A 72,089-nucleotide genomic window follows, 5' to 3' on the forward strand; every position below is an offset into this window, starting at 1 on the left:
ATGTACAGAGTAAGGTCGGACAGGGTCAGGGCACTTATCTCACATTCTGTTAAACCTCCCAGTTCTTTGAGTGCTATGGTTTTATTAACTCATTTCAGGTTCGTATCGAACCTTTTATCAAAACTGAACTACATACAGTAAGATATATGATATGATATGTAGTTCAGTTTTGAGAAACCTGAAATGCGTTAGTAGTGGCCACTTGAAGGCCACTTGAAACACCTATAAAGATGAGGCTTTGTAGAAGGCTAAAAATATGTTTATTAGGACAATTTATTAAAAACAATATGATCCAAAATCATGTGTAGTATAATATATTATGAACAGTGGGAGTTAAATACAGGAAATAATGTTGGATATATGATATACCGTATATCAGGATAAAAAAACTTGTGCTGCTATAGCTCTTAAAGATCAACTTGAGTATAAAGAGAAGTAATTTATTCCTACCACATGGTTGTTTCCTACAGATAGTTAGACAAGAAGACAAAAGCTGGATTACAGGAAATACTAACAAATTCTACCAAAAATATGAGTAATATACAGTACAGTTCTTGCCTCAATGTATAGAACTATCAAAGAAGGGGGTCATGGTGGACGTATGCAGTGATGTCTTACATCCATATAGGAACATTGTATCCACATTAAGACAAAAAGGGACAACCGAAACATGATAACAAACACAAACAAAGAAGACCGTTGATACAGGGAAAGCTACCAGTAGTGCATCAAGCTAGAGACCCACCACACCCGATGCACGTTTCGCTAATAAAAGCTTCATCCAGGGGTGACACTTGGTGATACTTAAGGTCATGCAATGCCTGCACAAGAGGAAAGAGACAAAGCGAATCAGAAAAACTACACTACATTTCTAATTGTAGGTTTATTATCCTACTACATATTGATATAGGATTTTGGAGATGGAAATACTCTTTCAATTCATCCAGTAAATATGGAAAACACTCAAAAATTAATAACAGCCTCTATGTGTGGTATTCCATTTTACTGCTGCTGAGGGAAACAGTTGTCGTGTAGCAGGAGATCTGTTCCCATGTGCCACATTCACTTTGTGCCCTTTGAGTGAGGAAATGCATAATACATTGAGTGCTGTAATGTGCAGACACCGAGGACTGATAAATGTGCATTATGCTTTGTATTCTGCGGTCATCTGCTGTCTGAAGCATATATGGCATTCAATCTATGCACAAGTTACGGTAGAAATGGTTGGGAGGAGCCTCCCGCACTTAGCGTGGACACTTCCTGTTAGCTGGTGCAAACCAGTTAAGTCCTGTCTTGTCTAGGGAGAGGAAGGAAGCGTCATTACTCCAAGAATCTCCATTAAAGTCCTTTCTGAGGGGACATCTTGCTTCATGTAGTTGCCTCCACAAAAGAATCAAGCCTTTTACAGTGAGGAGAGAAAAGACAGAACATGTGTTCTCCTGCATACTGTTTTTTCTCAGCACTACAGTTCTACGTGAGTTCCACACCATGAACTGTACGGGCCCTACCTCCTGCAATGAGGAATGGTAGGCAGACAGGTGGGAACATCCGCTGATTCCTCGCTTGTCTTGCCAGGCTGGGCTTCCGCTCTCTCCTGCCGCCACCTCCACTCAATGCGGCCCACACCCTGGCAGCTACGGATACAGGAGTGCTGCATCATGGCTGGTTCAAGTTCACAAAATGGCATCGCACAGCTTCTTCTGGATTTTCTTCTGGGTCTCACCCATTTCCAGGGGGGTCCGCCTCCAACAACTTCACCCATCTGTTGTTAGTCAGTGGAAGAGGGAGGGGTTTTCTCCATCAGTGTCCTGGCCTTTCCTCACAGAAAATTGCAGTCCACTGTTCGGCGTACCTGCATCTCCAGGTTCGGGTCCCCCTGGGCACTTCCCAAGCAGCGATGGCCCCTCTCCGAGGCGACTCTCAGTAACTTAGACACACTCCATGGCAACTTGAACAGTTTTTTTACTGATAACTTCACACAATATATCCACAGTTAGTGCATAATAAATTACACATTCGTCTTTACTTGCTTACTCAGCTTTTCCTACTTTGCTGATGCTTCTATACCGCACGTGCCCAACTGGACCGTCTTAGACTGCTTCCCAGCTTCTTCCTGGCCTAACCTTGCCATGATGACAATTCATTCTGCCTGTTTCGCCCCAGAATTGAAAACATCCACCACCTGGTTTGGTTGTCCCTGGAAAAGCATCCGACTGTTCCTCACTCTATCTGACTCCCGCCTTAAGAGCGCCCACCCAGGCTACGATTCACCACATCTTCTCTACTGCTTTGATCCACTAAACTGATGTCCAGTGAATGTGGATAACTTGGACTGTCACTGCTTAACGTTGCATGGCTGCCAAGCCATCCTGGGCATATAGCCCATGTGGACACTTCGAGGACCTTGGCCCCATCTGAACTTACTTCCTTCTCATCTAACCTTAACTCCCAGCAGCCCCTCCTACACTTAACCCTATCCTACTAAGCTCTATATACTAGCGTGCCCCCTCTAGTGTCCAAAGAGAGCACTATGCTTTCCCTGTTCTGTAAATGACAAACCTTGAAATGCAGTAAACATTATCACAATTATGTGCAAATAAAAGCAACAATAATAAAACATAAAGACAAACAATGGTAATACCCAGAAAGGAGTAGCAGTACCATTCCATATATGTGGTAATACATGTGAACATGTAGCAGTACCATTTAGCAATGAGTAATAAATACAACGTTGAACAACTTACTTAACTCCTTTACACAAGGACAGGGACGGAGGAGCTATACATACCAGGACAGCGATAGGGGAGACAAACATACAAGGATGGGGAATAATGAGCCATGCATACCAGGACAGGAATGAGGGGACAATGCATACCCGGCTGATACTCGAGTCAATAAGCTTACCCAGTTTTTCGTGGCAAAATTAAGTGCCTCTGCTTATTTTAATTTTAATGTGCAACAGCTCTGCACATGGAACAATTTCAACACCACTAAATGAAAAAGTTGGATTTAGCAGGCTGTATCACGCTTATGAACAGAATAATTAGAATTTTTTTTAATGCATGTTAAGTCTGCAAACAGGTTCATATCAACGCCACAACATGACAATGTGGGATACGGGGGGCTGTATCTCATTCAGCAATAGAAAATATTAAATTTTTTTTAAATGTGCTTTAGATCTGCAGACATGTTCATATCAACGCCACTGCATGACTATGTGGGATACTGCGGGCTATATCACATTCAGCAACAGAAAAAACACTAGAATTTTTTTAATGCACGTTAGGTCTGCTTACAGGTTCATATCACCACCACAACATGACAATGTGTGATACGGCAGGCTGTTTCACATTTAACAACAGAAACAATTCTACTTTTTTTTAAATGTGCCTTAGGTCTCCAGACAGTTTCATATCACCACAGCAATAAATGACAAGGTGGGATACAGCAGGGTTTTTCACATTTAGCTATTGAAAAAATATTATTTAGAATTCTATAACTGCATACTTGTGCATGGAGCACAATAGAAGCAGTGTACAACACACTTGTAGGACATGTGCCCTGCTGGCTTTGTCTGCGGACCTCAATAATGGCCCCCCAAAAAAATCTGAAAGGTAAATTTTACAGCCACACTGGACACTTTCTAGCTACACTATCTGATTGATATGCGGCCACCTAACTAGCTAAAATGTGGGATACAGCAGTTTTTTTCACATTTACCTACTGAAAAAATACTATTTAGAATGCTATACTTGTGCATGGAGCACAATAGAAGCAGTGCACAACACACTTGTACCGAATGTTACGGATTTTAAAACAATTTTCTCAGGTTTTCGATCACGAACACAAACGTGCCATGTTTAGCGATCGTTTTCTGAACAAATTCGCTCATTACTATTCTCAACATCAGAGATGAGAAATAACTGCACTAGAGAAGTAGACAACAACTGACCTCTGTCCTCCTCCAGGAACCCTGCAGTAGCTCTAGGGTTCCCCCTTCTTATTGGTACATCACCGTCTCTGTTACTCAGTTATCGGCCACCACTTGGACATGCACACGAACTGATTTCGAAGTCTTCCTAGTAGTCTAACAAAGTTGAATGATTGTGACTTTTGAACCGGAGAATTATAGTTCATCAGTGACAATTCTGTCTTCCTCTTCTATTTGTGGCATGAAGCCTCTTCTTCTTTCCATGATTATTCAACTATTTCCTTTGGTTGGCATCTAATGGTCTTCTACAGTAGGCACCAGTCAGGTGTTGTGGATTCAACATATTTGAATGGTCTAAATAGGCCCTCAGATTTTTGGAAATTTTGTAGTAACTTTTTTATTTTTCCAATAAAATAGTCATATGAGGGCTTGTTGTTTGCTGGACAAGTTATAGTTTTGAATTATGGTACACTATTTATATTGCTATAGATCAGTGATGTAATGGATGCTGCCATAGTTTTTCTAGGTCTGGGCAATAATGTATACTGCTATACTGTGTATTGTAGTATTTAGTAAAATTACTGCTCTATGAAGCCCAGCGTGTGGATGAGCTTCACAGGAGGACCAAGATGGCACGTACAAGGATCTTCAGTAGGACCCCGATTGCCATAATAACCTATTGCATTGAGTGTTTACGTGTTCTCTGCCGGTCTCATCTGGTAGCAGCTTATCTGCCCAGAGTACAAAATGATCAGACATTTGAATTCATCCTTATCCCTCCCTTTGGTGGGAGAATCATGAAGTCACAAGGCACATTAGATGATCAGTTGATCACACCAAAAATTGACTTTAATGTGTATGTAGAGTTTTCATAACATCTTTTTTATGAGCTGCAGCTGGAGCCAAGTCCAGGTAATTTTAAAGGGTGGACTTCACCCACCCTACCACTGACTCCCTGTATAAAGAAGCAAGCTTTCACTAATAAGAAGGGGAGAGGGTGAATCTTGCTGATTGAGGAACAGGAACATATTATGGAGAGAACTTCCATGATTGGTTCCCACTAAAGATGAAAGAGGGTCATGACTAGAGATGAATAAATAAATTTGCAAGACGGCCAACCGCCAAGTCATTATTTTCCACAATCTTCTCAAACCTGCCAACATCCACACTTACAATTTTGATTACTCGACTTGGCACGACTTTGTCTGTGTTTCATGCCGCAATGAAGATGTTGCGCAAGGTCAGATAATCAAACTGAAGCCAGAGAGTGTGGCAGGTTTGCAGGGCTTCCGGCCAACAGCACATCTCTGTCACTTTCTCTCTAGTTAGGCAGTATCTTCTTAAAGGATCTACTTTTCTGTTTGAGCTTAACTACCATTAAAAATAAGCTGCAATGCGTGAACATGAGGAATGACACATGTAATATCCACACGTTATGAAGAATTCAAGGTATTAAACTTTAGATATGTTTTATTTTTCGTCCTCCAGCACACAGCATAACACTTGCATTACCATGCTACCAGAAGTGAAACTGAAACTTCCCTTCTCATCCCTCTTGTCTCCACCCTCCAAGTCCCATAAGTCTGGCTTGCTTAAAGAGACAGATCTAATTATTATACATTACATCATCCCCTTTTTTTTATTTTTTTTTTTATAAATAATCTATATTACTGATAAATGCAACAACATGAAAACGTCCAAAGAAATCATATGTCCGTTTTGTCTTATTTGTTCAATTCTAAAACCAGAGAAACAAACAACAAAAAAAAAACAAACAAAACTGTAGTTACACTTCTTCAATAAGCCTCGATGGAGCTCTTCTCTCTCGTGTAGGATAACGTCTGGGCTCATTGTGAGAGTCCATTGTTGATGGCCCAGCTACCTCTTGTTGGTCCTCTCCACCATCGGATACCAAATCTTCCACCAAAGAGAGTTCATTGTCATCATTCTGCGGTATGACTTTAAAATATGAAGAATTTCGCGTTATGGAGTGTCCATCTCGTTCAGCTGTGATCATGCTGCCTTTCCTTTTGGTAACATAATATTTTGCAGGACCATATACAGGTGAGGTCTTGTTGGTTGGTCTTTGACGTACCACCATGACATCCCCTCTTTCGATGGCACTTGACTGTGTCCTTCGCCTTCTGTCTGCATAACGTTTCATGGCTTGTTTGTTGGAGAAATCTGTGGATCTCAATGAGGAGTCACTCGGTCGGGGATGGCTGGTCACATCAGGGAGACGTATACGCAGGGTTCTGCTGAACATTAAATGAGCTGGAGCAGCATTAGTAGTGGAGTGTGGCGTATTGCGGTAATTACGCATGAATTTGTATAATGACTGTTTTAGTGGGATGTGCTCCAGACTCGCTGCCTTGATACGTTTCCCCAGAGTGCGCATAAAACGTTCCACAATTCCATTGGCTTGCGGCCAGCAAGGTGTGATTTTCCTGTGATTGAATCCCAAGTATTCAGAAAATTGTGTAAACACATGTCCATTGAATGGAGGTCCATTGTCTGTTTTGACTACTTTTGGAATACCATATGCCGAGAAAATGTCGTCCAGCTCTGGTATGACATTATTAGCAGATGTTGAAGAGATAAATGAAATGACAGGGTATCGAGAATATTCATCAATTGTTACGAGAATGTATTGGCCATTTGGCAATGGTCCATATATATCGACTGCCACTTCCTCCCAGACAGCAGTGGGTAACGGAGACATTTGTAATGGCTCTAAGTTTGATGATGGAGTGATTAATTGACAAGTAGAACAGCGTCTAATCTTTTCTTCCACCAAGTGATCCATATTTGGGAACCACACTTTTTCTCTGAGTAACTTCTTTGTGCCAACAATTCCTAAATGACCTTCATGTGCTATCTGTATGACTAAGTTACGCAAAGTCTTAGGTACGACTAGTTTGGTACCTCGAAGAATGAGGTGTTCTTCAGTGACTGATAATTCCTCACGTACGTTTGATAATAGTTTTAACTCTTTCAGATCGATCTCAGAATCAGGAAATTTTTTTTTTTGAATTTCATGCCACCTTCGATTTTGGATGATTTGTATTAGGGCACAGAGTGTCTTGTCTTTTGTTATTTCATTTATAAATTGATCAAGAGAAAGTGCTTTTGGCACGGCATGATCTGTAACAAAACGTAGGTATTCTTCAATGGAGGAATGCACAGGTATATCATCATTAGTAGGATGTCTTGAAAGATAATCAGCCGGATTGCTGTATTTTCCAGGTTTGTGAACAATTTTATAGTTGTAGTCCTGTAGACGTAGGCCCCATTGTTCAATTCGTGCAGGCATTTTAGCTCTGGGATTTCCAAAAATTGTAAGAAGTGCTTGATGATCTGTGACAATGGTGAAGGGAGCTCCATAGAGAAATAAGTGAAAATGTTCACATCCCCAGACAACTGCCAAGCTTTCTTTTTCAGGTTGAGAATATTTTCTTTCAGTGTTTGTTAAGCTCTTACTTGCATAAGAAATGATGTGAGGATTTTGATTGTTATCCTTGTATTGCCCTAGAATAGCACCCAGTCCCACGGGACTGGCGTCCACAATCAGTTCAGTTCGAAGAGCTGGATCAAAATAAGCCATAGTGGTTGTCGAGCAGAGTTCATTTTTAATTGCTTCAAAAGAGGCCTGACAGCCTTGAGACCATTGAAAAATACAACTTTGTTTTGTAAGTTCCCGTAGTGGATTGCTGATTGTTGAAAAATTCGGAATATATCTAGCACAGTAACTTGCCATTCCAAGGAAAGAACGCACTTCACTAGCATCCTGTGGAATTGAGGCTGTTCTGATAGCTTCCACTTTCTTGGGGTCTGGTTGTACTCCTTTTGCCGAGAAAATGTGACCATAGAATTCTAATGAACCCTTGTCAAACTCGCACTTCTCTTTGTTTAAAGTGAGTCCAGCAGAAAGCAGGCATTCGAAGATAGCATATAGAGCACGATTATGCTCAGCTTGAGTTTTACCAAAAACCAATATGTCATCACTGTAGTTAAAGGCATTTGGGATGTGTTGAATGACACTCTTTATTGCATCCTGAAAAATTTCTGCTGCTGAGCAGACTCCAAAAGTCAATCTTTTGTATCTTCTGAGGCCCACATGGGTGGAAAATGTGGTCAAATATCGGGACTCTGGACTCAGTTCTAATTGATGATATCCCTTATTGAGGTCGAGCTTTGAAAAGACGGTGGCTCCATTTAATAAATGAATAATGTCATCAATCGTAGGTGAGATATGTCTTTCCCTCTGGATAGAGGTGTTGGGCAGGCGCATGTCAACACACAGTCTCACTTGATCAGGAGTCTTTGGTTTTGGAACTACCACAAGAGGAGAGACCCACGGAGTGGGACCAGTAATAATTTCAATAACGTCCTCATCCATGAGCAATTGGAGTTCCTTTTCTACCTTCTGTCTCAGGTGAAATGGAATACGCCTGTGAGGCTGGGCTACTGGACGAACATTGTCATCCACATGAAGGTGTACTTGAGAGTCCTTTAGTTTTCCCAAACCACTAAATAGGGAGGGAAAGCTGTTCACCATAGTTTGTACATCCATATCCGCAGGGTCAGTTATGGTATGAATAATCTGGATGAGCCCTAGCTCCAAGGCAGTGTGATAGCTGAGAAGACATCCTCCCGATCCTTGTAATGTGTGGAAAGTGGTTTTCTGCCTGTTTTCTTTATATTTAATTTCAGCATCAAATTGTCCCATTATAGCTAGAGGTGTTTTAGATCCATAAGGAAAGATTTTAGTCTGCACTTGTTGTAAGACTGGCCTTGTTTTCAATTGTTCATATGTAGTGCCATCTATGATATCCACTGAAGCTCCTGTATCTATTGTAAAGGTAATGTCAGTGTTGCAGATTGAGAGTGTAACACAGGGAGACTGTACTGAACCAGTGACAGAGGTAGTGAACACATAGTTCTCAGTCGCAGACATTTCTTCTGTGTCCTGATTTATCACTTTTACATCTGTAGATTTTGTCATAGGCAGCGGAGGCTTGTAGTGCGCTGATTTGCAAACAGCTGCAAAATGATTCCCTTTTCCACATTTACTGCAGGTTTGTCCCATAGCTGGACATTTGTTCTGGTGGTGAGGGAAATCCTGTCCACATCTATAACATTTCTTCTGTTTCTGGGCTTGTTTGTCTGGTAAATTTTTCTGTTTGAGATTATGCACATGTAATTTATCCCCATTCTCCATTACGGTAGCCTGATGATCTGCTATTTCTATAGCACGGGCCATTTTGAGCAAATCACGTAGAGAGATATCCTGCTGCAGAGCCTTACGCCTTAGGTTATTAGACGAGCAGGTGACAATTATTTGAGTTAGGATTTCATCATCTACATCTGTAAAGGCACATCCATGTGTGACATAAGTGTCTATGGACTCTTCTGGAAGCTGCTTGGCAATCCTGAATTTATATCTTTCATATCTGATATTCTGTTTGGGGTTGAAGTAGCCAGTGAGAGCTTTAGTGCAGTTGCTGTATGTGTCTGTTTCTGCTGCAGGTAACGTACTGTATATGTCATAGACTCCTGTGCCTGCACAATGCAGGAGCAAAGCTCTCTTTCTTTTCTCCTCCTTTATGTCCATGGCTTCTAGGAAATTCTCAAATCTGTTTAGCCATTTTCTCCAGTTATGGGAGAGATTAATGACATCAGTCATATCAAACTATGGGAATGTGTGCAAGTAGTCAGCCATGATATAGTCTCTCAGTGGTGCTGGCGTGTGAAGCGGTAAAATAGAGTCTGTACTCACAGCAGTAGGTGATTATATCCCATCCTCGTCGCCAGTTGTAATATCCACACGTTATGAAGAATTCAAGGTATTAAACTTTAGATATGTTTTATTCTTCGTCCTCCAGCACACAGCATAACACTTGCATTCCCATGCTACCAGAAGTGAAACTGAAACTTCCCTTCTCATCCCTCTTGTCTCCACCCTCCAAGTCCCATAAGTCTGGCTTGCTTAAAGAGACAGATCTAATTATTATACATTACAACACAATTTATAGTCATTGCATAATTTTAATTTTGCATTTTTCCCCAGATTTCTCCTCTGCAGGGTCTATATCTAATTTTCAGTTGTTTCACAACTAGTGGGTGGAGACCAGCTGCTATGATGACTCCCATTCACAACACACACAAACATGAGGGGGGTTACAGCTCTTCTGTCTCTATGTATAACATGTTCAGAAGCAGTAAAAGCATAAGGGAAACTTCAATAGGCTGCTGTAACCTGATCCCTCAGTGAGCTTGCAGTCTGATTTTAGCAGTTTTTTTGAAGCAAATAATGAGGTCAAGAGGCATAAAGGTGGGGAAGTGGCTCATCAGAGGAGAAAGAACTAAAAAATATAGTACAAAGTTTCTTATTGGAAAGCTTGTTGAAATTTCAGTGTCCAAATAGATGACAAGTTTGCCTGTACCATATCCACATCTATAGAAGCATTTTAATTATTTGCATAGTAGCAAAATCATCTCAGCAATATCTGTATATTTTACTGCAGAATAGTAAGCTTATAGAAAACCAAAAAGAATAAAAACACTAAAAAAAACCTTTTATTAGTTACTTTTAATACAAAAATCCATCTCTATAGACACATTCTGTGTGGATCGGGAGTCTGGTAGCAAATATTAAATATTACTATTGTATATTTTTATATTCACAATGGAAAAAAGTCTAGAGAAAAAGAGGCTAATTCTCAGATCCCCTGCCTACCAGCAAAGGTTGGCGCCCCCGCTCCTCATCAGCTTGCCCTAGCTTACCCTGATAGGGATCCCTTCACAAAAAGCTACCACCAACACCCGTTTAAAGTGCTGAAGTGCCATACCAGGTATTCCTGAAGCCTGTCTTTACCATGTAGCTGTATGAGTGCTCATGGTTAATACAATAATGTTTTTTTTAATAGAACATCTATTGTTAGATGAGCTCGCATTATAGCAACAAGGTATTTGATGGATACTAGATTTCTTGTTAAATGAGCTCTTACTCTAGCAGCAAGACATAGGATGGATTCTTATACACAGATGTGACCACACAGGAGGCAGTCAGCACCCATACTGCTCAGGAACCACTACCAGGCTCTTACGCAGGAAAATGATGAAGAAATACATCAGGATAAGACTTTGCCCACAAACAGCAACCTTGTACGCCTTCAGAGTCCTTCTGGATGGAGAAAGAAAAATGTTGTGAAGAAGAAACGGAGAGTGGTGGTCATGGGGGATTCCCTGCTGAGAGGAACAGAAGCCGCTATCTGCAGACCGGATATAACTTCAAGAGAAATGTGCTGTCTTCCAGGTGCAAAAATTAAAGATGTGTCTGACAGGATATCAGGACTCTTCAGACCTACAGATGACTACCCATTCCTGCTACTACATGTGGGGACAAATGACACCGCAAGAAACATCCTGGAAACCATCTGCAGAGACTTTGAAGACTTAGGCTGTGTGCACACGTTGCGGATTTTGCTGCGGTTCCGCAGCAGTTTTGGCCGCTGCGGACCCGCAGCAGTTTTTGCTGCGGTGTACAGTAGCATGATTCCCTATGGGAATCAAAAACCGCAGTGCAGACGGTGCGGAATTTTCTGCGCGGATTATCTGCGGTTTTCAATCCGCAGAAAGAATTGACATGTCAATTCTTTCTGCGGATTCCGCTGCGGTTTGCCATCTCCTCCATTGAGGAGATGAAAAACCGCAGAGCAATCTGCAGGTAAAACCGCAGGTATTTTGACCTGCGGTTTCACCTGCGGATTTTACAAAATCCGCACCTAATCCGCAGCATGTGCACACAGCCTTAGGCAAGAAAGTGAAAGAACTGGGAGCGCAGGTGGTCTTCTCTTCCATCCTCCCAGTGGATGGCCATGGAACAAGGTGGTGGAATAAGATTCTGCAGGTGAACAACTGGCTACGTCGATGGTGCCGTCAGCAACGATTTGGATTTATGTATCACGGAGTGAATTACCTTTACGATGGACTACTTGCTAGAGATGGGGTGCATCTTACGAAGACTGGAAAACATGTATTTGGAAGTCGCCTTGCTACACTTGTAAGGAGAGCTTTAAGCTAGAACATCATGGAAAGGGAAGCAAAAGACCAGAAAAAGCCATACACCTGACAAATGCTACTGAGAACTCTGCTATTAGAAGTGGAAAGGAAGAACAAAGACAAAAGAATCTAATTAACAAAATATTGGAGAAAGAGAAACCTATCACAAACTAAAATGTTTCTATACTAATGCACAAAGCATGGGCAACAAACAAGGAGAATTGGAACTACTAACACAGGAAAAGAAATATGATGTCATTGGAATCACTGAAACTTGGTGGGACAATACACATGATTGGAATACAAGACTAGAAGGATACAACTTATTTGCAAGAAACAGACTTGATAAACGAAGAGGAGGTGTCGCATTGTATGTTAGAAATGCGTATATCTGCACAGAGATTGAAGCTTCAGAGACTGGGAGTTCTGTGGAAACTGTTTGGGTAAGAATACAAGGACAGAACAATGGATAGGACACCATTGTAGGCATTTACTACAGGCCGCCTGTGCAAGCTGAAGATATGGATGAACTCTTTCTGCATCAAATGGCCAAGTTCTCCAAAAAATATGACAGTTGTCATGGGAGATTTCAACTATCTAGACATTTGTTGGGAATCTCTCTCAGGCAAAACTAACAGGTCAAGGAAATTCTTATCCTCTCTTGCTGACAACTTTATCTTCCAAAAGGTAGGGGAGAAAACAAGGGGAACTGCTACCTTGGATCTAATCCTTATAAACAGGGAGGAAATGTTTGAGGAGGTAAAAGTGGCTGGGATCCTAGGAGGTAGCGACCATGCTATTTTAGAATTTTGGAAAACTAGAGGAGGAAGATCTGTGAAGACTCAGACGTCAAGGTTAGATTTCAGAAAGGCAGATTTTAAGGGATTCAGAAAGAGAATTGGAGGAATCCAATGGCTGGATATCCTTAAAGACAAAAATGTCCAGGAAGGATGGGAAATCTTGAAAAATGAAATTCTCAAAGCACAATTGTTAACAATTCCAAAAAGAGGGAAGAATAGGAAGCATTTAAGGAAACCAGGATGGATGAACACAGAACTTAAGCACATGCTAAAAAGGAAGAAAAAAATGTTTATAAAATGGAAAGAGGGAGACATATCTAAAGAAGAATATAATGCTGTCTGCAGAACCTGCAGGGCACAAATCAGATTAGCTAAAGCTGAAAATGAATTGAGGCTTGCAAGAGATGTCAAAAGCAATAATAAAGGATTTTGGGGATATGTCAAAAGTAAAAGAAAAGTCAAAGGCTATAGGATTTTTACAGGATGAAAATGATGAAATGGTAAGACAGGATGTTGAGAAGGCTGAACTTTTAAATTCCTATTTTGCATCTGTTTTTTCTCAGAAAGGAAATGTAACATCAACTGTTCTTCACTGTCCTATTAAGGGAATAGAATAATCCAGGATATCTATAAACAGAAAGATAGTGAGGAAACACTTAGCTAACCTAAATGAATTCAAGTCTCCAGGTCCAGATGAATTACACCCCAGAGTACTGAAGGAGATAGCAGAAGAAATTTTTTAACTCCTCTCCATAATCTTTGAAAATTCTTGGAGAACAGGAGAAGTTCCAGAAGACTGGAGAAGAGCAAATGTTGTTCCTATCTTCAAAAAGGGGAAGAAGGTGGACCCAGGCAACTATAAGCCGGTGAGTCTGACTTCTATACCAGGAAAGATCTTTGAACAAATTATTAAACAACATGTATGTCAGTACCTGGATAAGAATGAAGTGATTAAACAGAGTCAGCATGGGTTTGTAACTAATAAGTCATGTCAGACTAACTTAATTTCCTTCTATGACGGATTCACTGATTGGGTGGATCAAGGAAATGCTGTAGATATAGTATATCTTGACTTCAGCAAAGCATTTGACAAAGTATCTCATACAATCCTTATTGAAAAAATGACTAAGTATGGAATGGACAAGGCAACTGTTAGGTGGATTCATAACTGGTTTAGTCATCGGACCCAAAGAGTGGTCGTAAATGGCTGCACATCCAGTTGGAAGAATGTCTCAAGTGGGGTACCACAGGGCTCTGTCCTGGGCCCTGTATTGTTCAACATCTTTATCAACGATTTAGATGAAGGAATTGAGGGTAAACTGATTAAATTTGCTGATGACACAAAGCTAGGAGGGATAGCTAATACTAGAGAAGAGAGAGAGAGGATTCAAAAAGATATAAATAAACTGGAGAAGTGGGCAGCAACTAATAGAATGGTTTTTAACAGGGAAAAATGCAAAGTACTACATCTGGGCAATAAAAATGAAAAAAGCATATACAGAATGGGAGGAATAGGGCTAAGCAACAGCACATGTGAAAAAGACTTGGGTATACTAATAGATCACAGACTGAATATGAGTCAACAGTGTGATGCAGCAGCAAAAAAGGCAAATGCAATTCTAGAATGTATTAACAGAAGCATACAGTCTAGATCACGTGAAGTTACTTCCCTCTACTCCTCTTTGGTCAGACCTCATCTGGAATATTGTGTCCAGTTTTGGGCACCACATTTTAAAAAAGACATCAACAAACTGGAGCAAGTTCAGAAAAGAGCGACCAGAATGGTGACCTGTCTGCAAACCCTGTCTTATGAGGAAAGGTTGCAATGTTTAGTTTGCAAAAGAGAAGACTGAGAGGAGACTTAATAGCTTTCTACAAATATCTAAAGGGCTGTCAAATTGTAGAAGGATCAACTTTATTCTCATTTGCACAAGGAAAGACTAGAAGCAATGGGATGAAACTGAATGGGAGGAGACACAGATTAGATATTAGAAAAAACTTTTTGACAGTTAGAGTGATCAATGAGTGGAACAAGCTGCCACGAGAAGTGGTGAGTTCTCCTTCAATGGAAGTCTTCAAACAGAGGCTGGACAGACATCTGACTGGGATGATTTAGCGAATCCTGCTTTGAGCAGGGGGTTGGACCAGATGGCCCAGGAGGTCCCTTCCAACTCTACGATTCTATGATTCTATGAATAGTAAATTTGATTATCCTCACATGTATAATCTTGCTTAAATTAGCATCTATGTGTGAGCTGTGACCTATTTAGATGACACACAGCATGATTATCATATATAGGTTCAGAGAGGGTTTTAGGTCCCTAAATCCTTAATTACATGTTCTGGCATAAAGATATCTATGGTATCAGATCAACCTTCAAGGAGTGTACAGACGTCTTGTTCTCCCCTTATATATGTAGTCACAACAGGCTTCATGCAATAAAGTTAAAATACATTAAGTGTAATTCCTCATATTGTTCATTTTACTTATCTTGTATCAATGCAGAAAACCCCATCGGGCCGTATTTCACCTCTCCTCAATGCTGTGAGGGGTTCATTGGGGAAGAAAGAACAAGGGGCTCAAAAACAACTCCTGTCAGATAAAAAGCACATGTGTCCAATAGACTAGTATTCACGTCTCTGAACTCATACTCCTATTGCTCCCTTTTTGAGCATTCCTGCCGGTCTAGGGCTGGAAGAGAGCGCCCCAGGTGAGAGTGCACTGGAAATTATATTGCAGCCCATTCTGGAACGCAACCTGCGTTCCACCAGTATCAAAGCTGGAGGTCCAACACCGGCTATGGTTAACCGGATATTACGTCTGCAGCTCACCGTGGAACGCATGTGCGTTGCATCCTAATAAGATCACTAGAAGCTCTGTACATGCTACGTGGAACGCACAATGCACTACACCACCAGAATTGAATTATTACTGCTGTATAAAAGGTGGTATTAGCGTTTTTTTTCTGTTTGATTTTCTATGATAATTGGACCCTATCTATACATTTTATTTTTGCTTTCCTTAGAATAGTAAGCTTATAACAACTCCAGGTCTTCTCACCAATACCACAGTCACTACACATTTTCCAGAGGATACGTGACATATTAATGGGTTACTTACTTGTTTAACTCCAGGATCAGCTTCTTGTTCTCAATTATGAGTGTATAAGAACCAAGGAGCAGGGGCACCACGGTAAAGACGGGTTAAGACCACATTCATTACCCCTGATGAAGCCACTCTAGGTGGTGACACGCGTCGGGCACTTTCCCGCCCTGTTCTCACTGCACATTGGTCCTGCCAACTGATGCCAGCACTCCAATGCATGGGTGATTGTTGCTATATATCTCAGTCTGTGTGTTGCTGGTTCATTATATCTATCCATGAGGTACTATTGGCTTTGGTGACCTAGTCCCATTTACTATTCATTTGCAGATGTCGTAATATGTTTCATTTTTTTGACTTGTAAAAATCTGTTTGTGGTTTCTCCCTCCTCATTAGGTTCAGGGGTCGCCACTTTACCTTATCTGCATTTACACAATTCTCCCCTCTTTTGGGGGTATCTAGTGCAATTTATTCAGTCACTAGCTGGTATGCTGTTCATATGGGCAGGTATTTGGTCACCGACCATTGTGGAGTGTTACTACAGGGTGTAGGCTCTATTATGAGCCATTTGATTGTTGTTGTCATGTCACATGTGTGACTTTTTAAATGCTTTTATAGTTGTTTGTGGTCTTTACATGTCAATAAAAATTGTTTCTCTTAATGCCAATCATTTGTGGTGATCCCCCATTCCATAGCTTATTTTCTTTCCTCTTTTGTGTGTGTTCTCAATTTTGAGGTCATTTGCTATGTAAAAAAGTTCCCCAGTTAGGTGTCAGATATATAGGAATTGAATAATTTCATCAGATCCTTAGTCAGAGAAAATGTACCATTAGTTGGAACTTCTTCCTAATGCTAACTCTTTGAGGATTGAGCCAACTGTAGCATTGTTTGGTTAAAATACTTTTTTATCAACCATAACATTTTTATCTTTTCAGAGTTTTTTTGAAGTTCAAAATTTTTTCCGATTATGATTGGAGGCGAATATTGTTTTTGCAATATTCGCCAAACACAGCCAAATGTCATTAGAGTCAATAGAAGTAGAAATGACCCAATATATTTGGAACCGATCATCAAACATAAATTTGGCATGAATAGGGTACCAATATGGCACAAGTGTGGCAAATTCAGATTCAGCAACCGATTTTGAACATATTCACTCAACTCTACAACTAAGTCAACCCTTTCCCACCACAACAAATTTTTATTTTTGCACTTTTGTTTTTTTCCCCATCATAGAGCCATGACTTTTTCAATTTTCCATTGACACAGCCATATAAGAGCTTGAATATTGATGGAGGAGATGTAGTTTTTGAAAAGACTTGTTTCATTTTACCATATAATTTACTGGAAAACAAAAAAAAATAAAGTGTAGTGAAATGGAAAAAAAAAGAATTCAGTTGTTTTTGGATTTTGTTTTTATATAGCTCATTTTGTATTAATATTGACCTGACAACAAGATTTTTCAGGTCAGTATGAATATTCCAACACCAAACCTATACATTAATTGTGTTTTTTTATTGAAAATAAAAAAAAAAACTTTCTAGGTTCCAGGCTGTCATGGTATCCTGCTGGGACCCCGAAATCTCATTGTGCCTTTAATACTGCAATTAAATGCAGCAAGTAAATGAATAACAGCAGCGATCAGAACTTAGCTCTTACAGGCAGATGTTAGATTTGTAACACTGCCGGCACCTTCTGTGTATAGTGTGAGCGCTACTCTTCTCCTCTACTCCCTTCATTCATTCTCATTTATAATTTTGTATGAGAAGGGATAGAGTCCTGCTGGGAGATCTTTCCTAAAATGTAAAACGTTGATCACTGAAAAAAAAAAACTAAAAAAATATTGTAACATTTCAATACATTTTACACACGATCTCAAAAACTAGTAATAGGGTTACTGGCAATAATATAGTTGGGGCTAGGGTTAGTTTTAGGGCCAGGTTTACAAAATAAAACAAAAAAAGCAAAAACATATAACTTTTTATTTTAGTTTTTATTATTTTTATTTTATGTTGTAATTTAACAAAAATGGGGAAAAAAAGGACTAACGATGGTAAAATCAGAATTTTCTTTTAAATAAAATACATGTGCTTGCAGGATAAGGAAATCTATACTGGACAAATGGGAGTAACTCAGGGAGGGAGAGCCCAGATTCTATCAGTCAGGGGGCCAAAAATACTTGACTTGACCCAGGAGCTGAAAATTATGTATTATTCCTCTCACAATAGCTCTGAGTTGATTTTGTATGAATGTTAAAAAGTAATTGATGACAACATAAGAGGACACAATGCGCTTCATTACCATATGTACCTAGGAGCATGAGCAGTTGACATAGCGCACTGCCACCTGATTGTGACATAAGTCAAACCCAGAACAAGGTGCTAATACATTACTAGTGGAAACTATAGGGGATGTAATAAAAGTATTTCTAAGATAAGTTTGGTAAAGTAACACTTGCTTTACTGCAAGGTATATGGATAACACAGTCCATGAATAATGGAAACTATGCAATGATCAACGGTTTCTTTATTTCAGTAACTTTACAGAACTGAACTATATAACAGTCTGGTAATGTTCCGTCTTTGAATATGAATAATGGGAACATCTTATGATTGCATGATCCCTAATTACAATTTATCTCTAACATTAACATGCTAGCTTAAACCTAGGCAATACAGATCCAACCATGTATTTGCTGCAATAAAGTATGCTTTGGATTTTGTGCCCACCATTGGATTTGTTTTTTCTTTTTTTTGTGGGCGATCCTAGGTCTAAACTCTTTGAGAACTGCACAGGACAGACACAAACAGCTTCTGTAGCATGGAATAGTGGTGGTGGTGAAGCCTTCACTGAGATCTCTTTTTTTCTTTTCTCACTTGGCTGAGTTCTCCTCTACTTTGTAACCTTCGACAGAATCCTCTCTACTGTCACCAACTCTATTCCTGACTTTATTGCTATGAAATAGCTGCATAGTTCAGTCTACTCACTAGAGAAGTTGGCAACAACTGCGCCGACCAGCGTCAAACGCAACCTGTTGCAATTTGGTTGCGCTCGGCGCACCGTCAAAAGGACGCAGGCGCCGCCAAACGCATACTGCGCACGGACTGCGTACTCAGTGATAAAGATAGGGGACGCATGACGCATGCAGCGTCATGCGCCCGGAGGCGGAGCTACCGGAGGAGGCGCGGCAGGGGCGGGGCTTAGTGGCGGCCGTGCGCAGGCCGACGCTGCGGCCCTAAATGCAAGTGTGAAACCGTCCTTATTTCCCTCTCTTTATATAAGTTATTAAAGTGTTGATAGAAGCGAGTTCCAGTTATTACAGTAACAGGCAAATAATGCATTAGCTGACATCCATCAAGTCAGGCATGAAGCTGGCCTGTCTACTTAGGTTGAGGCTGCTTCATACTTTCCTGCACGTTATAGGACATTACAGAGTTAAGTGGTAGAGTTTAAAACTGAAACTTGTGCCTGGAAAACAATTACCTCTCTTACGATATTATCAACAGAAAGTATCTAAAAATGATGGCTCTTGGAAAACGGAAGGTAAAAAAACAAAAAAAGGAAAACACAACATAGATCAAGATGGTTGGTCAAAACTTGTAGATTGGAGGAGCAACGTAGCTGGGCAAATGCAATGTATTCTACATTGCTGAAATATGTTTTTTGCCTTCGCTTTTCTGTGGGGCAATAATCCACTTAAATTCCAACAAACAGGTCGATTGCCTGCCTTAATTTTAATAGCTAAGATTGTACCGATGTAATTATTGCTTTCTTTTGATGTCCATGATGGTTACAGTACTGGTTGCACAAATGTCTTTTCAATGAACAATTGAGTTAAAAGAAAAAATAAAGTTGAACCTCCGTAAGAACCCAATCATTGGTACCCCGGCTTCTGGTACAATCAGAAAATTGCACAAACTCTTCCAAGATTAGCTGGTCTTTGGACTTGCTCTTCAGGACTTTTAGAGTTTTAAAGAAAAGCTTTTTCCAAAATGGACTGGAAAGACCTCCAGAATTTATCCCTAAAGTCCCGACCAATAAATACATAGAGAAAAGGATTGACGCAGCTGTTCATGAAGGCTGGTAGGCTGGTGGCGATAGGAATCCCAAAGTGAATTCTATAATTTAAATAATAATTTTCATGATAATATGAATGAAATTCCAAGATGGAGAAAATATGATAAGGAGCCCAACATATGAAGAAGGCAATTATCACACTGATTATGACTTTGAAGGGCTTAGAAGAGGTGGCTGTGTGTTTTTTTAGGATACGTACAGCAATCACAGAGTAACACGTGACAATGATGATGAAAGGAATAAAAAATCCTATAATTAATCTTATTATCACTATAATTTTTTGGCGGTAAATACCAAGCTCTGATGACTCATCAAGTTCAAAGTTGTTATAACAAAGAATACGGCCATTTTGCTTGATGGTATCTCAAAAAATGTAATGCGGTAAGCTTAACAAAATAGCCATTATCCAGATAGCTGTGACAACGATTAAAGACAGTTTTGGAGTTCGGTGGTTTCGACACCAAACTGGGAAGTTGACAGAGGCACAACGATCCATACTGATGATGGTGAGCAGGAAGACACTTGCATATAGATTGATGAAAGCCACCATGCTGTTAAACTTACACATGAAGTTTCCGAAGAGCCAGTTGAAATCATTAGCCAGGTAGATGATGCGCAAGGGGAGAAATAATATGAAGAATAAGTCGACAATTGATAAATTAAGGAACCAAATGACGTTGACTGTCTTCTTCATCCTGAAGATTGCCATCCAGATAACTAGGCCATTTCCAAGAGTTCCCAATAGAAACGTCAAAGAGTACATCACCAAAACTAAGTAATTTATTGAGGATATTGCATGCTCTTCTTCACTTATGTCATAATAATAATATTCTGTAGGATTAGAAGTGCCATTCAGGAGTGGAATGCCGGAGGTCGGATACTCTGTTGTGTTGTTCTCCATAACTTTACGTGTGGATAGTTTCACAGTTCTTAAAAAAAAGCTGCAAATGTAAATATAAAGAGACTATTAAAAATAATTGAAAATTATTATATGTCCATTGGTCTTAATATAATGGCGCACATGTGCTTTGGTATTTTATCATTGGCTTTACAGTCTCTAGAGAACATTTAGAAAAAACAAAGAATGAGAAAAACTTTTTATGCCAACCATTCATTTTGATAGATATTCCACACACAACATTATGTCTAAGGAAAATAAATAATACATTTACATTTTCGATTAGCTGGCTTGACGCAACTTTGTGTGTGTGTCGTGCCCCAACACTGAAGCCACGCTGATTAATCAAAAAAGGAACCAGAAAAGCAGGGCTCCCGGCCAGCAGCTGATCTTTGTCGCTATCCCTTTAATAGGAAGGATCTACTTTTTTGAGGACACTTGCCTTTCAGTATAAGCTTTCATGCATGTTCATGAGGAATAATATAACTTATGGTCATTACATAATTTGTATTTTTCATTTTTCACCAGATTTATCCTCTTCAGCTGTCTTTCAATTAATGGTGTTGACTAGCTACTGTGATGTCTCACAGCACGCACAGACATGAGGGGTTCCTGCACCCCTGTCTATATGTAGCTTGTCTTCATAAGCAGCAGAAACTTAGGGAAATCTTCAACTGGCGGCTGTAATCTGTTCTCTCAGTAAGCTCTCAGTCTGATTTTAGCAGTTTCTCTAAGTAAATAATGATTTCAAGAGGCAGATGAGTGGAGAAGTGGCTCATAAGTGGAAAAAAACAGATTTATCTGATGAGATACAGTATATTACAAAGTTTCTTATTGGAAAGCTTGTTAACCCCTTCCTGACATCAGACGTACTATCCCGTCCATGGGACCCGGGACCCTATGCCCATGGACGGGATAGTACGTCTACCGCGATCAGCGGCGCCCACGTGGTGAGCGCCGCTGATCGCGGCCGGGTGTCAGCTGATTATCACAGCTGACACCCGGCACAATGTGTCAGGGGCGGTCACGGACCGCCCCCCGACACGTTAACCCCTTGCACACCGCGATCAAACATGATCACGGTGTACCGGGGTTAAAGGGAAGCATCGGCAGGGAGGGGGCTCCCTCCGTGCTTCCCTGAGCCCCCCACGGCAGCGCAATGTGCAGCGCTGCTGCGGGGGGCTCCTTTCCTGCAGGCCCCCGAATCCAAGATGGTGACGGGGGGGTTTGGGGCCCTGCAGGAAGCTGGCTTCCTCAGTGCCTGCAAAGCGCAGGCCTGAGGAAGCCTTCTGCACTGCCTGTGACAAATCGCTGATCTGTCACAGTGATCTGTGATGTGACAGATCAGCGATCTGTCACAGGACAGTGAAGTCCCACCTGGGACTATTTAGTAAAGTAAAAAAAAAAAAAGTTAAAATAATTTTAAAAAATCGCCAAATAAATTAGAAAAAAAAAATATATATTCCCCCAAATAAATCCATTTATTGGAAATAAAAAAAAAAACAATAAAAATACACATATTAGGTATCACCGCGTCCATAACGACCCGCCCTATAAAACTGTCCCATTAGTTAACCCCTTTAGCGAACCCTTTAAAAAATAAAAATAAAAAACGAAGCAAAAAATAATGATTTATTATCAAACCGCCAAATAAAAAATGTAATAACGCGCGATCAAAAAGACGCATATAAATATCCATGGAATCGCTGAACACGTCATCTTGTCCCGCAAAAAACGAGCCGCCACACAGCATCATCAGCGCAAAAATAAAAAAGTTATAGCTCGCAGAATAAAGCGATGCAAAAATAATTATTTTTTATATAAAATAGTTTTCATTGCATAAAACCGACAAAACATAAAAAAAGACCTAAATGACCTCAATTTTACCGCACGCGGAACGGTGTAAACGCACCCCTCCAAAAGAAATTCATGAAATGCTGGTTTTTGTTCATTCTGCGTCCCAAAAATTGGAATAAAAAGCGATCAAAAAATGTCATGTGCCCGAAAATGGTACCAATAAAAACGTCAACTCGTCCCGCAAAAAATAAGACCCCACATGACTCGGTGGGTCAAAATACGGAAAAATTATAGCTCTCAATATGTGGTGATGCAAAAACTATTTTTACAATAAAAAGCGTCTTTTAGCGTGCGACAGCTGCCAAATATAAAAACCGCCATAAATAGTAAATCAAACCCCCCGTTATCACCTCCTTAGTTAGGGAAAAATAATAAAATAAAAAAATGTATTTATTTCCATTTTAGGGTTAGGGCTAGGGTTAGGGCTAGGGTTAGGGCTAGGGTTAGGGTTAGGGTTAGGGCTGAGATTAGGGTTGGGGTGTGTTGGGGTTCGGGTTGGAGTTAGAATTGGGGTTTCCACTGTTTGGGCACATCAGAGGCTCTCCAAATGCAACATGGCGTCTGATCTCAATTCCAGCCAATTCTGAGTTGAAAAAGTCAAATGGTGCTCCTTCCCTTCCAAGCTCTGCCATGCGCCCAAACAGTGTTTTACCCCCACATGTAGGGTATCAGCCTACTCAGGACAAATTGCAAGACAATTTTTGGGGTCCAATTTCTCCTGTTACCCTTAGGAAAATAAAAAATTGGGGGCAAAAATATCATTTTTGTGGATAAAAATGATTTTTTTATTTTCATTTCCGAGCGTTGTAAACTTCTGTGAAGCACTTGGGGGTTCAAAGTGCTCACGACACATCTAGATAAGTTCCTTAGGGGGTCTTGTTTTCAAAATGGGGTCATTTGTGGGGGGTTTCCACTGTTTAGGTACATTAGGGGCTCTCCAAAGGCAACATGACACCCGCAGAACATTCCCTCAAAGTCTGCATTCCAAAACGTGACTACTTCCCTTCCGAGCCCCGACGTGTGTCCATACAGTAGTTTTCTCCCACATATGGGGCGTCAGCGTACTCAGGACAAATTGGACAACAACTTTTGGGGTTCAATTTCTCCTGTTACCCTTGGGAAAATAAAAAAATTGGGGACTAATTGATCATGTTTGTGGAAAAAATACGATTTTTTTATTTTCATGCCCGGGCGTTATAAACTTCTGTGAAGCACTGGGGGGTTCAAAGTGCTCACCACACATCTAGATAAGTTTCTTGGGGGGTCTAGTTTACAAAATGGTGTCATTTGTGGGGGGTTTCCACTGTTTAGGTACATAAGGGGTTTTCTAATCGCGACATGGTGTCCGATCTCAATTCCAGCCAAATAAGTCAAATGGCGCTGCTTCCCTTCCGAGCTCTGCCATGCACCCAAATAGTGGTTTACCCCCACATGTGGGGTATCAGCGTACTCAGGACAAATTGCACAATAACTTTTAGGGTCCTGGTACCCTTGGAAAAATAAGAATTGAGGGTGAAAAGATCATTTTTGTGGAAAAAATATGATTTTTTAATTGTACGGCTTTATGTTATAAACTTCTGTGAAGCCCTTGGGGGTTCAAAGTTCTCACCACACATCTAGATAAGTTCCTTAGGGGGTCTAGTTTCCAAAATGGTGTCATTTATGGGGGGTTCCACTGTTTTGGTACATCAGGGGTTTTCCAATCGCGACATGATGTCCGATCTCAATTCCAGCCAAAAACGTCAAATGGCGCTGCTTCCCTTCCGAGCTCTGCCATGCGCCCAAATAGTGGTTTACCCCCACATGTGGGGTATCAGCGTACTCAGGACAAATTACACAATAACTTTTAGGGTCCTGTTACCCTTGGGAAAATAAAAATTGGGGTGAAAAGATCATTTTTGAGGAAAAAATATGATTTTTTTAATTGTACCACTGTACGTTATAAACTTCTGTAAAGCCCTTGTGGGTTCAAAGTTCTCACCACATATCTAGATAAGTTCCTTGGGGGGTCTAGTTTCCAAAATGGGGTCACTTGTAGGGGGTTTCCACTGTTTAGGTACATCAGGGACTCTCCAAATGTGACATGGCGTCCGATCTGAATTCCAGCTAATTTTGCATTGAAAAAGTCAAACGGCGCTCCTTCCATTCTGAGCTCTGCCATGCGCCGAAACAGTCGTTCCCCCCACATATCAGGTATCAGCGTACTCAGGACAAATTGCACAATAACTTTTGCAGTCCAATTTCTCTTGTTACCCTTGGTAAAATAAAAAAAATTGACCCTGAAGTATTTTTTTTGTGAAAAAAAGTTAATGTTCATTTTTTTTTTAAATATTCAAAAAAATTCCTGTGATGCACCTAAAGGGTTAATAAACTTCTTGAATGTGGTTTTGAGCACCTTAAGGGGTGCAGTTTTTAGAATGGTGTCACTTTTGGGTATTTTCTATCATATAGACCCCTCAAAGTGGCTTCAAATGTGATGTGGTCCTAAAAATAAAATGGTGTTGTAAAAATGAGAAATCGCTGGTCAACTTTTAACCCTTATAACTTCCTAACAAAAAAAATTTTGGTTCCAAAATTTAGCTGATGTAAAGTAAACATGTGGGAAATGTTAGTTATCAAGTTTTTTGTGTGCTGTATCTCTGTGATTTAAGGGCATAAAAATTCAAAGTTGGAAAATTGCGAAATTTTCAAAATTTTTGCCAAATTTCCATTTTTCTCACAAATAAACGCAAGTTATTTGAATGAAATTTTACCACTAACATGAAGTACAATATGTCACGAGAAAACAATGTCAGAATCACCGGGATCCATGGAAGCGTTCCAGAGTTATGACCTCATAAAGGTACAGTGGTCAGAATTGTAAAAATTGGCCCGTCATGAACGTGCAAACCACCCTTGGGGGTGAAGGGGTTAAAATGACAGTGAACAGTTAAGTGACAAATTTGGTTCTACTACATCCATATCTATAAACACTATTCCATTATGTGCATGGTAATAAAATCATTTCTGCAATAACTGTACAATAAATGGTAGAATAGTAAGCTTATAACAGCTCCAGGTTTTCTCACTGACACCTCAGTCACTACAGATCCTCCGGAGGATACATGACATGTACATTGGTTACTTACTTGCTTTTCTCCAGGATCGGTTTCGTATTTTCACTTTTCTGGTTCATTGCTAAATGAAATTCATCCCCAGTTAGGTGTCAAATAAATAAAAAATAATTGCGAAATCAGCTATTTCACCAGATGCCAGAGGCAGAGAAAGTTTCCCATCAGTCGGAAATCCTCTTTTGCCTTAACCCTTTGAGGACTAAGCCAACTGAGGCATTGTTTGGCAGATACATTTTTTTTGTCCACCACATTTACATTGATGGTTTTTTGTAATATGAGTTGTAGTTTTTTTTTCAGAGGTTCTTTGAGGTGCAGGCAAGTCAACCCCTTCCTACGTCAGTGAATTTTTATTTTTGGCACTTTGTTTTTTTCCTACCTTTCTTCCAAAAGTAATGGATTTTACCTGTGATTTTGAAAAACACCTTTCATTTTGTCATATAATTTACCAGAAAATGGAAAAAAAATGAACTGCAGCGAAATGGTGAAAACGTCATCAGCATTTGTTTTGGGGATATCTCTCGTGCATTTCAGTTATATACAGTGCTTAGCATAAATGAGTACACCCCTTTTGAAAAGTATGATTTGAACTATTATCTTACTCATCGTAAGAACAATCTCCAAAATTTTGACAAGAGTTTCTTAGAACATTTTTTAATCCATAACATGAAAGTAAGGTTAATATTACAGCTTTCAATTCAAAATCTTCAGTCTTACTTCAATTAGTTGAATCAAAAATGTGTACACACCATATCAAATGCTACTACATTGAGTATTTTGTATGACCTCTGTCTAAGGACAGCACCATATCTTCTAGGCATGGAATGAAGGTTGGTGAAGCACTATTTAAAGCTTTGATAAGTTTTTGTTTGTTTTTCGTACTGCATGTGTAACCAGTGTAATGACTGGCATAGAGTGGATGCATTGGAATAAAAGCTGGTCAGAAATATGATCGTGGCTGTTTCACACTGTGTAGACTGGAGAGGAGAGAGTTTAGTGAGAGCAAGAACGATTGGTAGAGAGTTACAGTAGTCAAGACAAGGATGAACAATCGAGTCACAATAAGAGTTGTTGCAGTTTTGGAGGTAAGAAAAGGTTGAAATTTGGAGACGTTTTTGATGAGTAGGTGATATGTGTAAGTAAGTGATTGGTTATAAAGAATTAAGAAAAGATCATAGTCAAGTATAACTCCAAGATAACATGTGTGCTCTTTGGGAGTTAGGGTAGTACCACAAAAAGAAATGGAGATGTGACATATAGGAAGGTTGGTAGGGGGTGTAAACATTAGAAACTAAATTGTGAAAACCGTTAATTTCATATAGAGAGAAAACATTATGGTAGAAAAAGCAGACAGACAATCACTAGTATTTTGTAGTATTATTGGGTGTCCTCAGCATAGTTAGGTACTGAAAATCAAATCTGCTGATGATTTTTAGAATAGAGGTGGGGTATAGAGAAAATAGGAGGAGGCCTAGGACTGAACCTTGAGGAAGCCTGAAAGGAGGAGGAAGAGCAGCAAAAATACAGTAAAGGAGCAGTTGGAGAGGTAGGAGGAGAACCAATACAGCACCCAGTAGTCCTGTACGAGGTTAGGGTATATTGGGTCAGGGCATTTACATGTAAATTGCCACCTTTGCTTCTTTCTTAGGGGAAATGCAATATCCACAACGGCTGCATTATTTCCTTTTTCATTAGCTGCAGTAATGACAGAGAGAGTGATGAAACATAAACTCTGAATAGTAATATAGGAGTATGTAAGGGCCTTATATACTACAATATCTCTATCTTGAGGTCATGTTTCACCTATTTCTGTGCAATAAATACAGTGAAAAAATATTTCAAATTATTTAGCTTGTGGTATTCATAGACTTGTATGCCATACCACTGGTTTAAAAAAAAGGTTAAGAGCACATAGTATCATCAACGCATAGAGGCATGTGGAGACATGGGGGTCAGCAGATGCTTTAATCCACTAGCCAATTCCACGTGGACCAGGGTTCATCCCACTGAACACCCACTCTCCTTTTACCATGAGCGTAATACTACTCAAACTACAACACAGGGTAAGGGTAAAACAGTGCAGCAATACTTTATTGTATTGCTCTGTGACTTCAGAGTTTCCAGGGCCAACTACCCCACCTGTGAAAACCAGAGAGAGAAGGTAGCAACAAGCTTAGGAAGTTGACAGTCCATAGAGGTTCAAGGCCTGGTGACCAAGGGTCACAACCTGGCTTCTCCAAACATCTCTTTAGGGCCAAATAACCAGTGGGTCCCAATCCTGGCTTTCCCAAATATATCTATGGGCCTAAGGTGACCGGTAGGTCCAAATCCCGACTTCCCTAAACATATCCAAGGGTTCAGTGATGGTCAATAGAGCAGATCTGTATTCTTTCAGCCGGGGCCATGGTCCCCAAGCTGACATGCTGTAGAATGTCAAATCTGTGTGCCTCGTGACGGAGCCATGGTCTGGCAGCTATCCTGTAGAGTATTCATGGCTGTGGTTTTGTGGAGTCTCTGTTTCTTTGTTTCATTAACCTCCCTGACGAAGGAGATTTATTTCCGAAACACGCGTCGGGGCGCGTTTAAATACACTCCACACAACGCAAATAGGCTTACAGGTATTTTATACACTGCACTTTGTTCATTGCAGATGTTGCACATTTTCTAGTGGGATTTCATGTTTGCACAGTTGCACTATAGCACTTTGATATATATATGAATTTTATATATTTGGTAATGCTTTTTGTGTCACTTGATTATTTACCTGGTTTATTAATTAAGCCTTATATTATGGACTGACTTTTCCTTATTCCACACATATATTGCTAATATGGATGTGTATTTTTCTTTCTTTTTATTATGCACTTATATGCTGTGCCAATATTTTAATAAAGGCATTTTTTAATATACCGTATATACTCGAATATAAGTCGAGATTTTCAGCCCAAAAAATTGGGCTGAAAGTCCCCCTCTCGACTTATATTCGAGTCATATACAAAGGGGTCGGAGGGGGCGAATGTGTCAGGTCATACTTACCCGTCCTGACACTGTCTCTTGAGCCCCCAGCTTCTCTCCGTGCTCTCTCTTCCTGCCTTCAGCGGTCACGTGGTGCCGCTCATTAAAACTCATCAATATGCGCATATTGATGAGTTTTAATGAGCGGCACCACGTGACCGCTGAAGGCAGGAAGAGAGAGCGCGGAGAAGCTGGGGGCTCAAGACAGCGTCAGGACGGGTAAGTACAGCGATACTCACCTGTCCTGCGTCCATGGCTGCTTGCTGCTGTCTGTCATCGGTCAGTGACTTCAGACAGCAGAGGGCGCGGTGATGTGTTAGTGTGCGCCGCGCCCCCTGCAGTCTGAATGTCACTGACTGATGAAGTGGCAGATAGCGGAGAGCAGCCATGGACGCAGGACAGGTGAGAATCTGACACCCAGCGACGGAGAGGTGAGTATGTCATTTTTTTTATTTTTACATGCAGCAGCAGCACATGGGGGAATAATCTAAGGAGCTTCTTATGGGGGCAGCATATGGGGGAATAATCTAAGCTTCTTATGGGGGCAGTATATGGGGGAACAATATGGAGCTTCTTGTGGGGGCAGCATATGAGGGAACAATATGGAGCTTCTTATGGGGGCAGCATATGGGGGAACAATATGGAGCTTCTTGTGGGGGCAGCATATGAGGGAACAATATGGAGCTTCTTATGGGGGCAGCATATGGGGGAACAATATGGAGCTTCTTGTGGGGGCAGCATATGGGGGAACAATCTATGGAGCTTCTTGTGGGGGCAGCATATGAGGGAACAATCTATGGAGCTTCTTATGGGAGCAGCATATGGGGGAATAATCTATGGAGTTTCTTCTGAGGACACCATATGGGGGAATAATCTATGGAGCATTTCCCACCCTAGACTTATACTCAAGTCAATAAGTTCTCCCAGTTTTTTGTGGCAAAATTAGGGGGGTCGACTTATACTCGGATCAACTTATACTCGAGTATATTCGGTAATTAAGCATTGTGTTCCTGAAGCATTTATTATTACTATATATATTTCTTTTAATTTTATATATTTGTGCATATAAATATATATTTTAATTTTTTTGGATTAATTTTTTACCCTGCGGGATTTTATTTCCATCCATCTTTGAGTCATTATATTTTTAGGTGTAGACATTGATCGATGAGAATGTAACCCAATGATGACCTTAGGTATTAATGTGATTGAAAATTGTCTTTCCGAGGTTATTGTTTTGTTGCAACAGGTAGCCAAGACTGCTGGTTCCAGTGAACAATGAGTCCTGCAGAAGGAGATCAAGGCCCTGATGCAAAGACAGCAGGTAGAACTGTCTGGCAGAGAAATTGGCAGCATCAGAGTGCGTGATTCTTTCCCCATTGCTATACCCCCAGATGTGAAATGTTAATTTGGTGTCGGGCAGCCATAGGCCTCAGAGGAAAAGATTACCAAGCATTGGTAGAGCCCGTGATAGCCGGCCCACTGTCCTGACAGCCAGAGGGGTAGTTGATGTCCGCAAAGGGAGAGTACCTGTACGTCTCTTGAATTGTGGGGAAGAGGAGGCCACAATACCTCGGTATGCCACAGTTGCTAAGCTGCTTACCAGCAGTAACAAAGCAATACAGGCAGCAGAGCCCTTGGTCTCGTCTGACCAGGCAGGGGACAATGGTTCTGTAAAGTAGCTGGAGGAGTGGTATCAGCAACTGCAGGTGGGAACCGCCTCCACCCCGTCATACCAAAAGAGTGGGGTTTACTGAGTGACTCAGGAGTATGAGCGGGTATTCAATAAACACCCTCTAGACTTTGAGAAGGCAAAAGGGGTTCAACATCATATCCCCACTGGAGATCATCCACCCATTAAAAAAAGGTACCGGCCTATACCCCCAACACAATATCAATGTGCCAAAAGTATGTTGTGGGAAATGAAGGAGGCTGGGGTGATCAGAGACAGTTGTAGCCCCTGGGCAGCTCCAATAGTCTTTGTGAAAAAGAAAGATGGTACCATGAGAATGTGTATTGGTTACAGAAAAATTAACAGCATTACACATAAGGATGCATACCCATTACCCAGAATTGAAGAGTCATTAGCTGCACTTAAAACTGCTAACTATTTTTCCACCTTAGATCTCACTAGTGGGTATTGGCAGGTTCCTGTGGCAGAGGCAGACAAGAAGAAAACAGCGTTTACTACACCAATGGGTCTCTGCGAGTTCAACTACATGCCGTTCTGGCTCTTCACCGCCCCAGGGACATTTCAATGGCTAATGGAATGCTGTCTTGGACACAAGAATTTTGAGACAGTCCTGTTGTACCTTGATGATGTCACTGTTTTCTCCAAGACTTATGAAGACCATCTGAAGCACCTGGCTGAGGTGTTTGAAGCCTTGTCCAACTTTGGCCTGAAAGTGAAGCCTTCCAAATGCCACCTCCTGAAGCCCAAGGTACAGTACCTCAGTCATGTAGTGTGTGCAGAAGGTGTGGCACCGGATCCTGACAAAGTCACTGTCATCCGGGACTGGCAGAAGCCCAGCAACCTCCATGAGGTACGTCAATTCCTCGGGTTGGTAGGCTACTACCGAAGGTTCATCAAAGGCTTCACTGAGATAGCCACGCCTATGCAAAATCTTCTGGTGGGCCAGCCCAAGAAAGTCAGGAAGAAGAGCCCTACATTTGAATGGAATGAGGAACTGGAGCGGTCCTTCACTCAACTGAAGACGGCTCTCACAGGAGATGAAGTTCTGGCCTACCCAGATTATGACCAACCATTTGTTTTGTATACTGATGCCAGCAACGTGGGACTGGGAGCAGTACTGTCACAGGTACAGAACGGCAAAGAAAGAGTGATCTCCTACGCCAGCAGGAAGCTTCATCCCACTGAATGGAACCCTGACAACTACAGTTCCTTCAAACTGGATTTCCTCGCCATAGTCTGGGCTGTGACTGAACGATTCAAGCATTACCTAGCTTCAGCCAAGTTTACCATCTTCACGGACAACAACCCGTTGACTCACTTGGAAACTGCCAAACTAGGTGCACTGGAGCAGCGATGGATGGCCCGGCTGTCTAACCATGAATTCACCATCAAGTACTGAGAGGGGCACAAGAATGCCAATGCTGATGCACTGTCCAGAATGCCTAATCTGCCAGATGCAGGAGAAGACCCTGAGGCACTCGAAGAAATAGAGTTACCTGCCTTCCACCGGCCAATTGTGGCCCAACGTGCCCAAGGAGTGAGAATCAGACGGTCTATCATGAAAGAGGCCACCCTAAATCCATTGCCTCATCATGACTGGGCACAAATGCAGGATAGCGACACCGCAGTCCGCCTGGTAAAGGAGCTACTGTCACAAGCTGACTCACGCCCAGGTCCAGATGCTCCTGAAGAAACCCAGCATTTGTGGAAGGAAAGAGGCAGGTTGTTCCTCTATGAGGGAAAGCTGTGTCAGAGGAGTATCAATGCCTGCCCTCATGAGTTGTTCTGGCGAGTGGTAGCCCCAAAGAGGGAGGCATCAATGGTCTTTGAAGCATACCACAATGGAGCTGGACACTTCGGATGGAAGAAGTTGGAGGCCTTGCTCCGGGAGAGATTCTACTGGGCTGGTATAAGGAAGGCCATTGAAAATTGGTACCGGGAGTGTGGACAATGTAACCTGCGCAGGAAGGACCGTAACAGCCAGCGAGCTCCTTTGCAGCCAATAATAACCAAACAACCACTTGAGTTGGTCGCCCTGGACCATGTGAAGCTGGTCCCAAGTCGTTCAGGCTACGTTTATGCTCTTACCACCGTTGACCACTACTCAAGATTCCTGGTAGTCGTGCCTGTCAAGGATCAAGCAGCCAGGACAGCAGCCAGAGCATTCCAACAGCACTTTTGTCGACCACACGGATATCCCGAGCGATTGCTTACAGATCAAGGTCCAGCCTTTGAGGCAGAAGTGTTCCAGGAATTCTGTAACTTGTACGGTTGCAAGAAGATCAGGACAACACCATACCATCCACAGACCAATGGCATGTGTGAAAAGATGAACCTGGTGGTGATCGATCTACTGAAGACCTTGCCTTTGGAAGAGAGGAATCTGTGGCCAGAGAAGTTGCCAGATCTGGTAGACCTCTACAATCACATTCCTGTGAATTCCACCAACTGCACTCCAGCCTACCTAATGAGAGCAACGTCTGGCAAGCTGCCTATTGATTTGGATATGGGAGTCCTGACACCTGAGGTAACATCACCAGATGCTGACTGGGATATGGAGAGGCAGCAACAATACCGTAGAGTACAAGAGTGTGTAGAAAAGAGTCTAGCTCAGGTGAGACAAAAACAAGAAAAGAACTACAATCAACACGCACCTGCAGTTCCCTTGTCACCAGGATAACAAGTCCTAAAGAGGAAAAGGAGGATGCATAAATTGGATGACCAATGGGAAGCTGAACCCTACACCTTCTTACCATCAAACTTCGACAACACCAAAGTGTGCCTTATCAGTAAGGATGGAGGAGAAACCTCATCAGCAGTATCGAGGGATCATCTGAAACCGTGCCCTGACCAGCTAAAGGAACGGATGGAAGAACAAAACAACCTTCAACCCATAGAAGAAGAAGAAAAGGTCAACACTGTACTCGGAGAATTTCCTGCAACCTGGACAAGAGTGGATCAAGCCATCGTAGTTCCTGTCCTAATCTTTCCCCAGCCTACTGCAACTGAAGTAGCAGAGACTCACGAGAACCCTGAAAATCAGGAAGTTCAGGCAGCAGATGCCACACCAGCAGTGGAGCCAGAGAATCCTCGCCCTGCCAGTGGTGAATCTGTCATGCCCACAGTGAGTCTAAGAGTTCGTAGACGGCTACTACCCAGTTTACCAACAGCGGTAACAGGACAACTAAACCTAAATAGGCCATTAGAAGTACCCATGCTACGCAGATCTACCCGTAGTACCAAAGGTGAGATCCCAGTTAGATATAGAGATTAAAGTGCAAATAGAAAATGTAAACTGTACATGTAAATATGCAACTTTTCAAGTTTATGTGCCTACAGAGACTTTTGAACAATCTCAGTTTGTTTTTGATGGACAATTGGGCCACAGGACTATGTGTGGTCAAAACTCTACTTGTACATAGTTACCAACTGCTCAGGAAATGGACCATGGACATTGATGCATGGACTAATCGTCATCAGGACTATTTTTGAGCTTTGGTTTTTGTAATTTTTCATTTTTGAAATCTTGTAACAGTTACAATTGTTCATTTGTTTAATATGTTTGCATGTTTTCTCAGTCTGGGAGTACTGAATTGCACTAGGGGGGAATGTGGCGCCCCCAGAATTATGGTCACCACAGTGGCATTACCTTCCTCCTAGGGAGTGTGATGTCATGCTTGGAAGCAATGAAGGATCTCTCTATCAGGTAAATACAACAGCACAGTGCCCACTCCAGGCCAGCAGAGGGAGCTCTGAACCAAAACTGGGGGAGGAGCTGCTCTCTGGGGGTCAGGAAGGGGAAGTTAGTTCGTGTGAGGAGGGCGAAGTGTATGGACGAGAGGAGAAGAGCTGGAGGATTGAGCAGAGTTCAGGCTCACTTCTAGCGCAGAGCATGGTTCCGGATTCCGGTATCCGAGGTTGTATGGATACTGATGTTCCTGCAGCAGAAACCGGAGTAATAGGAAGCTGTAAATGCTCTGTTCCCACATAAGACTCGGAGGCACAACAGCAACGTGTGAGCCAGAGGAAGGAGGCTACAGCTGTCTGCCATACGAGGGGGTTCTAAAAGAGAGCAAGCAATAGGAACTTCAGTGTAACTCAGTACTGCATGTACCTCAGATAAGCGCTAGAAAGGAGACTACACAACCCATCTGCATAGAGAGATTCCTGAGTTGCTTCCAGGCTGGCCAACTCCTGTTCCATCTGTAATCTGGATCCTGGACTGCACTTGCAAAGCAAAGTAAAGGTAAAAGAAACTGCACCCTGCTGTGTCATTGCCTTCTTCCTGCAACCCCTTCAGCACTGCTACATCTCTGTGCCTAACACTGCACCCTCTTCCTCAATACCTATTCTCTCTGCCTTGGGACTACAGCTCTACCTGTTGGAAGCTATTACATCTTGCCGCCTTATACCATCTGTCCCAGAGGATCTGCCTGCAGCGTCGGCTTAACCCCTTCATTGCCGAGCACCACAGGTGGCATCAAGTATCATCCACTTATAAGCTTTAACCAGCCATGCTTAACCCCTTTTACATGGACGCCCAGGGTCATGGACCGGGTCACCGCTACTGTGACACTTCCCTCTGAGATTCCGGCGAGTGCAAGCTAATTAAGAACTTGGAATAATCATCGGATAAGACCCTATTGGCACTTTTTTCTCCTGTAGTGTTTCTCTGTGTCTAATACTGTAGGGGACATCTCACTTTGATATTGTTTGGAGCATCTAGTCAATGTTATACGGGCCTCATCCACACCAAAAAAAAAATCTGAGCAACATGACAGGGAAAAAGCAAGGTCATGGAGGATGGGGGATTAGGCTTGGTGTTTGAGGTGTATGTGGGGTAGGTGTTAATGTTTCTGAAAGCACTAGTGATTCACTAATGTGATATCCTATCCAAAGACAACTGACAACTTCTGTTACCTGTTGTTGTAGTTTTTAGTGTGCTGCATTGTTCTTCATAATTGTAGTCTCTGATATCTTTAGTGGGGCTTATATGCCTGCTGTTGCTGCTGCTGCTGGATATGTTAACACTAAATTGTATAAATGTGAACAGTCCTGCTTGGGTGTCCATCTGCTGGGTTGGATGTAGTGAAAGACCTGTTGGTCCCTATTATACTATTTCTACTGTGGTAAAATTGATGCCACTTTGTTAGTGTCTGACACTAATTTTTGGAAATGTGTACATTCCACATTGGGTCTCCTTCCTGTGTGCTGCCTGTGGGTCGCCCTCCCAGGGCTGTGGAGTACTCGGTACCGGGCCGGTGTCAGCGGGATGTGTCACAGCAGCGGTGACACGGTCCGTGGCCCTGGGCGCCCAATGTAAAAAAGGGGAATATTGGAAATGATGGAATGTAAATGATTAAATGAATAGTTCGTGACGCCCCCTGTGGTGTTCGGCAAGTGAGATGTTAAGCCGACGCTGCATGCAGATCCTCTGGCGCTGGTGGTGTGTTGCAGCCAAGATAGTGAAGCTCCCCACAGGTGGAGCTGTAGCCCCAGGGCAGTGTAGATGTAGGGGGAGAGGAGAGGCACAAGCGGTGTAGAAGCTGGTACCCAGATGTAGCGGTGCTGGGTGCGTTGGCGCAAGAATGAATGGAGGATACCAGGGCTTGTAGTTCCAAAGCTTTACTCAGTCTGTAGTACACACAGGTGCCTGCCTCTGTGCTGTGTCCTTCAGGTCAGGGACTCAATCAACCTCCAGGCCAGATGGAATGCTCCCTTCCAACACTCCGCCAACATGTGCCTTTCTGAACGTCTCCTCTTATAGCGCCTTTAAGTGTGAAGTACTCCTAGTACTGAGTTACACTGGAGTGCCTCCTGACAGATGTTCCCAAGAACTCTACTTGTACGGCAGACAGCTGTAGCCTGCTTCGGGGACTCCTTAATCCTGAGTCCCGGCTCACTATCAATGCTGCTGTTGTGCCCCCAAGTTTTGATGGGAGTAGTGCATTTACAGCCCACTCCTCCACCGGTGTCTGCTGTAGAACCATTAGTGTCCATACAACCTCGGGGACCGAGCCCCAGCCTTGCACTTAGAACTTCTAGGCAGGGTTCTCTTCTAACCCACGTCCTCTGTTCCCTTTTACTCCTACGTTCCATACTAGTCTTTCCTTCTTATGGAAGATCAGGTTTCAGTTCAATATCTTTCTCCTTCTTTCCTTTCCCGTGCCAGCAGACCCAGGTCACTGAGATCTGCTGCAGCACCTCCTTCCTCCATCCCTCTCCCAGGGATCTTCTCTCCTCACTCCTCTCTGAGTGACTCTCTGACTGACTGACCTCTTATCCTAAATCCTCCCACTCTTTTATGTATTCTAACTCCACCCACCTCCCAACACGTTTCGTGTTCCAAGCAGGGAGCCACCAAAGGTGCTCTGCTACACTCCAAGCAGGGAGCCGCAATGTGGCTTTGCTGAACTACCGTGTTGTGTGGGATGCAGGTGTTGGAGCATGATCAGGAGCTTCCAACTTACCTGGATGGTGGGGTACCACACCTCAGGAGGAGGTGCAGTACCTCTGTGGCGACTGAGCCTCAGGGGCGCCACATACCCCCCCGTTAAACACAGCACGTCCGTGGGCTGCAAGGCAAACAAAGTTGACAATACAGGAACATACAAAATTTTTGTAATGCTGAATAAACATTTCTTATGCTAAACTTCTCAATGTGGGAGGCACAGTTTCTTGAAAGTTGCAAACAGTTTTAACTAGCTATCTAAATTCAAAATTATGCTACCTAATTTAAAGTGCTATGGAAGCAACGCAGTATCAATTCACCTTTTTCTAGCAACACATCTCTGTTCTGTTACTTTAAACATTCTCTTACTTTCTTATATGACAACCGCTGGTGTCTGGTTCATCACCTGTAACTTCAATTCTTTATTCACATTCAAGGCATTTGTACTTCAAAATTTCTTTAGTATACCGTTTACTAAATTTCGACATTTGTAAAACATTCACTATATTCCTTTCTCATCTATACCCTATAAAATCACTCATTAAGCATTATCACTCTCTAGCTTTGTGTTTCAAAATATATTAACCATTATCAATAAGTGCAAATAATAGACACGGGTCCGGCCAACATGTCTGGAAATGTCCTTATGCTGAGGTAATTCTTCCTTCAAGAAGAGCGAGTCCTATGTACACCCAAGAGAGAGCACCTAAAGAGGTGCAAACCATATACAATAACAGTTCTGGACCATTCAGCGTTCATGATTTCTGCAGTTCAAGTGTGAAGGCTGCCAATACAACTGGGCAACAACTGGAAAAACAAAACTAAACCATGATGGTCAAAAATAAGAAACAAAAGGCACAACGGTGCAAATACCCTCCTGGGTAACGAGAGTTATTTTAAAGAAGCATCTTGACTAGTTGTTGTCCCCTTCTGGGGTTTCTGGACTGGAACTGCTTCCAGGGGAAATACTTTGGGTGACTTCGTCTTGTTGCTGGTTGCTTGCCAATTGCATGTACTGAGCCTCCCAAAGGGTGAGATAGGGACTGGTTGGGGTAATTGAAAGAGCCATAGAAATGTCAACTGCCTGTGGATATGGCATATCCGCTCCCACTAATGGTACTTCGGCTGCGGTCGGCGACTCAGCCGGTGTTAACGCTGCTACCTCTGAGTCCGATTCTTCTGTGTCCATCGGGACCTCAGCTAGCGGCACCGCAGTCTGGGGTCGCCGACGGAGGTCAATTGGGCCATTCCTATTCGTTGGCTCCGCTACTAACACCAGGTCATGTCGGGGGCAGCGATCATACTTTGCCCTCCCAGTTGAGGTTCCAGTCCCGGTACCTGGCAGTGGACGGCGGCAGCCGCGACTCCCGAGATTGCTGATGGGGCAGATCGCAGCTGGATTCGGGCGGGGCAAGGCCGGTTTTTGCTGGAGCCGTCAGTGGAGGCCTGTACAACCGCACCCGGTCCAAACGAGGACGCGGTCCTGGCCCTCCATTCTGCTCCGCAACCCTCATATACCTCCTCCAAATGGGGCTCATCCAATGGCAATATCTGCTGTGAGGTGGTGGCGGGAGCTGCAGGGGAAGTATCAGCGGTTGTAGCCTCCGCAGGGGCGGCCTGGGGGCGAGTGGCTTCCCCTCCCCTCATTCTTCTGACTTCTTTTCCCTTTCCATCATGGCATTCTGGCATTCTTCCTCCTGTCTCGGCTTCTTTCCCGCCACTGGCTTCCACTCCACCTTCTGGGGGCGGCGTCTTCTTCCAATTCCTCCATACCAAGCCAGTATACAAACCCCTCGGGGGGTGGGCTGTTGTGAGTTCATTTTCCCCTTCACCATTGAGGTCTGATGAACTCCCTCTTCTGGTGAAGGAAGGTAGTGAGGCTGATTACAAAGCACCTGAGCAGAATGATGATGACTGGGTAACTGGAATTGCTGACTGGATATAAGGCAGCCGACACCCTTCTGCCTTGCGGGTGATTTCTCTGAGGGATTCTAGAAGACCAGTCTGATTACTGCTCCTCAAAAGCTAAGTTTTCTGCTCTGCTTTTTGCATTTGTGTTTTGGTTTTGTTTTGCCTTGTTTTTCTGGATTTCTGCCTTCCCCTGCTGGGTGAGCTGAATTCCTTTTTTGCTCTGTCTTCAGAAAATACCTGAGTACTGATATAGTCTTTTTGAAGCCTAGCGTCTTCAGGGCTTTTTTCCCTATCAGTCTGTTGGCTCTTGTTTTTGAGAGGGTTTTGGCGGATTGCAGACAGCAGCTTTTCTATTCTGTCCTATTTAGTTAGCTTGGGCCCCATCATTTGCTCAGCCTATCTTTCTATCTGTGTGAGTGTTTTTTCATCTTGCTTCACCGTCATTATATGTTGGGGGCTGCCTATTGCTTTGGGGTCTGCCCTGGGGAAGTTTAGATTTCCCTTTCTGTCTTTAGGCTATGTAGTTCTCCGACTATGATCGAGGGGTCTAGGGCACCGTAGGAACCCCCCACGGCTACTGCTAGTTGTTGTTAGGTTCAGGGGTCTGCAATCCGATAGCTGCCAACTTCCCTGGTTTTCTGGACTTAGCTAGTATTTCTGTTTTTGCCTCCTACGGTGACTCATTCATAACAGTGGGCCATGTTGCCGTTGCATAGTAATTCAGGCAGGGGAGGCCCAGGACAGTTTGCGGTCTTTTCTTAGGACCTCCCATGTTATCACGCCCTTCTTCACCATGCCAGCGGCCATTTTTAATGTTCATTTTACAGTCTATTAAATTGGGTCTTCGGCACATCTTCAAGAACTTTAAGTCTTAGGCACACAGAGCCCAATGGCATCGGGTCTCGTCATCCTGTTTGTTACGCCAAGTTGGGTCGCCCTCCCAGGGCTGTGGGGTACTCGGTACGGGGCCGGTGTCAGCGGGATGTGTCACAGCAGCGGTGACCCGGTCCACGGCCCTGGGCGCCCAATGCAAAAAAGGGGAAGATTGGAAATGATAGAATGTAAATGATTAAATGGAATAGTTAGTGATGCCACCTGTGGTGCTCGGCAAGTGAGATGTTAAGCCGACTCTGCATGCAGATCCTCTGGGGCTGGTGGTGTGTTGCAGCCAAGATGGTGAAGCTCCCCACAGGTGGAGCTGTAGCCCCAGGGCAGTGTAGATGTAGGGGGAGAGGAGAGGCACAAGCAGTGCAGAAGCTGGTACCCAGATGTAGCGGTGCTGGGTGCGTTGGCGCAAGAATGAATGGAGGACACCAGGGCTTGTAGTTCCAAAGCTTTACTCACAGTCTGTAGTACACACAGGTGCCTGCCTCTGTGCTGTGTCCTCCAGGTCAGGGACTCAATCAACCTCCAGGCAAGATGGATTGCTCCCTTCCAACACTCCACCAACATGTGCCTTTCTGAACGTCTCCTCTTATAGCGCCTTTAAGTGTGAAGTACTCCTGGTACTGAGTTACACTGGAGTGCCTCCTGACAGATGTTCCCAAGAACTCTACTTGTATGGCAGACAGCTGTAGCCTGCTTCGGGGACTCCTTACTCCTGAGTCCCGGCTCACTATCAATGTTGCTGTTGTGCCCCCAAGTCTTAGATGGGAGTAGTGCATTTACAGCCCACTCCTCCACCGGTGTCTGCTGTAGAACCATTAGTGTCCATACAACCTCAGGGACCGGGCTCCGGCCTTGCGCTTAGAACTTCTAGGCAGGGTTCTCTTCTAACACACATCCTCTGTTCCCTTTTACTCCTATGTTCTGTACTAGCCTTTCCTTCTTATGGAAGATCAGGTTTCAGTTCAATGTCTTTCTCCTTCTTTCCTTTCCCGTGCCAGCAGACCCAGGTCACTGAGATCTGCTGCAGCACCTCCTTCCTCCATCCCTCTCCCAGGGATCTTCTCTCCTCACTCCTCTCTGAGTGACTCTCTGACTGACTGACCTCTTATCCTAAACCCTCCCGCTTTTTTATGTATTCTAACTCTATCCGCCTCCCAACACGTTTCGTGTTCCAATCAGGGAGCCACCAAAGGTGCTCTGCCACATTCCAAGCAGGGAGCCGCAATGTGGCTTTGCTGAACTACCGTGTTGTGTGGGATGCAGGTGTTGGAGCGTGGTCAGGAGCCTCCAACTTACCTGGATGGTGGGGTACCACACCTCAGGAGGAGGTGCAGTACCTCTGTGGCGACTAAGCCTCAGGGGCGCCACACCTGCATCAATGAACCTCCGATACCAGCATGTCTCCACTGTCTTTGAGTCAACTACACGTTACTATCCTTAGATTTTTCTGACAATAATATTCTACGAAACTCATATATGTGCCACCTGAGTGTGGCTGAGCAACACTTTCAATTTTTGGGGGGTTTTATCACTTATATAGCGTCAATAATTCAGCATTCGCTTTACAGACATTTCTGGCATTGTCATCATTGGGACTCACAATCTAACTTTACTCTCTGTATGTCTTTGTAGTGTGGGTAGAAAAATAATTACAGGGAGTAAACCCTCGCAAACACGGGTAGAACATACAAACTCTATGCAGATGCTGTCCTTTGTGGGGCTGTAACACAGGACTACAGCGCTGCAAGACTGCTAATATTTTTGCATTGACATCTCAAAGTTTCTGTGATTAGAAATCTATCACTGAGATTCAAACTTTGTGCCTCACTGCTGTGTTGGGGAAAACCACTGTCAAGATTCTTTTCCAGCATGTTTTGAAACTGAAGCATGGGCACATCCCTTTACGGAGTGGGGAAGCAACAGACAAAATTGTCTGTTGTATTGTGGATAGAACACACTGGCAACCTAGTAGTCAGCACTATTTGGAATCATAACTATACAGGTAACAATCATGTTGCAGATAGTGCTGCAAGAAAGCCCTCAAGGGTCAGTCTCTTTCATGAGGTTCAACTCCACAGTGTGTTAGTGGTGGTATAACATTCAAGCTTTCTTCCTCCATCCCCTTCTGACAACCACAGACAACATAGAGTGAATCATTATTGTCTTCATCTCATAACTGTTGCGCGTCTGTCACCTCTTCCGTCTCGTCCTTTTCATGGTCTTTCTCTTGTAGGAGGAAGGGCCCCCGCCGAGTGTCCGGGCTGGAATCAAGGGGACCGTCATCTAAGTTCCTAGGGAACCTGTTTCTGGGGAGTAGAGTTAGGGGACACACCGCTGAGACTGACAGAATGGTAGGGGGCGGAGCCTATACAAAAGGGGCAAAGCGCACCAGTCAGAGTGAGTCAGCAGAACGGGAGAGAAGGAGCTAGAGACCGTGGGAGCGGCAGGGAGCGAGAGACCCAAGCAGAAACAAGAAAGGAGGACAGCAACTGGAGGGAGGCTCACGGTGGACTGCAGAGAGACGGCGCCAAGCCGACCGACAGAAGACCGCTGCTTCACACCAACCCGAGGCCGCTGCCGCCTCACTCCAGCTCGCGGCTGCGGCCTGTCCGCAGTCACCCGCGGCTGCTGCCACCTCAATCCAGTTCGCGGCTGCGGCCCATGTTATGAATGGGTCACCGAGGAGGAAAAACCCTAGACAAGCTAAGCCCAGAAAAACCAGAGAAGTTGGTAACTATGCAGATTGCAGATCCCTGATCCTAACCACACAACTAGCAGCAGCCGTGGAGCGTACCTACGAAGAACCTAGACGCCTCGTCACGGCCAAAGGACTAAATAAGCCTAAAGCAACAAAAGGGGAAAACTAACTGCCCCAGAGCAGACCCCAAAGGAATAGACAGCCCACACATGTATTGATGATGAAGCAAGATGAAAACACAAGCACAGGCAGGAAAATAGGCTGAGCAAACGATGGGGCCCAAACTAACTAGAAAGGAGAGGAAAGGAAAGACACTGTCTGCAATCTGCCCAAAACCCTACAAAATAATGTCCAACACTTCAGATAACAAAATTAACCCTGAAGTCACTAGACTTCTCCCACTATATCAGCAATCTGAAATATTCTGAGACAGAGCAAAAAGAGGCCAATATAATAAGGGACAAAAAGCAAATTGGCAAATACAGATAAATAAGAGTGGAAATTCAGCACAGCCCCAGCCGGGGCTGGCTGACCACACAAAAAACTGAATAGAACAACAAAATCAAGTGTGAACATTAGCAGAAAAACTTAGCTTGAGCTGACTGGAATAGAGCTGAGAACCAAGACCTGACAAGCAGAAGGAATCACCAGCACCAGAGTAGGGCGTCGGCTGTCTTAAATCCAATCTGAGATTCCTGAGGTCCAATCATCATCCTCATTATCAGGTGGCAGATCTCTACTGATTAAATCAGCATCACTACTTCCTGTTACCACCAGAGGGAGCCTGGAAGGAGAACTCACAACTGGTAGACCAGAAGATGAACTCACAACAGGCCCGCCTGCTTCGGCACACAGCCGCTGTCGCTCCACTCCCAACTGTGGCTGCGGCTTGTCCATTGCCGCTCGCAGCCACCACCGCCCCGCTCCAGTCCGTGGCAAGAGCCGGGTCATCACCCGCCGCGGGTCCCCTAGTGCAGCCCCGCCGCTGCCTGCTCCCGTTCAGGGGCTGCGGCCTCGACTCTCCAACCCCCAGGCAGTGTCCCGTTGCCTCTGCCGGGGGACATCCCACCAAAGAACCTTTCTAGGGCCTGTTGTGCCCCTGCTTCGCCTGGGCATCGGTACGCCCGAAGTCTACGCCAGATCCTCAGTTGCTGGGCCCAGCGGCTGCGACGCCAAAGCACCATCATCTAGGATGCCGAGGGACGTCAGGATGGATAAGTGACACCACATAATTAAGGACCCGTAGCCGGCCATACCGCAGCCCTATAGTGACCGGCCTTTGCCGGAGTAGTCGTGTTCTTATAACCATTGTTTGTTTGTATTGATCCCCGCAAGGACAAGTTCTGTTATTTGGTGTGGTTGCTTAGGATAGCCTTATCGGCATCAAACCATAAAAGTTGTTACTAAAAGCAGAATCCATCTCACACCTCGTCACTGCATCCCTTGTACCTGCCATGACCACACTCCATTTGGTCCTCCCATGGCAAACGTCTGTGAGATGACAGACCTGAACTTATAGATATTGTTAACCCTAAAGGTATCCTCCTCAGCTTCATCCTCTTCCCCCTGGACCACCACCTGCTCACCCATACTATTTAAACTGTGTTCCAGCATGTAGATAACAGCAATAGGGATGCAGATGACGGCATCATCACCGCTAACCATCTTAGTAGCCATTAAGAAAACATACAGAAGTGTGCAGAAGTCCTTCATCTCCATCCAGTATGCAAGTATGAATTGCATGACGTCCGTACTGCGTTGTGACAGGTTATGAAAATTGTCATCCTACACCAGGTTTCGGCTCTGCTGCCACAGTTGCTGCAACATGTACAGAGTTTAAATCACGGTGTGTTTATATGGCATATCAACCGATTAACCGGTAGTCCAAAAAAGATCTCTATACCAACTGAAGTGGAATGGTGGAAGTCAAGACGACAGTTGTTTCTGCAGCAACACATCAAGGCTGGGACAGTGATGGAGGAATTTCTGTACCATCAGCTTGAGGATGCGAACCTCACAAGGCATGTGTGTAAGGTTGGCCCCGCGTAGGGTGACACCCAGGTTTGCACCGTTATCGCTCAAGGCCTTCCCTGGCTTCAGATTGAGTGTAGACAGCCATTGCTAAAACTCAGCATGGATAGCTGTCCAAAACTGTTGATCTGTATCACTTCAATCTCCAAGGCATATTATTGTAAACACTGCCTCATTACGGTGAGCCCTGGCTGCGCAGTAGGGAGGTGGGAGAGGGATTGTCTCTGCCGTGTTGGAACGTGTGTTTAATTAAGGAGAGGGTTGAGGGTGCAGGTGGAGGCCCTAGAGGAGGTGGAGGAGGCAGAAGCACTGGAGGAAGTATTAGATACAGAGGTTTGTTCCAGAAGCACTGGGGATTCCAAGACTTGGTGTCTAGTGACACCTTAATGTCTACTGCTTTAGTTCTCCATCCCCTGGTGTGTGCTAGTTTAGTTCTCCAACCCCATCTGTTTAGTAGTTTAGTTCTCCCATCCCTCTTGTCTATTAGTTTAGTTCTTCATGTTCTGGTGTTAATTTGTTTTGTTCAGCAATCATAACTGTTTAGTAGTTTAGTTCTCCAACCCCTGTTGTCTAGTAATTTACTTAACCAACTTATGGTGTATAGTGATTTATTTCTCCATCTCCAAACGCCCTGCAAGACTTGTGGACCCGCCTTTTCCCTGACTGTCCCTACAGCCACCAGAGTCATCCAGCGCCTGGTCATTTAGATGTAACTCCTCTGTCCTTGCTTGCTTGTCCAGGAATCATTGTTGAAATACACCCTGGCAGACACAGAATTTTTCAGGGACAGAGTGATGTTGTCTGCGACTTGTTGCTTTAGCGCAGGCACATCTTTCTTAGAGAAGTAATGGTAATTGAGCAACTGGTACTGGGGGGACTGCTACGGACATCAACTTTCAGAAACCATCTGTATCCATAAGGCAGAAAGGCTGCATTTCCGTGGCCAATAGATTGGAGTGGCCATGCAATAATCACAGAGATCACAGGCCATCAGTCATACAGAAACAAGCTCTGTGATGTTTATGTGGCGCCCCTGAGGATTCAGTCACCACAGAGGTACTGCACCTAATCCTGAGGTGTGGTGCCCCACCATTCAGGTAAGGTGGAGACACCTGACCACACTCCCACACCTGCATCCCACACATCACAGTAGTGTAGCAAAGCACCCTTTGGTGGCTCCCTACTTGGAACACGAAGCATGCTGGGAGGCGGGTGGAGTTTAGTTGGCACCAAAAGAGCTGGAAGAGTTTAGGATTTGGTCAGTCTGACAGAGTCAGTGGAAGAGTGAAGATCCCCTGAGTGGGATGGATGAAGGAAGTGCTGCAGCCGACCTCAGTGACCTGAGTCCGCTGGCACAGGAAAGGAACATTGATGGAAAGCCTGACTCTCTCCATAAGAAGGAAGGATTAGTACAGAACATAAGGAGAGGAGGACTAAGGATTTAGGGTTAGAGCAGAACCCTTCCCAAGTTCACAGCGCAAGGCCGGGGTCCGGTCCCCGAGGTTGTATGGATACTAATGGTCCTGCAGCAGACACCGGAGGAATAGAAGTCATCACCACTTTATTCCCACACAAGACTTGGGGGCACAACAGCAATGTGAGTGAGCCGGGACTAGGTAGTAAGGAGTCTCCGAAGCAGGCTACAGCTGTCTGCCGTACAAGTAGAGTTCATAGGAACATCTGACAGGAGGAACTCCAGTGTAACTTAGTACTGTGAGTACTTCACTATAGGCGCAAGAAGGGAGACGTTCAGAAAAGGCACATATGTTGGCGGAGTGTTGGAAGGGAGCACTTCATCTTGCCTGGAGGTTGGCTGAGCCCCTGACCCGGAGGACACGGCACGGATGCGGGCACCTGTATGCACAACAGACTTTGAGTAAAGCTTTGGAACTTCATGCCCTTGTGTCCTCCGCTTATTCCTGCGCCAGCCCACTCAGCACTGCTACATCTTTGTGCCTAACACTGCACTATCCACGTCTCCCCTCACCGTCACTTCACCTACTCTGCCCTGGGACTACAGCCCTACCTGTGGAGGGCCACACCATCATTGCTGCACTACACCATCTGTCCCAGAGGATCTGCTTGCAGCGTTGGCTTAACATTCCCCTTGCCGAACACCACAGGTGGCGTCACAAATCATTCACTCATAAACTTTATTCCATCACTTAACCCCTTTTACATGGGTGCCCAGGGCCACGGACCGGGTCACCGCTACTGTGACACTTCCCTGTGATACCGGCCTGGTACCGAGTACCCCACAGTCCTGGGAGCTCGACCCAACTGTAGCGAATAGCTCTCAGCTAGCCCCTATAGTCCACACAATGACACGATTTAGTGACAAATCATCCGAGTCGCAGGTTGTTCACAATAATTAGTTCTCAGAAAAGTAATAGTGAGTGTACGGCTTATCCACATCCAGATTAGAACACATGGAATATGTATATATCCCACAGTGTGATAACTGCTAACTCCATGATAACCCTACACTCCTCAATGCCAACAACAATCCTGTTTTTAACCCAATAAATACAGGCCAATTGGACGCCATTCTTCTTTTGAGGTTTACACCATCAGGGTGTTCCATCCTCTCTCCCTCAGAGTAGCCCACGGGCTCACCCACCCACTTCCTGAACCACTTTTATGCGTTGCGGCCACACTTCATGTCCTCAGAATTGACAACCCTTATCCTGGGAGACTTCAACAGCTCCATCTCCCCAACTGCATCCCAGCTTCTATCTCTAGCCAATTTTCATGGCCTCTCACAAACTAAACGCTGAGACACACAAAGACTGTAATACCCCTGATCTGGACTTTGTCCGGTTCAGATCAATCTCCTGCCTAGATGACTCACCTCTTACTCTTTGTCTCCCATGAAATTAGGAGTATAACCACAACTTTGAAATTTTTAGGTGCTCCCTAAAAGCACATCTGTTTAGGGTGGCCTATCACGTTCTCTAATCAAAGTCCTTTTTATATATATAGCTTATTCTCTACTTCTCTGAACATAATTCACCATCAAACTCAACCGTGCCCAAAATACTCATGCAGCCTTAATGTACCCCCCATTTCCTCAAGATGGTTGTACCATCATTGCATAGAAGCACCTGCAATTGATGTCACCCCCACCTCATTGTAGATTGTAAGCACCGAAGAGCAGGGTTGTCATATTTTTTGCTTTAATTGTTTGCTTGTCTTGAACCTGGTAACTTTTTATATGAACTGTTAACTGGTAAAGCTATGCGGAATGTGTTTGCGATATATAAATAATACCGTATATACTCGTGTATAAGCCGACCCGTGTATAAGCCTACCCCCCTAATTTTGTCACAAAAAACTGGGAAAACTTATTGACTCGCGTATAAGCCTAGGGTCAAAAATGCCAAAGCTACTGGTAAATTTCAAAAATAAAATGGGCCCCATAAGATGCTCCATAAAGTTCATTATGGCCCCATATAATGCTTCATAAAGTTCATAATGGGTTCCATAAGTTGCTCCATACAAAAATATGCCTAATAATGCTGCACAGTGAATAATGGTGGCCCTATAACATGCTCCATAATAACATGCCCCATATAATGCTGCACAGTGATTGGTGCCCCCTTATAATGCTGCATAGTGATTGGTGGCCCCTTATAATGCTGCACAGTGATTAGTGGCCCCTTATAATGCTGCATAGTGATTAGTGGCCCCTTATAATGCTGCACGGTGAGTGGCCCCTTATAATGCTGCACAGTGATTAGTGGCCCCTTATAATGCTGCACAGTGATTAGTGGCCACTTATAATGCTGCACAGTGATTAGTGGCCCCTTGTAATGCTGCACAGTGATTAGTGGCCCCCCTACAATGCTGCATGGTGATTAGTGGCCCCTTACAATGCTGCTGCCGCTGTCTCAATTAAAAAAATAAAACTATATACTCACCTTGATGCTGCTGCTCCTCAGCGTTGCCAGCTCTGCAGTGATTGTTCAGGCAGAGGGTGCCTGCTAACTACGTAATTGTGCCCTCTGACCTGAACGTCACTACCAGAGGAAGCAACACAGCAGAGCGACGCGCAGCGGTGGAATGGGGGACAGGTGAATATGCCTCCCCCTGTTATACTCACCTCTCCTGGCATGTCTCTGCAGCCCCCCATGCTTGTTCCATCTTCTCGGCCCTGTTCTTCCTGCTTTCTGCAGTCACATGGTGCCACTCATTACATATGCGCATATTCATGAGGGTAATGACTGGTACCACGTGACCGCTGAAAGCAGGAAGAACAGCGCCGAGAAGATGGAATAAGCATGGGGGAGCTGCAGAAACATGCCAGGAGAGGTGAGTATGATCTCCGACACCCCTGCTCCACCTCCCCGGCTGACCCCCGGTATATGACTTGCGTATAAGCCGAGAGGGGGACTTTCAGCCCAAATAAATGGGCTGAAAATCTCGGCTTGTGCGTGAGTATATACGGTATATATAAATAAAAGTTATTATTATTAGGAGATTGAAGATGGTGAATTTCAAGTTTATAACTTTGTCTTGTGTAGGAGGAAGGAATCTTTTACGTGAGAACAACTGCACAAATGAGGGTTTGCTGTGGTGCTGATTTAAATTTTTCTGACAATGGTAGTCTACAAAATGATATTTGTGCCACCTGAGTGTGGCTCTTCATGAAAGCAGGTAAAGGTGTTGCTTGTGGTTTCAGTGCTCCCAGCAAAGGAGGCCTACATTGTTCCCTAACCCACCTTGTCTTACTTTGAAGTGCAATTGAAAGCAGTAAATGCTGTCCCAGATACCAATACCTCATGCCTGGCTCATTGCTACAATGCTATGCGAAAATCTGTACTGTGGGTGAATTGAGGCAACTTTCCTGGTGTCTGTCCCTCATTTGATGTGTTTTGGCAGCATTTGGGGCCATTATAAGGCACTGTGCATAATTTTGTTTTTGCCTCTCATTGACGTGAATGGCGTTCAGTTATGTTCGGTGAATATTCAACAAATTAATCAGCGAATATTGCAAATTCGACAAACGTAATCCGAACCGAACATTGAAACATTCACTTATCTCTAGCTTCGATTCCCTGAGGTACCTGTCTGTGGCTTTCAGTACCATTACTAACGCCAGGATATCTCCTGTCTGTCTGAGACTTTCTATAAAAACTGCTGTCTGTCTTCGGTCTCCATGACATCTCCAATCTGCCTGCATATTCCAGTAACTCTGCTACCTGTTTGTGTTCTCCCAGACATCTCCTGTCTTTTTGCAGCTTCCACTAACCCTACCATCTGTTTGTGGTCTCCTGGATTTCTTCTGTCTGTCTGAAGCTTCCAGCAACTCTGCTACTGGTCTGCAGTCTCCAGTACATCTCCTGTCTGCCTATGGCTCCCAGTGTCTCTGCTGCTTGTCTGCAATTTCAAGCATGTCTCCTGTCTGCCTGCAGCTTCCAGGAACTCTGCTACCTGTTTACCAGGTGCAGCACATACCTGAAGCACCAACATCCATGGCCTGCATGTCCACCCAGACCATGCACTTTGAGGATCCGCACCTTATACAATGAAGTACTGTATATGGAGTCACTTTGTGTCAAGTTATATATCCTCCAATGCTGCATCACTTGACTTTTTGAAGGGAGCACAAAATCATGGTCGACTTGAATTTTATGTCTGCCACAAATAAGGCAGACACTGATGAAAAGGAGTAAACTATGTAGAAGCAGCCGACAGCACAGCAGACACAATAGGATGCACGCTCCAAAGTCCAAGGACCCAAATGGACCAAAAAAACTCAAGCAACATGAAAAAGGGGCAGCATCCAGTCCAGGTGAAAAAACTCCAAAATTCTTTATTCTGCCATCAGTACATCAGTACAACGTTTCAACCACAGCATGGTCTTTTTTCAAGTGCTTGAAAAAGACCATGCTGTGGTCGAAACGTTGTACTGATATACTAATGACAGAATAAAAAATTTTGGAGTTTTTTCACCCGGACTGGATGCTGCCCCTTTTTCATGTTACTGATGAAAAGGAGGTCAGCCAGGACACAGAGTGACTGCCTGTTTCATTAAATTCAATGGCTCCATTGGTGGATACACCAGAATCCTTTTTCAGTACTTTAGATTAGAGTTGAGCGAAACGGGTCGGTCATATTCAAAAGTCGCCAACTTTCACTGAAGTCGGGTTTCATGAAACGAAACCCGACCATAGCGTGAGGTCGGCCACGAGGTCGGTGACCAGAGCGCCAAAGTCGCGTTTCAAAAGATGCTTCCAGCGCCCTTTTTCAGCCAATGATGGAGGACGCACACTGTGTGCAACGCAATGACATAGGCACCGGTCACCACCATCTTTGAGAAGGGCATGCAAGTGATTGGCTGGCTTTGTGTGGCATCACAGGGGCTATAAAAGAGCGTGAACGCCGACCGCCATCTTACTTATGCCGATCTTAGCATAGGGAGAGCTGCTGCTGCTGATTCTGTAGGGAGAGCGTTAGGCAGGGAAGAACCAAAATACTGCTTCTGCTGTTATCGATTTCCACTTACAACACAACACTTTGTGTGCAGTGACAGGGGAGGCTATATTTTTGTGCATCAGCTCTGTTGGTTATTAGGCTGCCTTATAAGGCTCCCTGATAGCTGCATTGCTATTTGCACACTGCTGTGCAAACTGCTTTTTTAAAAGCAAAATTAATCTTCTTCCTCTTTTCTGCACAGTTACCAAGGGTTCATTTTTCCACCCTTTTGTGTGTGCACTGTGCAGCAGTCCTGCTTATTAGGCTGCCTGCGTCCATACTTGGATTGAGAGCATCATTGTCAGCGTCCTCAAATCTCTAGTGAGATCCAAAATCTCACCAATCCTATAGACACCCTCCACCTTGTTATACACCATCCAAATTCAGCCTGTTACATTGAGGTGTAATCTCTACTGGGCCAGAGACAATAGTTCTACGTCCTCAAATCTATAGTGAGATCCAAATTCTCACCAATCCTATAGACACCCTCCACCTTGTCATACACCATCCAATTTCAGCCTGTTACATTGAGGTGTAATCTCTACTGGGCCAGAGACAATAGTTCTGCGTCCTCAAATCTACAGTGATATTCAAATTCTCACTAATCCTATAGACACCCTACACCTTGTCATACACCTTCCAATTTCAGTCTGTTACATTGAAGTGTAATCTCTACTGGGCCAGAGACAATAGTTCTGGGTCCTTAAATCTATAGTGAGATTCAAAATCTCACCAATCCTATAGACACCCTCCACCTTGTCATTCACCATCCAATTTCAACCTGTTACATTGAGGTGTAATCTCTACTGGGCCAGAGACAATAGTTCTGCGTCCTCAAATCTATAGTAAGATTCAAATTCTCACCAATCCTATAGACACCCTACACCTTGTCATACACCGTCCAATTTCAGTCTGTTACATTGAGGTGTAATCTCTACTGGGCCAGAGGCAATAGTTCTGCATCCTCAAATCTATAGTGAGATTCAAATTCTCACCAATCCTATATACACCCTACACCTTGTCATACACCATCCAATTTCAGATTGTTTCATTGAGGTGTAATCTCTACTGGGCCTGAGACAATAGTTCAGCGTCCTCAAATCTCTAGTGAGATTCAAATTCTCACCAATAGTAGATACACCTTCTACCTTGTTTTACAGTACCATATAGCTGGGGGTATTTTGGGTACATTTTCACAAAAATGAGCAAGTATGGTGGAAGACGCCATGGAAGTGGGCGGGGGTTGCCAGCTGGTCCCGATGGTGGTGGTGTTGCATCTGTTGGTAGTGGCAAAAGCACAATAACACCTAAGGCAGGAGGTGTTGAGCCTGCATCATCGTCTGGCTCCACAGGGTCTCGAAGGCTCTCTTTTCTGGGAGTAGGTAAACCACTTTTAAAGCTGGAGCTTCAGGAACAAGTTTTGGCTTACATTGCTGACACAGCCTCCAGCTCTCTCGCTTCTCTTCTGAAGTTTCAAACAATAAAAGCACTGAGTCGTCATTGGAGGCTCCTGGTCAGGAACAACACCTTTTCTTGTGTCCTTCACCCCTACCAAAAGTGAAGGATGTGGCAGGTCACACTACCGATTACTCTATGGAGCTCTTTTCACATACCATGCCTGGGTTAGCAAGTCAAATCGTGAATTCCACAGTCCAAGATGAATCTGACATGGAGTGCACTGATGCACAGCCACTGCTAGATTTTTCTGCTGGTACATTCACTCAGAGCACTACATTGTCCTCGCAGTGTACTGAGGCAGAATCAGACCCTGATGAAACTCATGTGCCTCTTCCCACATACTATACCACCTTACACGGTGACACAGAGGAAGGTGCACATGAAATAGAAGAGGAGGTGATGGATGACCCAGTTGTTGACCCAGATTGGCATCCATTGGGGGAAGAGGGTGCCGCTACCAATAGCTCAGAAGAGGAGGAGGGGGATCCGCAGCAGGCAACGACATCGCAACAGCTGTTATCTGGCAGGACCGTAACAGTCTAAAAACGTGTTACAAAAACCAAAAGAGTTGCAGGACAGCTTGGCCAGATGGTCAAATTAGCACAACGTGCAAGGCCTCAAAATGTCTTCCATAGTAGGAAGAGTGCAGTGTGGCACTTTTTTGAACAAAATCCTAATGATCATGCAAAAGTTATCTGTATGAAGTGCACAAAGACCTTTAGCCATTTAACCACCATGCACTTGCAAGCATGGACGGACTACCAAACCTCACGTACCACATGTGCACCTGCTCCAAATGAAGGTAGTCAGCAACGCTACATCGCTTCCCCCACTGTAAGCCCACCGGTTAGCACACCACCAGCAGCAAATGTCGATGTGTCGTCGCAAGGGCAAAGCAGTCATGGAATCACAATGTTATTGCTACGAAAGACTGAATCTAGGCCATCTGCAACACCACCAACACCATCACCAACCCTCTCTCAGTCCGCCATGTGCACCGCTAGTTCCACCATATGCAGCTCTCAAGTCCAGCTCACCCTACCAGAGACTCTGAGTAGGACAAGAAATTACTCATCCTCTCATCCACGTACACTGGCTTTGAACGCCCACATTGCCAAACTAAACTCGTTAGAGATGATGCCCTACCGGTTGGTTGAAAGCAAAGCTTTCCGCGAGCTCATGGCCTACGCAGTACCACGCTATGACCTACCCAGTCAGCACTTCTTTTCGCGAAAAGCCATCCCAGCCCTCCACGTGCATGTGAAAGACTGCAATGTCCATGCACTCAAGCAATCAGAGAGTGGAAAGGTGCACCTCACAACAGATGCATGGTCCAGTAGGCATGGCCAGGGCCGTTACGTGTCCATCACTGCGCACTGGGTTAATGTGGTGGATGCAGGGTGCACAGGGGACAGCGGCGGTGGGACAGTACTGCCTAGCCCATGGTATAGGAAACAGTTGGCTGTATGCGTTCGACCCTCTTCCCCCTCCAGAAGCGAAAGCTCATCCACAGAGCGCAGTCGCACGAGCACTCCATCCGCAGCTGCCACTGTTGCACACGAGGAGTCCAACTATCGAACAGCTAGTGGTAAGCGTCAGCAGGCTGTGTTGAAGATGATGTGTTTGGGAGACAACAGACACACTGCGGAGGTACTGGCCAACTACTTGCAGCGACAAACTGAGTCATGGCTGAGCAGTCTACATCTTGAGGCAGGCAAGGTAGTTAGTGATAACGGCTGGAATTTTGTGGCAGCCATAGCCCTTTCAAAACTCAGCCACATACCTTGCTTGGCTCACACCTTGAACCTGGTGGTGCAGTGCTTCCTCAACAATTATCCGGAGTTAACAGCCCTGCTTCATCATGCCACAGGAGAACCTAGAGCTAATATTGGCTAACAAACAAGCAACTCTGGTAAACCGTTTGTTTGAGGCATTCCCAGAACACAGCGGCGGTGATGTTTTTCCAACAAGCCGTAGTTGGCAACATGAAAGAGGTGTTCGTGGTGCACACAGCCAAAGTGGCGTTGGACACAGGGGTTTCATGACCATGTTGTGGACTGATTTTTCAAGTACCGCTCACACGACTGGTAATACTGCATTGATCAAAAGTGACAGGAGACAGCAGTTGTCAACTATGGTAACAAACTACTTCTCCTCCCATATCGATGTTCTCCCTCACCGGTCATTCCCCTTTGTCTATTTGGCCAGTAAACTTGACAACTGACCTGAATTGGCACAATATGCCTTACAGGAGTTCGCTTGCCCTGCTGCTAGTGTGTTATCTGAACCAGTCTTCACTGCTGCTGGATCAATCCTGACAGAAAAAGGACCCGTCTGTTGACCCAAAATGTTTATGATCTAACCTTCATTAAAATGAACCATGCATGGGTTTCAAAGGATTTTGTCTCACCCTCCCCTGCTGACACATAGGTTGCCAGAAAAATGGCTTGCTTTTGTCGTCCTCTTCCGTGGACTTCTCCAATTACTCCATTTGCAGCTGCTGAATGTCCAACATCAACATATGCCAATTTTCCACCTCCCTAACTGGGCTGCCTCCACCCACAGGGCCGTGTGCTATGATTGAGTAACCGTAGGAGGCAAAAATAGAAATGCTAGCTAAGTCCAGAAAACCAGAGAAGTTGGCAGCTATCGGATTGCAGACCCCTGAACCTATCAACACAACTAGCAGTAGCCGTGGGGGGCTCCTACGATGCCCTAGGCCCCTCGATCACAGCCAGAGGACTACATAGCCTAAAGACAGAAAGGGAAATCTAAACTGCCCCAGAGCAGACCCCAAAGCAAAAGGCAGCCCCCCACATATAATGACGGTGAAGCAAGAAGAAAGAACAAAACACAGACAGAAAGATAGACTGAGCAAAGATGGGGCCCAAGCTAGCTTAGATAGGAAAGGACAGGAAGGCTGCTGTCTGCAATCCGTAAAAAACCCTATTAAAATAAGAGCCAACAAACTGACAGTAAAAAAGGCCCTGAAGACGCTAGGCTTCAAAAAAGGCTATGTCAGTACTCAGGAATATTCTGAAGACAGAGCAACAGGCAAAAGGAGATTCAGCTCACCCCAGCAGGGAATGGCAGAATCCAGAAAAGCAAGGAAAACAAAACACTAATGCAAAAAGGCAAAGCAGAAATCTTAGCTTTAGATGAGCAGGAATCAGACTGGTTTCCTAGAAGTCCACAGAGAAATCACCCGCAGGCCAGAAGGGCGTCGGCAGCCTTATATCCAGTCATTAACTCCACTCAGCCAGTCCTCATCATCAGCCCCAGGTGTTTGACAATCAGGCTCACTACCTTTCTTCACCAGAAGAGGGAGTTCCTCGGGCATCAGTAGTGAAGGGGAAAATGAACTCACAACAGTACCTCCCCCTTGAGGAGGGGTCACCGAACCCTCAACCACGCCACCAGGGCGATCAGGGTGAGCCCGATGAAAGGCACGCACCAATCTTTTGGCATGAATATCAGAGGCAGAGACCCAGGAATTATCCTCCTGACCATAACCCTTCCACTTAACCAAATACTGGAGTCTCCGTCTAGCCAGACGGGAATCCAGTACTTTCTCTACCTCATATTCCATGTTACCTTCAACCAATACAGGGTCTGGAGGTGCAACCCCTGGAACAACAGGTTCAACAAACCTCTTCAACAAAGATTTATGGAACACATTATGGATTTTAAATGTGACAGGAAGAGCCAAACGAAAAGAGACCGGATTAATAATCTCCAAAATCTTGTAAGGTCCAATAAATCTAGGCTTAAACTTAGGAGAAGCCACCTTCATAGCAATATTTTTTGATGATAACCACACCATATCACCAACCTTAAACTGGGGACCAATGGTCCTATGTCGGTTGGAAAACCGCTGGGCCTTTTCCTGGGAGAGAGATAACTTATCCACCACTTGGTCCCAGATCTGGTGCATTCTCTCCACCACAGTGTCAACACCTGGGCAGGCAGAGGGCTCCACCTGCCCTGAAGAAAATCGAGGATGAAACCCAAAGTTACAAAAAAAAGGTGACATCAAAGTGGCAGAACTAGCTCTATTATTTAAAGCAAATTCGGCCAAGGGCAAAAATGAAACCCAATCATCCTGATCAGCAGAAATAAAACATCTCAAATATGACTCCAAGGTCCGGTTTGTTCTCTTTGTCTGCCCATTGGTCTGAGGGTGAAAAGCAGAGGAGAAGGACAACTGAATTCCCAGCTTGGAACAGAAAGTTCTCCAAAATCTAGACACAAACTGGACTCCTCTGTCAGATACAATGTTCTCAGGAATCCCGTGCAAGCGAACCACCTGTTGTAAAAACAGGGGCACCAATTCAGAGGAAGACGGCAACTTAGGGAGTGGTACAAGATGAACCATCTTAGAGAACCTATCACAAATCACCCAAATAACAGTCATCCTTTGAGAGACAGGCATATCAGAGATGAAATCCATTGAAATATGGGTCCATGGCCTCTTGGGGACAGGCAAAGGCATCAACAACCCACTAGAGCGAGAACACGATTTAGACCGGGAGCACGTCCCACAGGACTGCACAAAATTCCTGACATCACGAGACAAGGAGGGCCACCAAAAAGACCGACACACCAGATCTCTATTACCAAAAATACCTGGATGACCAGCCAAAGCAGAGCAATGAACTTCAGACATCACTCTCTTCTTCCACTGGTCAGGAACATACAACTTTCCACTGGGACAATGCTCAGGTTTGTCCTCCTGGAACTCTTCCAGAGCACGTCTCAAATCGGGCGAGATGGCAGAAAGAACTACCCCTTCGCCTAAGATGGTAGCAGGCTTGGTCACCACAGGAGAATCAGCAAAGAAACTCCTAGAGAGGGCGTCAGCCTTGACATTCTTAGTTCCAGGAAGAAAAGAAACCACAAAATCAAAACGTGTAAAAAAACAAGGCCCACCTAGCCTGTCTAGGGTTCAAGCGCTTAGCCGACTCTAGGTAAATCAAATTCTTGTGGTCAGTGAGGACCATGACTTGATGCTTAGCTCCCTCCAACCAATGTCTCCACTCCTCAAATGCCCATTTCATGGCTAACAGTTCCCGATTCCCCACATCATAGTTACGTTCAGATGGAGAGAACTTTCGGGAAAAGAAAGCACAGGGATTCATTTTAGATGTTACAGGATCCTTTTGGGACAAAACAGCTCCTGCACCAATCTCAGAAGCATCCACCTCTACCTGGAACGGAAGTGAGACATCAGGTTGCCGCAAAACCGGGGCGGAGGTGAATCTTCGCTTCAGCTCCTGAAAGGAAGAAACAGCCTCTGGAGACCAATTTAACACATCAGCACCCTTCTTAGTCAAATCAGTCAATGGCTTGGCAATACTAGAAAATTTTGCTATAAATTTCCGATAAAAATTAGCAAAACCCAAAAACTTCTGGAGGGCCTTCAAAGAAGTGGGCTGAACCCAATCATAAATGGCCTGTACCTTGGCCGGGTCCATTTCAATAGTTGACGGAGACAAAATAAATCCCAAAAAAGAAATCCTCTGTACTCCAAAAAGGCATTTAGATCCTTTGACATACAGGGAATTCTCCCTCAAGATCCGGAACACAGTCCGAATATGTTCCACATGAGAATCCCAATCCTTGGAGAAGATCAAAATATCATCCAGATAGATAATCAAAAATGTATCTACAAAATCTCGGAAAATATCGTTCATGAAGCACTGGAAGATAGAAGGGGCATTAGTGAGCCCAAAAGGCATCACCAGGTACTCAAAATGTCCCTCCGGAGTATTAAACGCCATCTTCCATTCATCCCCATGCTTAATGCGAATAAGATTATACACCCCCCCTGAGGTCAAGCTTGGTAAACCAGCAAGCACCTTTAACTCTGGAGAATAGATCAGAAATCAGGGGTAACGGATACTGATATTTAACAGTAATTTTGTTGAGAGCACGATAATCAATACAAGGTCTTAATGATCCATCCTTTTTGGCTACAAAAAAAAAACGGCACCTAAGGGTGACGAGGATGGTCTAATATGACCCTTCTCCAACGCCTCCTTATTATAGGATCGCATAGCCTCGTGCTCGGGTACAGATAAATTGAAGAGCCGACCCTTGGGAAATTTACACCCCGGGCTCAGTTCAATTGCACAGTCATAACTCCTATGAGGAGGCAGAGACGCAGAATCATTCTCACTAAATACATCATAAAAGTCCGCCAAATAATCAGGAACATCATGCGACTGAGGAGAGGTGGAAAACACCGGAGCCTCACTAAAGGCACACCGACAACCCCAACTCACCACAGACACAGATTTCAAATCCAAAACTGGATCAGGGAAACCCCAGAACAATAGTATCATGCAGATTATGTAACACCAAAAACCTGCAATTTTCTTGATGGTCTGGGGCGACCCGCATTACCACCTGGGTCCAAAACTGAGGTTTATTTTTAGCCAAAGGAGTAGCATCAATCCCCCTCAAAGGGATAGGCGTCTGCAGAGGTGTCATCGGAAATCCACAACGTTTAGCAAAATCCAAGTCCATTAGGTTTAGAGCTGCTCCCGAATCCACAAAAGCCTTGGCGGAAAATGTGGACAGGGAGCAGATCAGAGTAATAGCCAGAAGAAACTTAGGTTGAACACCACCAACAGAAAACGTGTGTGCAAGGCGTTTCTCGCGTTTAGGACAGACAGAAATAATATGCGAGGCATCTCCACAGAAAAAACACAACTTATTATGCCTTCTGAACTCCTGATGCTGCTCTCTGGAAAAAACTCTATCACATTGCATAGGTTCAGACATCTGTTCAACAGGTGGCAACACCTCTCGTGCAGCTCTGCGTTCGCGCAAACGCCGATCAACCTGAATGGCTAAAGACATAGAATCGTCAAGACCAGAGGGAACAGGAAATCCCACCATAGTATCTTTTACGGCTTCTGACAACCCCTTCCGAAAGAGAGCAGCCAAGGCATTATCATTCCAGGTAGTAAGTACTGCCCACCTTCGGAATTTTTGACAGTACAATTCTGCAGAATCACGACCCTGGTTCAATGCCAGCAGGGTCTTTTCAGCCTGATCAATGGCATTAGGTTTGTCATACAACAACCCCAAGGCCTGAACAAATGCGTTCACATTAGTCAGAATAGGATCATCTGGTTTCAAAGAAAACGCCCAATCCTGGGGATCGCCACGCAGCAAAGAGATGACAATTTTAACCTGCTGCGCGGAGCTCCCTGACGAGTTAGGCTTCAAGGCAAAAAATAATTTACAATTATTTTTGAAATTCAAAAATTTAGACCGATCCCCAAAAAATACATCAGGTGTAGGAATCTTTGGTTCAGCAGTATGTGAATGAGCAAGGTAGGCGGAAATTCCACGCACTTCCGCAGCGAACTGCTCCACACGATCAGACAATTGCTTTATCTCCATTGAGAGAAAAAAAAATTCCCCCTACGGCATCAGAGATATAGAGGAAAAAATATACACAGTTTTTTTTTTTTGTATACAATTCTTTCCTGCAATTGAGTACCTTAGGATCTGCGGTATGGCGGGTGATTATGTTATGATTGAGTAACCGTAGGAGGCAAAAATAGAAATGCTAGCTAAGTCCAGAAAACCAGAGAAGTTGGCAGCTATCGGATTGCAGACCCCTGAACCTATCAACACAACTAGCAGTAGCCGTGGGGGGCTCCTACGATGCCCTAGGCCCTTCGATCACAGCCGGAGGACTACATAGCCTAAAGACAGAAAGGGAAATCTAAACTGCCCCAGAGCAGACCCCAAAGCAAAAGGCAGCCCCCACATATAATGACGGTGAAGCAAGAAGAAAGAACAAAACACAGACAGAAAGATAGACTGAGCAAAGATGGGGCCCAAGCTAGCTTAGATAGGAAAGGACAGGAAGGCTGCTGTCTGCAATCCGTAAAAAAACCCTATGAAAATAAGAGCCAACAAACTGACAGTAAAAAAGGCCCTGAAGACGCTAGGCTTCAAAAAAGGCTATGTCAGTACTCAGGAATATTCTGAAGACAGAGCAACAGGCAAAAGGAGATTCAGCTCACCCCAGCAGGGAATGGCAGAATCCAGAAAAGCAAGGAAAACAAAACACTAATGCAAAAAGGCAAAGCAGAAATCTTAGCTTTAGATGAGCAGGAATCAGACTGGTTTCCTAGAAGTCCACAGAGAAATCACCCGCAGGCCAGAAGGGCGTCGGCAGCCTTATATCCAGTCATTAACTCCACTCAGCCAGTCCTCATCATCAGCCCCAGGTGTTTGACAATCAGGCTCACTACCTTTCTTCACCAGAAGAGGGAGTTCCTCGGGCCTCAGTAGTGAAGGGGAAAATGAACTCACAACAGCCGGGGTCACCACCTAGGCGCACGCACCCGTGTGAGTGCTGTTGCCCTGGACAGGTGGGTGGGCACACTGTTTGGCAACGGCACTGAAACAAGTTCCCTCATAGTAGAATCAAGTGTCTCTGATGGTGGGGGTGCACACCCGCCGTCAGACACACCGGCGTACTATGAGGAGCCCTGTGCCAGTGCCGTCGCCAACGAGTGGGCCCCCCCTGCTTGCTCAGGATCACAGCACTAGCAAAGTTGAAATACTTACCTCTCCCTGCTCCACCGCCGTGACGTCTACCGCGTCTCCTGACAGTGACATTCTGGTCAGAGAGCGCGATAACATCACGTCTGTACGCCCTCTGCCTAAACAGTCCAAGTGCAGTGAGATGGAAGGTGGGGACGACGAGGAGTCCAGACTAGTACAGGGATTCCCTAGCGAGGAGACTTATTTAATTGTTTTCAATGTTGGGACAGCTTTTTTGGGGGAGCACTATACTCTGGAGAATGATATATGAGGCCCACCATACACTGGAGCATTCCAAAGGTGGACATCAGACACTGGAGCAGCATTTACAGGGACCATTATGCACTGGAGCGTTAGAAATGGGGCCCATTATATATGGAGCATTATTTGGGCCCATAACACAGTGGAGCTTCATCCATGGGGACCAACATATACTGTAGCATTATGTGGAGCTCATCATATACTGTTTCAAACATTATATGGGACCAATGATTCTGTATGGAGAAATATATGGGCCTCATTACTCTGTATAGCGCACTATGCGGTGGCCATAATACTGTATGGAGTAATATACTGGCCGTTTTTGGAGCTATTGGAGAATTTAAAATGGATATCAGTCATGAGATGTAAGAAGTGAAGTATTTTTCATTGTACTATACCGCTATTTCTCTGCCGTATCACAGGATCATGAATTGTGGCATGTGTAAAAGGAGCCCATTGACACTCTTTGGCCCTGGGCCCACGAAAATCTGAAGCCAGCCCTACCACCCCACAACTTTAGCCAAATAACCCAAAGTTTTCAATGCGTAACTATTATTATAAAGTAAATTAAGGTTGACAAGCTTAAGTAATAAGAATTGATGTTTTTGGCATTAAAATGGGCACTGTAGGTGTGTTTCCTGTCCTCCACTAGCTGCCAACTTTTCTTCCCCATTGACATGCATTGGGTTTTGTGTTTCAGTCGGCCTTCGACTTTTCACGATAATCGGCCGATTTCGTTCGTCCCGACTTTAGAGAAAGTCGGGTTTCATGAAACCCGACTTGACCTGAAAAAAGGCAAAGTCGCTCATCTCTACTTTAGATGCTGCAAGTTCCAATGGAGCCACTGACATATAGAAAAAGAGTGACTTGAACATAGTCTCAGAAGTCTAGTCAATTGTGCTAAATATTATTTTCCATGTGTTATTTTGATGAATTTGTTGCAATGTGAACCAATTTATGCATTAGTAATTTTTTGCCTCCTAGGACGTCTGATAAATCCAAGATCATATGCTGCAATCTGGGAAAGAGCAAAAACTGCAGAAAAAGGGTGCCACAAAAACCCACTGCCCTGTAATTAGCTGGTGTTACAAGTTCCGGTTCTTACAGTTTAGTAGGTGAGAAGGAAGAATAAAGACTCAAGAAGATTTCTAATCCTTGGAATTTCAATTGTTTTTCCATTTTAACATCTGTTCTTAGCAAACAAAGACTGAGATTGATAAAACTCCTTCACTTGCATTTTTATTTTTAGTTCGGTTTACATTGGCATACCGTGGTGATATTATTCATTACTGAAGATCCAAGGGGCCCCTGTGTTGCAGTTGTTTGGCTTTCTGATAATATTCATAATTCTATTAATAGATTTCTATTTATTTCATTTTTATGTGTTCTCTAAGAATTCTTTGATCTTACATTTAAACTGTATTCCAGAACTGCAGTAATGTCTGACACTAATGCAGCCAAAGGGCTAAAATAAGAAACCAAAAGGATCAATGACATTACAATGTAGATTTACGTGGCATTTGGGATCTGTCTAAAACTCTTAGGGACTGTCTCCTCGAAAGGTGTAACCGGTACCCTTTTTCAGCCTTTCCCTGGCCCCCTGTAACATAAGTATCTTCTAACATAACAGGACTCAGTTGCAACTGCTACCCTCTTTTTAACCCCTTATTGAGAAGGCCAAATCTGACATGTGTCACTTTATGTGGCAATAACTCCGCAATGCTTTCACACATCCCAGTGATTTTGAGATTCTTTTCTTTTGGCATATTATATTTTGTGATGTAAATATAGGTAGATATATTTTTTATAAGGAATAGCAAAACATAAGAAATTTGACAAAAAATTCTAAAAATTAGCAACTTTCAAACTTTGAATGATTATCCTTTAAATTTAGATAGCCATACCACACAAAATAGTTAAAGATGCAGTCCTCCTCCTCCCACCAAAATTTTTAATCTCTTAATATATTGCAATTATCATATTATATAGCACTCTGTACTTACAATTGATCATTTTGCCTTTCTACCCAGCGAATTCTTCTCTTTTCCATTAGGTTTATGACATCTTGTGATTAAAAACTGATTAGCTGAATCCTTCTAAGCTCTAGGTAGAAACAGGAGGTCAATTTTCCATGTATGAGTCACTGCAAAAGTCACTGGCAGGAGGAGGAGGGAGCAGCTGGGTCAGGAGTTGAAAATGGGAATGATAAATGCAGGGACAAGAGACTTCCTGTTTCTACATAGAACACAAAAAAGAGAAGAATTAACTGGGTAGAAAGGAAAAGTGAGCAATTGCAAGTACAAAATGTTATATAATATGATGACTCCAATATATTAAGAGGATAAAAACTATGATTGGACAAGGAGAAGGAGGGCTTCTTTAAGAAATAACATTTCCCCTTGTCTGTTTTACATCAATATCATCTGTAAAATGTTTTTTTTACATTGTTATGATGTTAGAAGCTTTTAAATTCTAGCAGTAATTTTTCATTTTTTCAAGGAAATTTACAAAATTTCTTTTCTAGGGAACTGTCCAGTTTTGAAGTGATTTTGGGGGTGCTATATATTGGAACTGTGGCACCCCTGAGTGTTCAGACGCCACATAGGTATTGCACCTCCTCTGGTGACTGACTCATTATGAAACCCCTACCCTTGGTACGCATGTGTTGTGTAGCCTAGCCTGTTAGTGCCCAGGCTGAGGAGCAAGTAGGAGGCAGAGTCAGAGACTGGCATCAATGCCAAGTGGTGGCTTGGTCTGTACACCACGGTTCACTTGGTCAACACTCTACGGTTGCCAGCATCACTTAGTGGCGTCCGCAATTGCGACGCCGCACGCTTGGTAGGTCTAGAGGGACTCTGACCCTGTGTCCTTGGGGTTTACCTTGCCGTGCTCTGTGAGCTTTAACAGGTTCCGGCATTTATGTTCAGTGGTAGTGCGGCTCTGTGAAGCAATAGAGTCCTCCCCTGTACACACCGGGTGAAGCTAACCCGCATGTGTTCCTCTATTATACCGCCATATAGCGTCCGCCATTACTGAGCAGCAGTTTGCCACTCCTGTACCGTGGACCCCGGGCTGCGAACGCACCTTATTACCATTTTTATTATTTGGTGCGTTCCGCCAGCCCTAACATTATATTAGCACCAGGGTCTGGCTTGTAATGGTGGACGAACAGCGATTGCAGCGGTACATCCAGCAGCCGGAGGGTAGGTTGGCGGCTCTTGAGTGCAAAACCTCAGCCGTGGATGTTGGATGTTACCGCAATAGCTGTTCAGGCTGCTAGTACGGCTGCAGCTACTTTGTCCACTTCCACCCCTGTTCCGACATTATCCCGCCTCCCGCTGCCAGATAAATTTTCTGACGATAGTAAGGCATGTAGGAGATTTCTGAGCAAGTGTGCAATACATCTTGAGCTCTTGGCTGCACGTTTTCCCTCAGAGCGGGCTAAGGTGGGGTTCATAATATCCCTCCTGTCGGGCAGGGCGTTGGAGTGGGCAACGCCATTATGGGAGAGCGATGATCATGTAGTACAGAGTGCTCCATAGTTCTTGAGCACTCTGAAACAGGTCTTTTTAGGACCTCGGTTCACCCATGATACGGTGCTCCAACTGCTGGCATCGACACAGGGCTCGTCCATGGTCAGCCATTTTGCCATCCACTTCCGGGCCCTAGCATCTGAGCTGGAGTGGCCGGATAAAGCCCTCATTCCTGTATTTTGGAGGGGGCTGGCTGACCATGTGAAGGATGCCCTGGCCACTAGGGAGATTCCCACCACACTGGAGGAGTTAATAGCAATATCTACTCGTATCGGCCTCCGCATTAATGAGTGAAGGTTTGAGCGAGCCCAGTGTAGGCAGAGGTTTTGGCTGGCACGCACCTTCGCCAAACCTCTGGAACCTCCGGTCCAGGCATTCGAGCCACATGAGGCCATGGAGACGTCTCGAGCGGGATCCAAGTCCCGGGCCACTCAGGCACGCATGGTCTGTCATGTCTGCAAGCAGTCAGTGTCACGGTCAACGTGTGTCTGGACGCAGATGATACCGCAAGGCGGACCCATAACACACGTGACCCTGGATACAGCGCCTCCAGTGGCGAATTTAAATAATAAGGGGAACCTGGGAAACATTAACAATGGTGGGCCCTGCGATAGGGAATAGGGAAGTGGAGACCTCCTGAGCTCCCCTGAGCCAGTGTCCCTGCACTCCTTACGTTCCCTATACAGGCTCCGCACCTGTCGCCGCACGCGAACCTTAAACCCTTGCTCGCCCTGACCCTAAACCCTCACTAGGGAGTAGGCCGGTGCGGAAACTAATCCCACCACTGCACTAATAACACACATGAGGGAAAGAGACAATACAGGGGGACACCACTTAGCTTTATGCTCTGTGCTTATGCTCCTGCAACAGAGCCCTCCACCTGCGTGCGTCTTCTCCTCCACCCGGATCCATCACCATAACAGGATCCTTCACCATAGTGCAGCCTTGGAGCAGAGTCCACCACCAGTTGCTGCTGTTAAGTAACAGAGTCCCAAAGATGAGTTCAGCTTCTGCCACGAAGGCAAGCATGCTTGAGTCCAGCTCAGCAGCCAAGTCCCACATGGTGAGTGCCACTCTCCATAGTCGCCACTCCACCAGTCCATGCAGACACTTCCCGCCGACACCATCACTGCGACCCCACCACGCCATGCCAGCCCTTCGTCCAGACACCATAGCTGACACACGTCCCCCCTGGCTAAGCTGCTCAGGACTCCTCCTCAGCTCCATCCTTCCACCAGGCTCTCACCAACTCAGAATCAATAAATGAATATCACCCGCCGTGATTGCACACCCTGAGACTCACTTATAGAGCCCCACACCTAATTCATAATTACGTGCACATTAAACCTAAAGTGCGATACCACTAACCACCACCGGGGACAGTCAAGTCACTTGGCACTTGCCAAAGAAAAGAAAGTTCACCCTGTGCAATTTAAAACTGTCAGATCAAATTCAGATCATGACAGTCAGGACATCTCGCCTCCAGATGTTCTCGGCAACTGGGAGGGTGTCCCCGTTTGGTGACCTTGGGAGCTGGCTCACTAAGCGCAGCAGTGTCTTCTTCTAAGTTGACCTTTAAGGGGACAGTTTCTATTGGCCCATCCACCCATGTGGTAGAGCTTTGCATGGACTCCAGGGCGGAGGGCAACATCATGTCCTCTGCCTTCGCCCGACAGCACGCAATTCCACTACTTATACTCGCCAAGCCAGTGACCATATGGGTGATAAATGGGTCGACACTACCATCACAGATAACCCATCAGACCATCCCATTTACTTTATCCATGTCTCCTTCCCATCAGGAGATCATCTTCCTGCTAGTCATTCCCGAAGGAATTAACAAGGTCCTCTTAGGGATGCCGTGGCTACGGTATCATTCTCCTCATATAGAGTGGTCCTCAGGGAGAATTCTGGGATGGAGTAAATCTTGTGTTGGTAGATGTCAAAGGGAGTGTGTTCAGGTTGCTACTACTGAGGTACCCGCAGATCTCTCCTCCCTCCCCAACCACTATTGGTCCTATGCGCACGTTTTCTCCAAGAAGGCCGCGCCTCATCGCCCCTATGACTGCCCTATCGACCTCTTGCCCAGTGCGGAGCCTCCTCGAGGTCGAGTTTATCCACTCTCTCTCCCAAAGACGGAGGCAATATCTCAGTATATCAGGGAGAATCTGTCGAGAGGCTTTATTAGGAAGTCAGTGTCACCTGCAGGGGCGGGGTTTTTCTTTGTGCAGAAGAAGAACGGGGAACTACATCCATGCATAGACTACAGGGGTCTTAACGCCATCACCATTAAGAACAAGTACCCTTTGCCCCTGATATCGGAGCTTTTTGATAGGTTGTGGGGAACTAGGGTCTTTACAAAACTAAACCTGCGGGGTGCTTACAATCTGATTCGCATCCGTGAGGGGAACGAATGGAAGACAGCATTTAACACCAGGGATGGGCACTATGAATATCTGGTGATGCCCTTAGGGCTCTGTAATGCCCGGCCATCTTCCAAGACTTTGTGAATGACATCTTCCGGGATATGCTCACCACCTCAGTTGTAGTCTATCTGGATGATTTCCTCATCTACTCTCCGGATACAGACTCCCACCGGAGAGATGTTTGCAAAGTCTTTGACCTCCTACGGGCAAACTCACTTTACGCCAAGTTGGAGAAGTGTGTGTGTTTGAGCAGGAGTCCTTGCCATTCCTGGGCTATATCATTTCCGCCCAGGGATTGGCCATGGATCCTGCCAAGCTACAGGTGGTTATGGATTGGCAGGAACCTCATTCCCTCAAGGCGGTGCAGCACTTTATGGGATTTATTAACTATTACCGCCAATTCATTCCTCACTTCTCAACCTTGGTAGCTCCCTTGGTGGCCCTCACCAAGAAGGGAGCAAATCCTAAATTGTGGACAGAGGAGATCTCCAAGGCCTTCCTCTCTATTAAGACTCATTTTGCCAGCGCTCCCATTTTACATCGCCCCAATGTAGATAAACCGCTTATTTTAGAGGTGGATGCACCCTTGCTTCTTCTTTTCCAAGACCTTCTCACCGGCGGAGAGGAACTATTCCATTGGGTACAGGGAGTTGCTGGCCATGACATTGGCCTTTTCTGAATGGAGTCATCTCCTGAAGGGGGCCCGTTATCCCTTCCAAGTCTACACTGACCACAAAAATTTAGTGTATTTGCAAACTGCCCAGCGGCTAAATTCTCACCAAGCCCGATGGTCTCTTTTCTTCTCCTGGCTCCAGTTGACCCTACTCTTTCTTTCCGGTGAGAAGAATGTCCGGGCCAATGCGCTCTCTCGCTCTCTGGTGTCAGCAGAGAAGGAGGAGCCTCAGTTAATTGTACCATCTGAGAGCCTAAGGACGGTGGCTCCGGTCGCCCTTGACTCTGTACCCTCGGGCAAGACTTTTGTCCCTGGCCGTTTGCATTCGGAGGTCCTCTCTTAGGTTCACGTGTCCAAGGTGGGTGGACACTTTGGTTCTAAGTGGACAGTTGAGCATTTGGCGAGGACGTACTGGTGGCCGCATATGGCCTGTGATGTCAGGGACTATATTCAGGCATGCGTCTCCTGCGCCAAGAATAAGTCTTCCCGGCAACGACCCGCTGGGTTACTTTACCCCTTACCCGTGGCGGACAGGCCCTGGGAGATGGTTGGCATAGACTTTGTGGTGGCAGCACAATTATTTGGGTCATCACCGACCATTTTTCTAAAATGGTGCACTTGGTGCCTCTCTCTCGGCTACCTTCCACATGGGGCCTCGCAGTGTTATTCATCAAACACGTTTTCCGGTTACACGGCATGCCAGAAAAGATTGTCAGTGACCGGGGTCCCCAGTTCGCATCTCGGTTCTGGAGAGAGCTCTGTCGCTTGCTCAGTATTGAGCTGAATCTCTCCTCAGCCTATCATCCCGAGATGAAAAGGTTGGTAAAGAGGGCCAACCAGACCCTGGTCACATATCTCTGACATTTTGTCTCGGCCAGGCAGGATGACTGGGCATCCTTATTGCCGTGGGCAGAGTTTGCCTTGAATAACACTGTGGCCGATTCCACCAGCCAAACCCCATTCCTCCTTAACTATGGCCAACATCCTCGTGTCCCGGTGCCCATGCCCGTGTCTTCCACCGACTCTAGGGTGGCAGACTGGGCGGTGGAGGCACGCGATATTTGGGACCGCACCCAGGATGCTATTCGGACCTCTAAGGAGAGAATGAGGGTCTCCGAGGATGCACACCGGCGTCCTGCTCCAACCTTCTCCCCTGACGACTTAGTGTGGCTCTCCGCCCGTAACATTAGGCTGCGAGTCGAGTCCAATAAGTTTGCTCCTCGCTACATTGGTCCCTTTAAGCTCCTCGAGCAGATCAGTTCTGTGGTCTATCGGCTGGCCCTTCCACCACACTTGGCTATCTCTAATACCTTCCACGTGTCCCTTCTTAAGTCGGTCCACATGTCTCGGTTCTCCAAGTCATCTGCTGCAACATCAGATCTGTCCTCAGATGAGTTTGAGGTTAATACCATTGTGGGGTGCAGGATGGTATGTGGAAAAAAGTTTTATTTGGTGGACTGGAAGGGTCATGGTCCAGAAGCTCATACCTGGGAGCCAGTGAAGAACATCCGCGCTCTGCTTCTCATTGCAGCATTTGAGCGTAGCGAGGTTCAGAGGGGAGGGGGCCCTAGGAGGGAGGGTAATGTTAGGCATCGGGTTCCTGTCACTGCACAGCAGGAATCCCGAGCCTTGTATTCGGCAGTCTCCCATTCCTCTCCGGCCGCAGAGGAGGCTGCTCAGCTGACTCGTCGATCCAGGTGCTCTGCTCAGACCAGCTCTGTAGGTTTGGTTGCTGCTGCCACCTCTGGTCCAGCTATAGCAACGCATGCTGGTCAGCAGCGAGCGACTCCAGGGACTAAGTCCTCCTTTTGGTCCGCTGAGTATGCCCGTGGGGCAATCTCTCTCTGGAGATCGGAGTTCACATGCTCAGGTCCTTCCCCAGCTCGGATTGGACCATCAGGAAGGTCAGGAAGGTTCCAGAAGGACGTGGCTATAAAAGGTTCGCATGGCCGCTCGGCCATGAGCTAATATAGAGAAAGATTTAGAAAATGTGGAGTGAGTTGTATGCATGTATGAATGTCTCTGGTGACTGACTCATTATGAAACCCCTACCCTTGGTACACATGTATTGTGTAGTCTAGCCTGTTAGCGCCCAGGCTGAGGAGCAAGTAGGAGGCAGAGTCAGAGACTGGCATCAACGCCAAGTGGTGGCTTGGTCTGTACGCCACGGTTCTCTTGGTTGACACTCTACGGTCGCCAGCATCACATAATGGCATCCGCAGTTGCGACACTGCACGCTTAGTAGGTCTAGAGGGACTGTGACCCTGTGACCTGATACTGAGCGTTTACCTTGCCGAGCTCTGTGAGCTTTAACAGGCTCCGGCATTTATGTTCAGCGGTAGTGCGGCTCTGTGAAGCAACAGAGTCCGCCCCTGTACACACCTGGTGACGTTAAGCCGCATGTGTTCCTCTATTATACCGCCATATAGCGTCCGCCATTACTGAGCAGCAGTTTGCCACCCCTGCACGGTGGACCCCGGGCTGCGAACGCACCTTATTACCATCTTTATTATTTGGTGCGTTCCGCCAGCCCTAACACTGCCACTGCCCTGGGACTACAGCTCTGCCTGTTGAGAGCTATTACTTCTCTGCTGCATCATACCATCTCTCCCAGAGGAACTGCACTGCAGCGCTGGTCCCCTTTTGACAAGATACCACAGGTGGCATCATGAACTTATCCATACATAAACTTTATTCATTCCACCTATTCTACATGGACACCCAGGGCCACAGACCAGGTCACTGCCACCGCAACACGTCCCTTTAAGACACCGGCCCGGTACCGAGTAATTACCCCATTTTCCCTGGGGGTGCTCCATTTTGGCATCACGAACAGGATTATGAAGCCCGGTGCCACCGGGTCCTGTGTGCCGAAGATTTGATTGAGTTGAGAGATGATAAACCCAAAATGAGCAAAGGAACAAGTTTATTGAATTGTGAAGTGGACTGTGATTTTGACTGTAAAGATGGCCGCCATGGCGTTGAAGTAAGGTGTGCCATCGTGGGTGGCATCCAAGAAAGAGCGCAAAACAACATGAACCTCCCCTGCCTGTACTTCTATGCAACTGCGTCATGACCGACCCAAAGAGAAGTCCGGATCCTAGCCTGGTATGGCTGCAAAGGAAAAAGACACTGCCTCCAGGGGGTGGAGAGACGCTCCGCAGTGGGAAAAAGAGCAAAGAAGAAGACACAGTACCAGGAGGCCATGATGGAGAGCAGCAGATCTGTGGAGCATGGTGGAGAGATGTAAGCTTCTCCCGGCTCCACGGAATCAGGCTCCAGCCTCTCAGCATACCTCCACCTGGCGCAGCTGGAGAAGGAAGTGGAAGAGCTGCACAGGAGATTACAGAAGAAACAGGCTCTGCTCGAGTGAAAAAGACAGGCTGCCCAGGAGGAGTCCGCCATCTTGGTACCCTTACCATCGGTACCTACAATCTGTCCCCAGGTACCTTCATCGCCGGTACCCACCTGCCATCGCCGGTACCATAGTCACCGGTACCCACTGCTTCACCAGTCTCCCCATCACCGGAGGCTAAAGATGAGGATCGCGACCCTGAAGGAACAGATATGTCTGCCATCCCTGGGACATGGGAAGCCCTGCTAGGCACCATCAGAATGCCACCGACCCCATAATCCGGCCAGGTCGTCATGAACGTCGTCTGGGACTGGGAAATGGTGCCCAGGGGGGTATCCTAGAACCTGCTCCAATACCACCGCCACTTTCCACCGTGAGCAGCAGGCCGACATCCCTCAGGGAAGAAGTGCAGGGAGCTGACGTCAGGGGGTTCCCTCTGTCCACAGTGGAGACTTGCCGCAGGCAGGTGCTCCAGTTCGAGCAGGAGGAGAGGGAGTGTCAAAGGCAGAGGCGGGCCCTGGCAGAATGGGACCTAATGCATAAGAAGCAGGTCCGGCGGGAACTGCTGGAATGCCACGATCCTATGAGATGGGGCCAAGTCCTCTGTTTTGACACAGACCGGGGGTTTGGCTTCATTCAGGACTCCAGGAGGGGTCCTGACCTTTTTGTCAAATGGCGGGATGTCGAATCGCACTTAATCCACGGACACCCAGAGCACGACCTGTTTGAAGGGGAATACATCTCCTTTACCCGCCATCTTGGACACAGGGGCTGGCATGTCCTTCATGTCTGTCGGATTCCCACCAAA

The 72,089-nt window shown here is 44.9% G+C and overlaps 1 pseudogene; it reads right to left on the reverse strand.

Annotated features, from left to right (window-relative positions):
- Positions 1–18,406: 18,406 nt before the first annotated feature.
- LOC141085339 (chemerin-like receptor 1) lies at positions 18,407–25,892 on the reverse strand (annotated as a pseudogene).
- Positions 25,893–72,089: the final 46,197 nt, after the last annotated feature.

Source organism: Dendrobates tinctorius, unplaced genomic scaffold, assembly GCF_039654945.1.
Source record: "Dendrobates tinctorius isolate UK_male_01 unplaced genomic scaffold, ASM3965494v1 ptg000028l, whole genome shotgun sequence".
NCBI classification, from domain to species: Eukaryota; Metazoa; Chordata; class Amphibia; order Anura; family Dendrobatidae; genus Dendrobates; species Dendrobates tinctorius.